The following is a 70,372-nucleotide window of genomic DNA, read 5'->3' as shown; positions in this document are numbered from 1 at the left end:
GCTCAGTGTTTGACACATATGTAAAAAAAAAAACCTTATTTGACGGGCTCACGTATGTTACGCTAGTAGCTCACATTTTTTTAGGGGCCTCAAATTGTCATGCAAATTGTATCTTTTTTTATATCAATTTTAAGTGTGTGTTATTGTAGTGAAACAACAAGTTTAGATATGTTTAGCCTTCTAATACTGTCTTGGAAATGCTGACTACATTTGTGGAAGTCCCCTCAATGACCACTTGAGGTAATCTCGCAGGGCACACTTTGAAAACCACTACACGTAAACTAGCCGATCTGTGTTAGTGTGAATGTCGGGCAGCTGTGGTGTAATGGTTATGGCTAAAATGCCCTTGACCACGGCACCTAACCCCACATTGTCACAGGGACCGGTGTGGCCATCACCCTGTAATAGCTGTAAGTCGCTTTGGATAAAAGCCTGTTAAGTGTAATGTAATGTCTGTTCTTGTGTGGGGATGTCATTTCATGTGCATTTTATGTACTCATGTTTGTGTTCTCTGCTGGCCAGGTGGTGGGCTTTGACAGTGTGGATGACGAGTCCAAGCCGGAGCACCACATCTTCAACCTGGACAGCCCCCTGCCGGCCAAGTGGACCGAGGAGGACAACCCGCCCTACTCCTACTACCTCTACTACATGTACGCCAACATGACCGTGCTCAACCACCTGCGCAGGTAAGACATGCTGCACGCACGCCTAAAAGATGCCAACTGGCAGAGTTCCGCATGGAACATTAGTAAACCTCCCTCCCGAGGCCTTATACATGGGTTTTTTTGTTTATAAACATGGTGTTGTGAGGAGGGGCAAGACACTGGCAGCCAACCACGTGAGCTCATTTTTTGACCGACAGCGATTTCCAATAATCAGAGGTTGAGTTGTGCGCTGCCAGGATGGTGCAGCCAGGGGAAAACAAAAATGTAGATTCCATCTATATCGTACGGTATCATGCTGTGCCTCTGATGGCTGAATTGGAGCGCTGCCTAGTAGGTGGCAGGTTCGAGGCCCTAGTGGCAAACCAGCGCAGGAACACCTTAGTTACACACGACACAACGCCTACACAACACCTGTCTCCGCCGCACCTCTCTCTCCTGCCGTTTGCAAACAACCTTGCATTCGTAACATGAACTGGCTTTTTCATTCACTCTCGGTAGTAAGAACAGTAGTAGTAGTTTCAATTCTTAAAAACCTAATGTTTTAGATTCATTGTAATTTTGTATTTGTCCATGCATTAAAGAAAGAAATCAAAGTGAATTTGATAACCTGCTAGTTCTTGTTACTTCCAGGAATATGCTACACTCATGAATGCAGTATATCTGTCAAAAGAACACATTGATAGTAACCACAGTATTGCTATGATCTACTTCTGTGGTATAGATCAGTGTTTCCCAACCTTTTTTGTTTTGTGTACCCCCAAGCCTTTTCGTTGTGCCATGAGTACCTCCTAAGTCAAATTCTATATCGCTTTCTCCATCCCAATGTAACTAAGCTCCATATATTTGTTAAAATTTCATTTTTCCAAGTACCCCCTGTAGTGTGCTCGCGTACCCCTAGTGGTACACGTACCCCTGGTTGGGAACCACTGGTATAGATGACCGCTTCAGCTAATGTAACTTCAAAATAAGGGTTAATTTGGTGATTTTACAGCTAGTAATTGGAATATGTCTGAAGTGCTTTGCAAACCATAAACCATGCTAACCATAATACAAACTATGCTGATACCACTAATCATAACCATTCCACATGTGTATCCTTTGTTGTTGATCTGTAGGAGGCGTGGCTTCCCCACGTTTGTGCTGCGACCACATTGTGGGGAGGCGGGGCCTATCCACCACCTGGTGTCAGGTTACATGCTGTCCCAGAACATCTCCCACGGCCTGCTGCTCAGGAAGGTAGGACACACACACACTCACACACAAGCACGCGCACACACACACACACACACACACACACACACACACATGCACACACACACACACGCACACACACACCCACACACACACACCCACACACACCGCCGTATAAGTAGAACATGTTTACTGCTGCTCAGGAAGGTGGGACACAAACACACACACACACACACACACACACACACACACACACACACACACACACACACACACGCGCACACACACACACACACACATACACTGCCATCTAAGTAGCACATATTTACTTTTATTTACTGTGTTCTAATGTAGGCTTGTGCGCATCAGTGGAGCAAGGGAGAGAGAGAGGGAGATGGGGATAGAGAGAGACAGAGACAGAGAGAGCCTGTGTGTGTAGTGTATGTGTCTGAGAGAAAAATAGAAAGCTAGAAACCTAGAAGGTCACACAAAAGAAACATTTTTGGATCATCTCATGTTAACAATATTTTCATGTTTATGAATCACTTTTATAATAGAGGACTTATATAATATTTTGCAAAGAGTACTCATTTTTTTCATTCTATTTATCATTCTGTTTTTTGCTCCTTCCCTTGCTGTGTGTTCCACATGCACTTGTACTGCACTATCTGTACTAGAGTTTTAGAATGATCATCCGATGATCATTTATACTGTGTTATACAGCATACAATACTCAACCATTTTGAACAAACACCCCCTTGTCCTCATCATAAGCCTCCCAATGCCCCCTTGACCTCATCATAAGCCTCCCAATGCCCCCTTGACCTCATCATAAGCCTTAGTATTTAAAAAATGAAATAGACTAATGCCCACTAATGGTAATTAAGCAGCCCCCCTCTCAGTTGTATATTTCTGTACGCCCCCTTAGGGATCCCTAAAGCCCCTTGGGGGGGGCTGTAGATGTTTAATAACCACAGCGAGGTTTAACCACATTGTGCTGCTGTTCCTCCCTGGTGTGTGTTCCGCAGGCCCCTGTGCTGCAGTACCTGTACTACTTAGCCCAGGTGGGCATCGCCATGTCTCCGCTTAGCAACAACAGCCTGTTCCTCAGCTACCACCGCAACCCCCTGCCGGAGTACCTGTCCCGAGGCCTCATGGTCTCCCTCTCCACAGACGACCCCCTACAGTTCCACTTCACCAAGGTGACCAGGCTGACCTGTTATTGCCAGTATAGAAAGAAAAATGTCTGCACACTTAAATCCTCATTGTGTTCTTTTTAATCAGCCAAGCTTTCGGTCTGCTGACCTTCCTCAGGGCTCAGTTACAAAATTTATACTTGTCCAGTATAAAATATTACAGAAGCAAGGGCCGCAAAAGTGCAGAGATGTTAAAAGTATCTCAAAATTGTGGCTGAACTTAACATTTATCTACATTGTTAAGGCCAGTATGATGTGTCATGGAAGAAGCCTGCGATTTACTTGTCTGAAAATATTCTCAACTAATTAGTGTGTGTGTGTGTGTGTGTGTGTGTGTGTGTGTGTGTGTGTGTGTGTGTGTGTGTGTGTGTGTGTGTGTGTGTGTGTGTGTGTGTGTGTGTGTGTGTGTGTGTGTGTGTGTGTGTGTGTGTGTGTGTGTGTGTGTGTGTGTGTGTGTGTGCGTGCGTGTGTGCGTTTACGCATGTGTGTGTTTGTGGTTGTGTGTGCGTATGTCTGTGCGTGTGTGTGTGTGTGTGTGTGTGTGTGTGTGCGTGCGTGTGTGCGTTTACGCATGTGTGTGTTTGTGGTTGAGTGTGCTTATGTCTGTGCGTGTGTGTGTGTGTGTGTGTGTGTGTGTGTGTGTCCGTGCGTGTGTGTGTCCGTGCGCGTGTGTGTATGTGTGTGTGTGTGTGTGTGTGTGTGTGTGTGTGTGTGTGTGTGTGTGTGTGTGTGCTTATGTGCTCATGTGTGTGTGCCTCAGGAGCCCCTGATGGAGGAGTACAGTATTGCTACCCAGGTGTGGAAGCTCAGCTCCTGTGACATGTGTGAGCTGGCCAGGAACAGCGTGCTCATGAGCGGCTTCGCGCACAAGGTTAGTTACCCGAAACGCTCACACACAAACACTCAAACAGAAACACTCACACACAAACACTCAAACAGAAACACTCACACACAAACACTCAAACAGAAACGCTCACACACAAACACTCAAACAGAAACGCTCACACACAAACACTCAAACAGAAACACTCACACACAAACACTCAAACAGAAACACTCACACACAAACAATCAGGTTGACGGTGGTGACATCTAATGGAGGTCACATGGAGGTTTTTCATTTTAGTTTTTTTATGTGGTTTTGACATGTTTTAAGAATATGCGTACAATATGTATCAATTATGTAAAATTCACTTTAATACAGTAAACATACTTTTTTTACTTCTAATTGTACCTGACGTTGTTGACAAAACCACGTAACAGCCAATTTTATGAAAAATGTAAAATAAGGGGGGGGGTTGGCCAATACATTGCTGCCCCTGCCAAGACCTTTGTCTTTGATAATATGCCTCTATATTTGGATTTTAACAACTTTTTTTCTTTCAAAATTGGATTGTTTTTGCCACATTCTCAAAAATCATTGAGCTCAATAATAAGATGTCCAGCCGTATATGTGTCCGCAGACCAAGAGCTACTGGCTGGGGCCCGGCTACAACCATGAGGGGCCCGAGAGCAACGACATCCGCCGCACTAACGTGCCCGATATCCGCGTGGCGTATCGGCACGAGACACTCAACGAGGAGCTGCACCTCATCACGCACGCCGTGCTGACGCAGGACGCTGCCGACGAGGCGGAGGAGGAAGACCTGCTGTCCATGGCCCCGCTGCCCGCCAGGCAGAACAACCCACAGAAGTAATGACCCCATCTGACCTGACCTGACCTGACCCAACCTGACCTCACCTGACCTCCACATAGACAGGGGGTGCTGAAGAACATGACGAGAGGCCTCCACCCTCCCCTGCTAAAGACCATGAGAAGATACCTCCACCCGCCCCTGCTGAAGACCATGAGAAGATACCTCCACCCTCCCCTGGAGAAGATGCCTCCACCCCCATTGCCCCACTGCCCACCAGACACAACAACCCAGCAGGGGGCACTGAATATGATGAGAGGATGCCCCCCACTCCTCTAAAGCAATGAACAGACCTTCCCCAAATGCACCCACTATCACCACACAGCTCTACCCTTCAAACCAAGTGAAGTGTTGCTCTTTTCTTCTTATGGCTTAGTGCATCTGCCTTTACCCCACCCTGCCATGAGTCATGCTGTGTGCTGAGGAGGAGGAGGAGGAGGGGATGAGGAAGAGCTATAGAGGAGGAAAAGGAGAAGAAAGGAGGTGATGATGAGGCACACATGGATGAGGAAGAGAAGGGGGAGGGGATGAGAAGGGGGAGAGGAAAGAAGAGGAGAGGCAGGAGGGTAAAGTGAGGAGGAGGAAGAGGAGGAGGAGGAGGAGGAGGAAGATGAGAGGTAACCCCAATTTCACTCATCTTCTAATTCTAGGTCCCACTGCACTGCTCGTGCTGAAAAAATGAAGCCAAGGAATAATTAAAACAACACTGCAGGGTCCTCGCTTTATATCGGGCAATTGGGAGTTTTTTTTGTTTTTGTTTTTTGTTTTTTTTAGTGTCAGAGGGTTGCCATTTTGTTTTCTCAGTTGGCCTCCCTAAATTTGTTTTGACCCGTACCACCACTACCCCCAAATCCTGTATCTGGATGCATATACCATGCATATACTACATGGGAAGTAGTATGTAGTAATCTATTTTATTTTCTAATCAGGTTCAATTTCTAGATCTACCCTCTTCACCGTGATGTTTTTCATTGTAATATTTTTCACGATCTCCCATGGTAAAGGTCAGGTTATATCGACCTCATTCAGTGGAACACACCTGTCAGCTTCCTGCTTCTGCTAATTGGGCCGAGGCTCAATTTCTTTTTCTTTCCCTCCAAGTTGTTGAAGGTCACATGAGTGTGAAGCCCCATCCACGCTGACCCAAAATTTCTGCCATGTGACATCTGCATGCTTTTTATAAAATGCAAGGGGTTTTTTGTTTCTCTTTTCTTTTTTCCGTTACTCCAATTTCTGCAAGCAGCTCCCGTTTCCTCACGTCATGCTGCCTTACGAAAATCAAACACTATTTTGTCATCTTCTTCCACGATCTGTAGCAACTTTACGAAATATAATTATTTTGGCAAAGTCAATATTAGCTGCCTTATTCACAATCACACAGACTAACACTTATCACTCATCTCACACTCACGAAGCTTAACTGCATATTAACATTCATATTAGCATGATACACACACGTACACACATACACACTTGGACACATGCACGTATACCAACACACACACACACACACGCACATACATACACATACACACACACACACACACTCACACACATACACACACACACACACACACTCACACACATACACACACACACACACTCACACACATACACACACACACGGATACACAGAAGGAAAGAGAGAATGACAGAAGGGACATGTTGGTTAAGAAATGGAAACAAACCATGTGGAGGAGCACAAGAGTGCTGTCTGTCTCTAACTGCATGTTCCCTGTATACTCTTCCATCACAATACTTTTATTGGATGGACAAGTCATGGACCAAAGCTGTGGTCTGAGAGAAACATTCCAAAGTGTGGACATTGTATAATAAATATTATAGTTTTACTGAAGACAAAAGAAGAAAAATATAAATATATATATAAATAGCTTGTATATTCCACAATAAATCTATCTATTTGAATCAACCAATGTATACAGTTACAGTATATGCAGTTCACAAGGAGGATGTTAGTGTATAGAAATATGATCCTATCTGTGTATGAATACACAGGTAGCACTGTACAGTTAAGAGCAGTGTGAGCTAGAAAGGATGCAGTACAGTACAGTCTGTGACATTTGCACATTAATGTATCTAAATGAAGATGGCAAGATGTGAGAATTTGCTGTCTGAGTTTGCAGAGTTTGCATGTGTGAAGTGAAGCATGTTGTCGTCTGGTACGGTTTGTACCGCCTGGGGTCGGTTTGGTTGGCCGGTCGGACGGTGGTGGGCTTTTCCTTCCGTCATTACCTCAGATATCCCGGTGTTTCCCAACTGCGCCTGCCACCACCATAGATACAATGTTGAACACTAGATGTTGTATTGACCACTGCTACCCATTGGAATGGTTGCCGCCATCTCGGTACTGCAGTAACTCTGCTTAAATGATCATCAGTAGAGGACAAGGCAATATACAAATAATCCTGCTGGTTAAATACAACATCTTTGCTGACAGTGTGAATGAGGAACCCCATATACCAAAATGGGAGTGTTTTATATTAATGCATGCTAAATGGCTGAATGCAAAAACATCTAGTGTTCTATGTGCATCTATGGCAGGCCCCTCCCACCCAACCTTGGCCCACCTCTCTTGACCCCTGACCCTGTCCCTGGCCCAGCGTGGATATCGAACACAAGATGCCGTGTTCCGCCAAAGAGGTTCTAACATTATGTAAACCGGCTGTGGTTCCGCCTTTTGGCATGGCCCAGCCTTGGGCGAATGGGCGTATTGCCTTGTCACCGATTGATTGCAGCGCTATATTGGCTAAACATGGCGGCCATGTGAATTTAGCCATTGGTTCCAATCCAAAGGAGTGGTCAATGCAGCCTGTAGTGTTCCATATCAATGCAGTGAAAGCAGGTGTGGGGGTCAACCTGTGCCGACACCTCTGCATGCTCCCCAGCGTGATCTGTAATGAAGCAACCAATCAACCAACAATCCAAGCCAAGAGATCTCTGTGCCTTTTTTCACTTTTCGGTTTTTGATTTCTGTTTCACTTTTCTTCTTTTTTGTTTTGTTTTGAAAGGCCTTCAGTGAGTCATTGTCATTACTAAGATGGGCTTGAAGTCTCACTTTTTTTAATTATTATTCCAATTCATCTCATGCAGAGAGGATTTACATTCTAGTTAAGTGAAGTAATCTGTCTGTGATATGTACATACTAAGGAGGAGGTACATGGGAAGAAATAGCTGTTTGTTTACACAGTACTGCTAAATGTGACAACCTAAACACACTAATGCCTCTTCTCCACTGCCGGTTTTCTTGTAGGCCTACAGCTCGACAAAGCGAGACACGGCCCCCACTTCTTGCTTTTCGAATGGGCACAACACAGCTCAATCGCAAAGCAAAAAGTAGCGGCCGAGTCACGCTGTGTCGAGCTGTAGGCCTACCAGAAAACCGGCGGTGGAAAAGAGGGAAAAGTGGATGAAAATCTCATCTATTGTGATGAAATGTACCAAGCTTGGAGAATGACCATCAGAAGCATCATGGCAAACACAATCACAGTACCAGTTGTTCTTTGAAGTACCGAACACCTTCACACGTGAAGAGGATTACACAGTTGGCAACGCTTTGTGTAATCTAAGCCAGGCAATGTGATGACAGGTGTTCACTGGCTACTTTTCACTCCTCTTAGACATCAATATTTGTTTTTGGAGAACAACAGCAGACACCTTTTTTTTACCGATCATCCCATTTGTCAATTATATGGTTGCACAACAACTTTTAGTTCTATTCTTCCTCTGTCAGTCCGCCCAAAAACACCTATAAGTACTTCCTCTCTGACTCGCCATTCTCATGATTTGTTTTCCCCCCACATGTGTGATGCCTATGTTCCTCCAATCTTTCCCTGTAGAAGGAATATTCTAGAAGCCAGGACCACAAGTGTCTACTAGTATATCATCATTTTCTTGCTTGTGTGCAGAGGTGGACAAATCCCTTTAAGAAATGAGAAGTCCTGCCTTGTATTTTCCTCTGCCTGTGCTCTTATTACAGATGATTTTAACAAAAAGCCAATCGACTTTTATTAGGCTCTGCCAGTTCAGAGATCCTCCTGAGATCAATATGAGACAGGACTCTTATCTTCTGTATCTGTGATGTCCACCTCTTGCCTCTTGCAAGACTATGCGCTTCTCCCTAGGAACCCATGAAATGACTGTGCACATGTGTATTTCTTTTCCCCCCATTTTGGGGGACCATGTCTGTCTACACACCATTGCTTGTGTGTCTCAGTATGAGGCCCATATGATTAGTCCTCACAATGCTGAGGGGGTCTCACTGTGAAAGGGTGTCATATAAAGAGACGTACATGTGAGTGGATAGCTATGATTTTTGCGAGAATATATAAAAATGTATTTTTTTATATAACAGAGAGATAAGCCGTTTATACAGACCATTTATTAACTCATAATGGAGAGTGGTAGCAGCACAAACCGTGAACACTGACTTGTTTCAGATGATTGCCATTGTATGTGCATTAATTAGCAATTAGCTGTTTTTCAAATTCTGTTATTATTTTCGTTATATACTTTTTTATGTACTGTATTTTGTGTTTTGTAAGGATTTCTGTGCAGGTCTTTTCATGATTAGTTTCAATGTAAACACATTTCATCTGTAGGGCAATACATTTTCACTTCCTTGGTTATTTAACAGTAACCAAGCCTTGTTTTCCAAATACTAACCCCAACTCCGATGAAGTTGGGACGTTTGGTAAACAGTGAATAAAATCAAAATGCTATCATTTTCAAAACACTCAATCTATTCATTAGATGGAGAATAGTGAAAAGACAACATATTAAGTGTTAAAACCGAGAAAAAATATTGTTTTGGGGGACATATGTACTCATTTCTAATTTGAGAAATCCAACACGTCTCAAAAGAGTTGGGACGGGGACAATAAATGGCAGCAAATGTCGAGGAAGACTAAAAACAAAACAAAAGACAACACTTAACAGTTAAATACATTAACCGATGAGATGATTTTATATAAAAAACAGTGTTAATTCCTATCTTGGACATGATTTCACCAGCTTAAATGGTGGGTGTATTCCTTGTCATGTTTTGCAATGTTTTCCTTTCTGTAGTGCTTACAGTGTGACAGGTCTTGACCAAAAACCCACCATTTTATCACATGCTGGTCCTTATGATGGAGCCAAACTGTTAAAACATAGTAGAGAATGCAATTTGACCTTACTATGTGGCAGTAATCGAAGATCTCCCTTCAAAATATAATGCATGAGTGGCTTTTCATGCTGTTTAAAACCCATTTATACCATTCAGCACTGTATTTAACTCTACAGATGAGTGAGAACATCTTAACCAATGCACTACTGCATCCGCATGCCATCATGGAGGCTGACTTTTGAAGCTAGCACTAACACAAGTTGGATGGTCCATTTTCACTGTAGCACAGGATGTGCAATGCTCTATTATTGTTAAAAAGAATGGACTTCTACAACTTCTGCTGACTTCTGTAAGCAAAGGACAGTTTTCCATGTCTTCTGGGTCTATTTCAAGTGAGCTCAGGTGCTTAGGAGAATGTTAAACCCCTGTGTCATTTTCATGCATTAAGCATTCTTAATATGGTCAATTTTCAATAGCTCTAGCACTCCAGGAATTAGAGTGAGACTACAGCCAATATATATTTCATGATGTCATGAACCTATACAATGATTTTATTAACAAAAATATGTCTTATATACACTCAATCGTGGTAAATCAAAGGGAATTCAAAAATGTATGTAATAACTATGGTAATTATTCCCTTTGCATCTTTAATTCTGAGTGACTCAGCCTCTCTGTGATGATCTTATACCTGGACACCTATATTGTCCGTCAGTACAATTCATTTTGAAATGTTCTTCTTTGTTGTTTTATCTTATTTGGATGTTTACTAAATTTCACTGATCCCCGTCCCAACTCTTTTGAGACGTGTTGGATTTATCAAATTAGAAATTAGTACATATGTCCCCCAAAACAATATTTTTTCTCGGTTTTAATACTTAATATGTTGTCTTTTCACTATTCTCCATCTAATGAATAGATTGAATGTTTTGAAAATGATAGCATTTTGATTTTATTCACTGTTTACCAAACGTCCCAACTTCATCGGAGTTGGGGTTTGTACACATGATTCATCTTACACTGATGGACATACAGTACAGGTATATACTTGTAGTACACCTACATATATCTACAGTCTTTGGTGGACCCAAGTTCAATCTGATTGTTGGCATGGCCACGGTGAGCTGTAGTGATGGCCACAGATGAAGATCAAGACACCATCTGTGTTCAAACCAGATTCACAACAACTTTTAATTAAAACATCTCCCGTTTGGAAATGCTGTGACACACCTTTGCAATACAATGTGATTACAGCCACTGACAAAAAAAAGTTATTGTCTAGCGATACCCATCCCTATCACCTTCTGTCGTTTTTCATGTGTCATGTATTACTGAAAATCCTGGCATGGGTTTGCTCAAAACTGTGTGCAATATGCACATCAATCTATTTGAGGCACCGCTTTAAGATCAATGCACAATCACAGCACCACATTCATACAGTACTAGACAGAGTGGTATAAAGGCGCCCCGGAGCATACACTGACTGCAGTCAACCCAGCTGTGTTAACAATCCACTTTTTCTTTTCTTTTTTTTACATTGTTTGTATTCAATTTTGAACCATGCTCGTTTCTGTTTTCTGTTTTTTTGTGTACTTTGAACCCATTTTCTTTACTTTGTGTTTTTGACATTTACATTTTTGTTCCGTGAGTGTGTATGTGTATGAGAGTATGTGTGTGTTTTGTATACTCTTCAAAAATTATAGGTATGATTTGACCAGTTTGTATGTAGTCACTGCTGGTATACTTTCACACAAAGAGCAATGTTTCACAGACTCCTGGAAGCTTCTGTGCTGGTACAGTACATCTGTAATGCTACAATGAAATAAAAGCATGTATATTCATCCAGTTGACTGATTTTCCTTCTTTTGATAACATAATTAAATAAGCCTCTCACACATGCACGTATGCACGCGCACACACACACACACACACACACACACACACACACACACACACACACACACACACACACACACACACACACACACACACACACACACACACACACGTCAAATCATGTCAAAGCCATTCCAAAAATAACACTGAAACATGTCCTTTGTTTTATTTCACCACCGCAGCATTGTGTAGATACATTCATCTGAATTATTCATTCTCTCACACAGCATTACACATTTATGAGGTGGAGGTAGGAAATATGTAAGGGAGAAATATCACTTAATTTTCCTACAGTGCTAGAACAAATATCATTTATGGAAAAAACAGAAGTAAACATAAATAAGGGCTTAATGGGTCTATGTGGGAAGGAAGATGTGCATAATTGAACATGTAGGCTGCATGGGCAGCACAAGGCTTTCAGGTGTGATATTAGTTTCCAGGGAAACAAGCAGACCAGAGAATCCCAGAGGGCACTGTTGTTCATGTCACCATAGGAATGGCAAAAAATTACTGCCATGCGCTTAAAATAGTGTCACACATTTACAGTACACGTACAGATAAAGAGGTTTTTTCCGAAAGGATCCTTTCTGGCTTTCGTTTGAAGACGTATGTAAAGAAGGTCTAGCCAGAGGTTTTGTGTGGAGGCTTGTTTCTGGATACAATGGCAGTCCTTCAGATTGTGCCATGAGCTTCAATTGATCCTGAGGCATTATTATTCCAGATGCCTGACTTCACTTGCCAACTGGAAAAAAACATGAGAAGTGAGTAAGACAATGAGCTGAGTACATACAGTGCATCCGCCAATAAACAGCTCTCTCTATGAACAGCGTGGGCGAGGAGCAGGGTTGCCATGGTTACTCACAGCGTTTGCTGACTTGACGTTCTGCAGCTGGAAGAAGACGCGGCCCCCCTCGTCAGGACAGATCATCTTCAGCTCCTCCCTCGTCATGCCCAGCAGAGAGGCCCCACTGAGCATGCCCAGACACTTCACCGTGCTGAGGGGACACAGGGGGGATAGGTGTTAGTAGGTCAGGATAAACATATATGGCTAACACTCGCGGTCGTGAGGTTGTTTTAGGATACAGGATACGTTTTTGCAGTTATTTATTGTGGTGCACGCATGACTAATGTTTCTGATGAAGACGCACTGTGTCGAAATGTTAGTCATGCTTGCTCCACAATAAATAACAGCAAAAAAGTATCCTGTGTGCTCCGGTCATTCTTGGTCCAGTCTCCTTTGAAGTGGACCAGCTTGCTTTCAACAGTCCCAGACTGTGAGCACCAAAAAGGCTAGAGTACAAGTGACCTCCTTTCCTTAGTTTTTTTGGGATACCCTCATAGGTGTGGTTACTTACAGCACTCAGCTTGCAGCAAATCACGCCCGTGAGGATAGGCCTATCCTACAACAACCTCACTCCCACTCGTGTCATATTGCTTCAATGGACCACATTTATTATTAGAGCTTAGGGGTATTTTTTGAAATAACACAACAAATACAATTTATCTATTTACTATTCTAAAAATATAAAGAGTATTGCATGCATTAACATTGTCTTACATTCAGATCAGACCATGAATATCACTTAAAAGCTATCTGGGAGCATCAATGCCTCAACTGCTCTATTGAAGGGACCACAACTTACATCTTATTGAATCCCTTGAACTCCAACCAGGCCCGTACTTCTGCTGGTTTAGACTTCCTGGTCAGGTTTGGATTGGCCACCACCTGCTGGTGTTCCTGTGGAGAGAACAACACATCAGAGGACAAATACATTGATTAAAAAAATGTTTTTGAAAGAGGCCAGTTCCACATGAGAATTGTAGTCGGATATTATGAACAGTTACACGCGCTGTCATGTTGTGTTACCTCTTCCTTCTTGTCCAGTGGCTCCAGGACATTGTTGGGCACAAATCCTTCTTCTCCATCATTGTTCCGCACCTTCCACCATTGCTTGGACATGTCCAACAGCTGTGGATACATACACATGAGGTCATGTCGTCAGGATGTGATGTACTTGTCTACTGTACATAATGTAACTGCAGGTATCCATGATGTTTGGGTTTGTTTAGGCAAAATTACTATTCAATTGCAGAACGTAGTAGGGGCCAGTTTCCTTTGGTGCAGTTACAATAGGTGTAATCACAGCTCTAAATGAACACCCTCAAATCAGCAAAATGCTGGTGAAAATTCAGTTTGGCTGGTAGAAAAGAAAGAAGCCACTTTAAGTTATAGTGAGTAGTAAGGTTTAACACCTACTAGCAAAACTGGCTAGTGATGAAGAAAGTTAATTTATAGCCCCTGGGTGTAATGTATCCAAATAAGCATGGGCCTATTATGTACTGTAGATCTATTGAGTAAGGTGAGAAATTGTTCCCTTATTAAACTTAACTACATTTGTGACAAATAAAGAGACAATCCAACCTATATTTTTTAAAAGTCAGTGATCCTGTAGTAATATTGTAACTGCAATTTATGCTGATTCTTTTTTTTTTAACTGTGCTTTTGAAAATGTTCCCTCTCCTTCAACTAAACGCCTTCTCCATTTAAGTTGCTCAACTCATGAGAAAGTCTCCATTTTCAAAAAAAAAAATGTTTGCATTTCAATCGCATTTATGAAACAATTTCCATTTCATTCACCTGCACGACTTCTCCCTTTGAGATACTGAGCTCTCTGGGATTCCTGGCAGTGAAGTCAAAGATGACTCGCATGAAGCTGGCGGGGTCGTCCTCGACACTGCAGAGGAGGAGGAGGAACACAGAGAGAGCATATGGTGGTGGGTGAGACCTCACAACACTTCATTAGGCAGACACAGACCTAATGACACGACAAGGCAATGGTAGTGTTGGAGGAACAAACAAGTAAACACATACTCTTCTTCCGCCGGGGGCTTCCATGTGCTCTGTGAAGAGATGAACACTTTTAGTTTGATGATGACGATGATGATGAAGCACAATAATATATCACATCCTGGACAGAGTTGAGGTGTAACATTGAAAGTGTATGTTACAGTAGGTTTGCGTGCATATGTTTTTTGTGTACCAGTGTCTGTAGGTTATTGTGTGTGTTTTTGAGTGATCGTGCTGAATTCTCTGTCAATTGATGGATCTATAAGAGACTGTGTGTGCGAGCGTGCGTGCGTGCATGCATGTGTGTATGCCTGTCTGTGTCTGAATGTGTGTTCATGAGTGTGGAATTGCATGTGTATCTTGGTGTGTGTGTGTGTGTATGACCTGTGGGGCTGGTGCTTCCTTCCTGGAGTGCTGGCTGGGCTGTCTGTTGATTGGCTGGTTAGGCGGCTTGCTGGCTGGCTTGCTGGCAGGCTGGGTGACTGGCTTACTGGCGGGCTGGGGTGGTGGCTTGCTGACGGGTGACTTTCTCGGTTGCCTGGGCGGTTGGATCTCGGGGTCCGCGTCTCGAGGCTCCCAGCCATCGTCAAACAGGGGGTTGTACTCAGGAATGTCCTCGTCATCGTCCCCCCACTGCGTACTGTCAAGAAGAAGGACATCAAGAAGAGGACTCTGATTAAGAACAGAAAGGAACTCAGCTTCTGGTGTGTGTTTGAAATAATGACACACTAGTGAATGCATAAGCTAAAATGTTGGTGAAATTACGTTGAAGTTGCTGCAGTTCTCGATTGCAAATATAAAGCAAATTTGTTTATCTTAGTCTTTTCAGACCACACTACATGGTTCCAGTGATCCATAGTCTGTTCTCTCTTGAGACCAAGATGAACAAATTTGCTTTAGATGGTGTCAAGCATGTGTGGTGGTAAACAAGGGAGTTTTACAAAAAAAGTTTAACCTCTCAGTATTCAAGCATGGAAGTGGGACTGATGGTTTGGGGATGAATGAATGCTGTCGACATTGGAAATCTGAATTACATCTAAAAGAAACATGCATGTCAACATGCACTGTGACTACTGAAGCAGATCATGATACTCTCCATAGGGTTGCATTCAAATCTCACAACAATCTTTTTAAGCCAGGTGCAGACTCAAAATGTAAAGAAAGGTTGAAACGCACACCAATGACCTCCCTTTAAATCCCTTTTCATTTCGAGACGATTCGAGCCAACACAGCCCCTTCTCTACCGGATTTTAATCTCGGGTGTACTCACTTTTGTGGGCAATGTTCAAACTTTAATGGCTGTATTTATATTTTTTCTGAGTGAACAAAAAATGTAAGCGGTTATATATGTTGTTAAAAGGTCACTAATCATTGTGTCAAAGTAAAATTTCTTTAATGCTCTCCTATAAAAAGATAAACTCACAAATCTGCAAAAATGTGAGGGGTGTACTCACTTACGTGATATACTGTAGCCTGCAGGGGTGGGAAACCTTTTTCATTCGAGGGACTACTTCAAAGGCCTCCTCCAAGGGCCGTAAAAGTCCTCAAAGGGCCATACTATGAACACAATCCAGGGTTTCCCCCTGTACTTTAGGCCTATATTAAAGGCAGATACCTTTAAAACAGACACCACCTTTGCTAGATCCCCTGAATATAACTTAATTGTATTGCAGATGTAATTTCTAAGATTTACAAAATATATTTCATGTGAAGCTGCATAACATTCAAATTATATCTAGGGCCGGATAAAACGGCCTCAAGGGCCATAAACGGCCCTCGAGACAGGTTCACCACCCCTGGACTATAGTCTAATAAGGCAGCCGGAAGTTCCACATGACCCGCATACAGTGGGCGGGTGCCCTACCTGGGGATGTTCCAGGCGTCCCCCAAGGTCTGCCAGAACTGGTCCTCCTCCACGGTGGCCTCCTCGCTCAGCAGCCTGATGCAGTGAGGGGTGAACAGGGGCGCCACGATGGCCGGGGGCAGCTCCTCTGGGCAGTACTCCACCAGCTAAACATGACATTACATTCAAGAGTCAAGATTCAAGAGTGGTTTATTGGTCCCCGAGGAAATTGGTCTTGGACATTCACAAAAGCCGCCACTTAACACACAACACATATTATAATATAATATAATATAATATAATATAATATAATATAATATTATATTATATTATATTATATTATATTTAGTGCTGTCAATCGATTAAAATGTGATTAATCGCATAAATGCCATAGTTAACTCGCGATTAATCGCAGTCTCATTTAAAATCATAGTAATAGCCTACTTCTATCGATGTAGGCCGACAAAATTGGATAGGTTTTTTTCCTTGTTTTTTTTTTTTTTTTTAATTTAAAACAATGAGTGTTAGACACTGACATCTGCCCTAATGGCATATGATGGGTACGAGACTCTGTAGCGTTTCCTGTAACCGGCATGCTGGGAATTGTAGTTGAGCTATCGCTGTAACCCGCGGTCAGTCAGTTTATGAAAAAAAACTTCACAGAGTCATATCTAGCGTTAATCTCGCGATTAAAAAAAATATCGGCGTTAAAAAGGGGTTGGGTTAACGCGATAATAACGCGATAATTTTGACAGCACTAATTATATTATATTATATTATATTATATTATATTATATTATATTATATTATACATTTGGGAAAACCTGTACTAGACCATTTCAAGACATTCAAAGGTTTGGAAGTCTGACTTACATATGTGAGGATGGAGAAGAAGACGTGGACCAGGTCCTTAGAGCTCGGCTCATCGATCTGTCCATCTAGTACTGCCTGGCATTGCACAGGCGTAAAGAGAATCTCAGTCAGATCTCACATTTATTTTCGCCCGGTGCAGGATCAAAACGCAAAGTTCATGTAACCCGAGGAAGACCCGCACACAGATGAGCTCTCTTTTATTCCTTTTTAAACATTTCTGTGAATTTCTGTAAAGAAGGATTAAAAGGGAGCTCATCGGTGTGTGGATGTTCCTACCTTACAGGAGGAAAGAGTGCAAATGACAGGAGTGACAAAATGGAAAGACACAACGCCTAAACATGAGGGCTGTAGTAGACAATGGAACTTACCAGAAGGTTGAAACCAAACTTGATTTTCTGCAAGCAGATCTCAAACTCCGCGGCAGAAGGCATGCCCTCAATAACTGTAAAGAAAAAAAACGTAGAATGAGACCATGAGCACGTTTACATGCACATCAATGATCCATTTATGATCGTGTTTTTTGGAGTAATCGGTTTACTGTGCTTATGTACACATGCTCAGTGAGTAGAGTGACACAATGCAGGTATTGTGGAATAGAATTTAGAACAGGGTATTCAAATGAAAGAATTGTCAAGGTTGCTAGCATGATGTCATGATTGCGCCAACTTTTGACATAGATGTATTGCTTTATTGGCCCAGAAACAGCCCATGTAAACTTGGAAAAGTTATAAAAAAAAAAAAAAAGTTTAAAGAAAATATTTTTGTTAATTTTTGTTTGAGCTGATGCACTTTACCTTTTGGCTTATTCTTTTTCTTCTTGCCCTTCCACAATTTCTTCTTGCTCTTTTTTGCCGCGACCGCCGATACTCTGCCCATGAAGGCCTCAATGTCACTGATGATATGATTCAAGATGTCCTGCAGAGGGAGCATGAAGTATTAACAAACACCCCACTACCAGAGACACTTTATAGAGTAGACAAAACACTTAAGAAAGCCTCCATAGAAATGAATGGGGGCAATTCATAACACCAGCATTAACTTTCATACGACCAATCATAGGGCCCACTATAATCTGGTTTTCATTGCGATTCTAACTGGCATATGGTTTGTGTTAATGGCTTCCTGGGACAAATTGCGCTCAAGGAAAGGAGTGAGTTGAAATACAGACCACGTTCCTGTCCTTCTCTGTGTAGGGCTGAGGGGTGGGTGTCCTCTCTGGCGATGGGGGTGGGGGTGGGGTGAGCTGTCTGGGCTCAGGCTCTGGCTGCCTCGGCATTGGAACAGGCTGCTGCCGGGCCTGGGGTGGTGGGGCGGGACTGGGCACGGGGCTCTCATCTGGAGAGAGAGAGAGAGAGAGAGAGAGAGAGAGAGAGAGAGAGAGAGAGAGAGAGAGAGAGAGAGAGATCACATCATCACTGACAGTCCCTCCTGTACCATACCCACCAGATAAGCATGACAAGTTTCCACTGTCACATTGCACACAGATACAGTATACACGCACGCGCATAGACCTGCTCAGTCATGGTAAACATTTCTTATCATATACCACACAGAAAACGGATGAGGGGGTGGCATGTTACGACTGTTGACTGAGGTCTATATGTTGGGGAGAAGGGCGGCTGTCTACCGACGAGGGGAAGTAGGGAAAAGGGGCAGGGAAGCCAACAGGGGGGACACATGGTCAGTTGTCCCGGGCCCAGAGACAGAGGGGGCCCATAAATGTGTCCCCTTTACATTATATGTATTAGGTGGGGGGCCCTTTCAGAAGACTTTGTCCCGGGCCCTAGAAGAGGGAAATGAAAGTGAAGTGAAGACCAAGAGGGGGACTCTGCCTACTACCCAAAATGCCTGCGTGTGTGGCTGAATCCCAGGAGGCCAAAGCTTCTTATATTACTAGACAAAGAAGGTGTAGGTCAGAGGGCTTCAGTGTTCTTTTCAGTGGCGCTTTGGTTGAACATAACTTGGCACTCTTAATTAAAAAGCTTTTAATTAAACTGAGCTAATTCAGTAGAACACGTTAATGTTGCCAATACGTAATAGGTATTGACCATATACGTATACAGTATCCTTGTAGAGAAGAGGAGACAGACAGAGACTATTCAACCAAAAGAGAGGTGATGGATTCATAATTTGAATGCCATGACGCACCCTGTCTAAAGGACAGTATTGATATGGTTGTGTTTCCTTGACTACTATAATGTATGCATATTCTGAATTCTTTTCAAATGTGTTTTGATATACAGTTTTCTGTAATACTGCTGTAGGGGCAGGAATGTATCCACCATGTTTGTTTTGGGTACCCGCGCAAGCACAGACAGGAGAGACCCAATGGCACGTACATAACCGGCACACACAGGCTGGAAAGTAGACGCGCACCAAAGCATGACGTGAAATGCATAAAGGGAAGTGGGGAGGTTTGAAGAACTTTCTATAGCCCTGATGAAGGCCATTGCAGGCCGAAACCTGTTGGCAATTTTAATGTGTTCAACAATGAACTAGCTCACTCACAGAAAATGTACTCTTGACAGTATTCCTCTTTGATCACACTTCAGACTAAGTGTATAGAGATGAACCATGGTGTCTTTCAACATAAGAACCACTGAAACTATTTCTGGCACTGGGTTTTTCTCCTTGACACAGAAGGGGAAGTGTGGACTAAATCAGTACGCAATAACCAATAAAACACGATAAAAACAGAATCACTGTATCACCCCCCCAGTACCTCCCAGTCAGGACCACCCAGTTTTACTATTATATGGGTGGTGTACCTTACCAGCTAGCGCTGAACACTACTGTGATGAGACCCCACCTCCCTCTCTCTCTCTCTCTCTCTCTCTCTCTCTCTCTCTCTCTCTCTCTCTCTCTCTCTCTCTCTCTCTCTCTCTCTCTCTCTCTCTCTATCTGTCTTCCACAAACAAGCAGAGAGCTTGTTTCCAGGAGGCTGAGTTCCAGTTTTCAGATAAGGTGTTATCTTCTGGGTGTCGCCTGTGTGCCCTAGGCCTGCCCGGCCCGGCTGCTCAGCTCACCGTAGTCTGGGGCGTCCCACTCCATGGGGGAGGGCTGAGGGCGATCCCATTCCTCTGAGGGGGGTCTGTTGGGCTGGGACGCACCCATCTTGGCCGCCAGGATGGCTCTCATGTTGTCCCTAAAAAAAAGATAACCAGCACCATGTTGTACTCCAACACCAAGAGAGTCAAAGTTTAAACTCAAAGTGTTGGTTCTACTCTCTAAATATCGAATTAACCCTAAAAAATGTAAGCACAATAAACATACAGTATACAGTATGTCAAAAAACTGTGAAACCGTGCACATGAAATGCACAAACCTAGCATAAATAGCATATCGTGATCAAAGTAGAGAGTAATGGTAGTGATACACAGGGTAACTTTTTGACCAATGTTGCCAGGCAAGATCATGATTGCCTTAAAAATGTTCAGATTGAATTGTCAGAAAAGTTGTCAGCTGATGATCAAAATTCTCCTGATAAAAGTGTTATGGTGATAAACACTACAAACAAAATTTTGTAGTGTAATTGCCAAGACAAAAAGTTGCGCTGTTTATCATCTCACAGGGCGTCAGACAACGTCCATTTTGTTTTCTTAGTACATTTACCTGGGTGGTCTGAGATCCCCACGATCATCTATTCTGTGCATGAGGGCTCTGTCTAGATCTCGTTTGATATAGTCAGCCTGGATAAATACAACATACGGAGAACATTTGAGGATGACAATTGCAACACCATTGCAAAGAACCACTCACTGACTGGACTGGAACCATTAGTTGGAATGGTCTAGAGAGATTCATATGTTCTAGAAAAGGCTCCTCAGCTAACTAAAAATCTCTATAGGAGAGAATCAAGTTTTTCAAGAATCAAGAGTTATTTGAGTAGGCTATTTCAAGATGAACCTCCTTGAGTCCACAACACATTTTCGATACAAGAGGATAGCTTTACTATTACATGAAGTGGCAATACTGACTGACACTGCTGACCAATTGTATTGAGATTGGTCCCAAATGCAAATACAAGTAAAACAGTCCTTCATCTCAGCATTCCAGGATTACATCACTAATGCCACTGAATGTCACTGACCCTCAGGCTGTCGGACTGGAACATGAAGACGCTGACGGTGGCCTTTCCCTCCTCCCTGACGGCCACGGTGAGCAGCGAGTTGTAGACGCAGGTGTCCAACATGGCCTCCACCCCCAGGACACTGCCGGTGGGGTGGCTCTCAAGCTCCTCCTAAAGAGAGGGGCAAGAGAGAGGAAGATAACGTCAAGTAGTGTTGGACCGTATAGCCAACACACTCCTGGTTTACCAGGTATGCTTTACAATAGAGACCCAAATTCCATGCCCTTGTGTAATGGCTCTCCAGCTCTGTCAGAAAGAATGAACTGTACAAACAAGGTGAGCACAAGTGCATCACATGTAGGCAGTGATAATGGGCGACAGGATGTGGAGAGAGAGAGAGAGAGAGAGAGAGAGAGAGAGAGAGAGAGAGAGAGAGAGAGAGAGAGAGAGAGAGAGAGAGAGAGAGGAGCAGAGGATAGGTTGATGAAGAGGGGATAACAAACTGAAGAAAAGAGGAGCGATAGAGTAGAAATGAGGCAGTGGAAAGACAGAGAGTCAGAGGAATGAACGAGGAACGTGTGGTATACTAAGCCAAGCAATAAAAGAGACTATTCATGGAGGACAAATATAAGGGATGATGTGGAAGAGCAGAGAGAAGATATGAGACAATGAGGAGAGATAATTAAGGCAAGGGAGGTTTAAAAGGAGCAAGCACAGAGAGATTAAAGAATCACTACTCAATATTGTTACATAGTCACCCTGAGGTCCCCCGAGGTCACCCTTCTTTTCAGTCACTTTTAAAATGTGTGTGTGTGTGTGTGTGTGTGTGTGTGTGTGTGTGTGTGTGTGTGTGTGTGTGTGTGTGTGTGTGTGTGTGTGTGTGTGTGTGTGTGTGTGTGTGTGTGTGTGTGTGTGTGTGTGTGTGCAGGGCTGAACTGGACTGGACTGGACTGGACAAAAAAAATAATCTTTTTTTACAATCATATGTGTGTGTGTGTGTGCGGGTGTGTGCGGGTGTGTCCGTTTGCGTGCGTGCGTGTGTGTGTGCGTGCGAGCATGCGTGTGTGTGTGAGTGTGTGTGAGTGTTTGCAATAACAACACACTGTACGTACATTGGTCTCGATGTCGATGAGTTGCAGGCATCCGTTGCGTGCCTGTAGGATCATGTCCTGGCCCCAGATGCTGCCCATGGCCTCCAGCATCTTCAGACGCTCCACACAGTCGTCCAGGCGCATGTCCGGACCCTCCACATCACATGTAAACAGGTGCTGAAGCAGAGGACATGAGCTTAAGGACTTTATGTCGTCGTTGTTAATTTACAGTACATCTAATCCAGGGGTGGGGAACAGGGGAGGGGAACCGGGCCACTTCAAAGGCCCGTATATGAACACAAATCAGGATTTCCCCCTGCACTTAAGGCCTATATTGAAGGTGGCCACCTTAACCACAAACCGCACCGTCACTAGGTCCCCTGAAAATATAACTTCATTGAATTGCAAATATGATTTCTAACAATTCTTGAAAAGAAAAAATGCATATTTCATGTGAAACTTCATAATATTAAAATCATGTCAGGGGCCGGATAAGGCGTCCTCAAGGACTATAAATGGCCCTAGACATAGGTTCCCCCTCCCCTGATCTAGTCTAATGTGTAATTGCCACAGTATCGAAATGCTCTCAGGTGTGAGTGTGTGCAAGTCAATCTAGTTTCATCCTTTCCTGTGCCCTTCAGCCTCATGGTGTGTGACATGATTCAATTCAAAGGTCATTTGCAATCAGGATGTTGAATGAGGGAAAGCCCCCAAGAAAGTTTGCTCTGTGCAGGTTGACAGCAGAGAAACTGTATTGGGGCAAGAGGTCAGTTTCTACAGGAAAAGACATGAGGAAGTCGACTGACTTCCAGTCAGTGTCTGAGATGAAGAGATGCATTCTGGGAACTCAATACCTCCACTTTGTACTGGAAGCGACCCATCTGCTTGTTGATGTTCTCCACGTACTCCTTCCTCTGCACTACTCACAAAGAGATGACAACATACAATCACAAACCGACACCCCGAAGATACATCTATACCAGGGGTGAGGAACCTTTTTCATTCAAAGGGACACTTCAAATTGTATGGTCCTCCAAGGGCCGTACTAACACAAAACAGGATTTCCCTCTCCACTTTAGGCCAATATTGAAGGCCACCTTTAAGACAGACCCCACCTTCACAAGGTCCCCTGAAAATATATGTTAATTGTATTGCAAATGTAAGATTGCTTTACAAAAAATATATTTCATTTGAAACTGCCTAAACGGCCCCCATGGCACAGGTTCCACACTCATGATCTATACCATTTGCAAAGTTGAATGGAAACTACATTAAAATCAGTGATTAGCTAGGAGGCTTAGACCCTTTTTAAGACCCGATAGTTCAGTTTGTGATACAAGTGCCAAAATCGGTACAGGTACTCCTTAGACATTACTTTTTTCAAAAAGTACACGGGCCACTTCAAATTCAAGATGGCGGCCCATTTTCCAAGATGGCCGCCATACAGATATGAATTAGCAACTGAAACAACTGTTCAAATGGTCATACAAGCACCTAAATCGTCATAGATACTCCTTAGACACACATCTGTTGAAAAGGCATGCAGGCCACTTGAAATCCAAGATGGCCGCCCATTTTCCTAGGTGGCCACCATACATATGTGTAAGGTGACTGAAACATTTGATAAAATAGTGATACAAGCATCAAACTTGGTACAAATACTCCATGACATGACATAAAGGTGTCGGTCAATTGAAATACAAGATGGCTGCTCATTTTCCAACATGGCCGCCAAAATTTTCTGGACAGCCCTTCCACCCATTGCACATTTCCCAACAGCTAACAAAATATGGATGGCATTCATAATACCATGAAAGGTATGATCTGATCTTCTCACCTGCAGATGGCTATAGCTGCTAGTGTGAGTATTGGGACATTTTAAAATTCCTATACTTTTAGACAACAAGATAATCTAAATTCATCAAAGGGATTATGGTAATCTCTCAAATGTCCTCAAATCAGAGATTATGAAAATGTCTCCATTAATAAGAAGCAATGGTAGCCATCTTGGATTATACATGGCCTTGTCATGTTTAAAGTAGGCTATTTTTTTTTCAAAAAGGATAATGTCTAAGGAGTATTTGTGCTGAGTTTGGTGCTTCTATCACAATTTAAACGTTTTTCAGTTATGGAACTTCTGCAGTAGGTGAATGGGTGGCCATCTTGAATTTCAAATGGTGCATACTACTTAACAACAGAGTTGTGTCTGAAGAGTATTTGTAACACGTTTGGTGCTCACATCACTATTTGAACAATTGCTCTAGTATCTCCTGCAGTATTCCCACAGGACTTTCTGGCAGCCATCTTGGAAAATGGGCGGCCATCTTGCATTTCAAGTAACAGGCATGCTTTTTCAAATTAGTTCAGTATAAGGAGTATTTGTACCAATTTTGGTGCTTGTATCATTATTTGAACAATTGTTTTATTTTCCTATGACACATCTGAACGGTGGCCATCTTGGAAAATGAATCATCTTGGAAAAGTCACCTGCATGCTTTATCAAAAGAGGTACATCTAAGGAGTATCCGTGCTACGTTTGGTGTTGTATCACAAATTGTTTCCGTTGCCAATTTATATCTGTATGGCGGCCATATTGGAAAATGGGCAACCATCTTGAATTTGAAGTGGCCCGCGTACTTTTTGAAAATACTAATGTCTAAGGAGTATCTGCACCGATTCTGGCGCTTGTATCACAAACTGAAGTATCGGGTCACCTATCTCCCTAGCTAGATAGCCAGGGCCATAACCAGACATTTTCAAATACTGAGGTCAAATACTGTGCGCTGTACTGCATACTGTACATTTAGAATGCTTCAAACACTTCAATCAAACTCTTATGTTTGTTTTCATGAATCACTGCCTCAAGGATAAATGGGGGTGGCGTATACAAACTGAATTTATAATTGTTGATTATATATCGATTTTTATCGTTGATAAATTTTACATTACTGAAAAAAATACTGAGGACATGACCTCTGTGTCCTCAATGGTAGTTGCGGCCATGGTGATAGCTAAACATGAAGGTGAAATGAAAATGTAAAATAGAAAGATCCACAACAGGAAGCAGGCAGTGAACTACTCACTGTATATAGATCTGCCACTTGGTCTTGACATGCTTGACATTAAGGAGGAGGTTTCGGAGAAGCCACTGAAAATGTGGAAATAAAATGGAACAAAGTGTGTTGAAATACATTTTTAAATGATCATAGAGAGATGCAAACAAAGCAATGAAATAAACACAGGAACTAACTCTTAAGACAGGTACGAAAGTGTCAGATTCTCAACCTACTTGGACAGGACGGACCCAGCATAACTGCTAGTCTCGTAGTAGGCATCGCCGTTTTGGAACATCTTGGACAATCTTTGGTCAAAACCCTGTTTCAGACAGAAGTTCGATTTTACAAAACAGATACATAGCCATAACAAGAAATCAGTCTGTTACAAAACACTGATGGTCCAATATTTGTGCTGATAGAAACAAAGCTAACTCGGGTAAATCACGGTCATCATCGTCTCCACTGTAGACAGCAGTCCTCAGATGGAGTCAAATCAGTCCACAGACAAAAACTCTTGTGTAAAGGAACTCATATTTACAAACTTTGTTAATAATTCACCCCGTTTCACACAGCTCTTTTTGTGATAAAGGTGTTAACAAACAAGTTTGACAGGACTTTCAGGATGAATTGTGTTTCCAGCTTTGAAAGTGTCTCTTGCTATTTGGCTTGGGGGAGAACACATTCACTGTTCTGGCCTTTGAGTCAAGGTATGATTAAGTAAGCTTTGCTGCTGACAGACACATGGAGAAGTATGTTCTTCTATCCCCAGTAGTCTATGTGCAGTATCAATAGACACTAAAGCTTCCCATGAATGCAACAGAGCAAACCATAAGAGCATGTCATAAAAGCATGTCTAAGGATACATTACCGCAACTAGATTGCATTCTTACAGAAAATGCTGGAAGTGGGCTTGCCTTTTGGGGCAGAGATGAGCAGTTTTTTTTTGTGATATCTCTATCCCTAAATTAAAAACAAACTACTATTGAGAAAACAAAGCTAAAAGAAATGTTGGAAAAATCCATCCGCCCAGTTAGAAGTTATGGCCCAAACAATTCAGCCATCTTGGATTCAGCCATCTTGAAAGTGTTGTAGCTCCGTATTTTGGGGATATACTAAATGACATGCATAGTATTTTAAGTTGGCTAAGGAACACTGCATATGACATAATTTTGAAAATCAACATGGGGCCGAGTGGGATTCGAACTCACAACCTCCATATCTCTAATCCAGCACCTTTGCCATTGATACTAAATGACATACATGGTATTTTAAGTTCGCTAAGGAACACTGCATATGATATATTTTTTTAAAAATCAACATGGGTCCGAGTGGGATTCGAACTCACAACCTCCATATATCTAATCCAGCACATTTGCCATTGATACTAAATGACATACATGGTATTTTAAGTTGGCTAAGGAACACTGCTGATATAATTTTTAAAATCAACATGGGTCCAAGTGGGATTCGAACTCACAACCTCAGTATCTCTAATCCAGCACCTTTGCCATTGATACAGTACTAAATGACATACATGGTATTTTAAGTTGGCTAAGGAACAATGCATATGATATAAATTTGAAAATAAACATGGGTCCGAATGGGATTCGTACTCACAACCTCCATATCTCTCATCAAGCACCATTACCATTGAGCCAAGCAGCTGGCAGTCATACACATTCCAGCAAGACAATATCACATTGCATTCAAGAGCTGAACAAGAGACTTCTAGAATGGCAGTTGCAGGTGCTCGTTAAGAATAGAATGTTGAGAAAAAGTGACAGTTGAGATGGAACCTTTTATTGGCAGCACCTGTTCTGATTTTCTGTATGGCAATTAGTATTGTGCTCTAAGGCAGAGGGCAGAATCAAAACCGTTTCTAGTTTTTAGATAGCTGTTGTTAAAAAACTAAAAAGAATTGGCACATGTCCTGCTCACAGATTGGAGTCATACGTGTGATCTTTCTAACAGTCTTTGAAAGAAGTTTATAGGTTAAACGGTTCAGTCACAAATGGACCTCTTGTGGAAGATGTGCTGACCTCTTCAGAAAGGCACTTCAAGAGTCAATGGGAAAAGCCATTTGATGTTTTATGACCGAAAAAGCCTCCTACACTCTGATCTGTAGAGTGACGGAACACTGTCTCCTGAAGGTTCTACCATTGTTTTCTATGGGGACCCAAATTTGCACAAAATCGCCAAAAAACGGAAAAACGACAAGAGACACAGACACGCTATATCAGAACAGATGATCTTCAAGCCGAGCCGATCGTTTTAGTGTTTGAATGGTGTCTATATCTCGAAAGGCCTAGAAAGAGATCCATTTTCTATTTTTACTGCCCTGCACAAGAGAAGCAAGCAAGCAACAAAGCAAGCAAGTATAAACTGTACTTAGAGATTACTAGAATCGGGCCTTGCTCTGCAAGCCAGCTTAATAACATTATTATTGCAATAACTCTGGCTACATAAACTGTTTTAAACAAACATCAGTATTGCATGTTATCCTCTTGCGATTAAAACACCAATTTTAGTGCCCCACTCATTTTGCTTTGTTTTCTTTTGTTTTGTTCTGTTTTGTTTTGTACCATGCTTTTCTGGAATAGACGTTAACTATTTCCCACCTACATCATTTCTATAGCCTGACATAGCCTGAAATCAACACAGATGATAAACAAACAGCTATATATTAGGCTCAGATATAGCATATGAGATATAAACAGTTTCAGCATAATTGCTACAAACTGTATAGTTCTTTAAAGTGATACTGTCCCATTTTTGGAAATAAGCTTATTTTACACCTCCCCTTGAGTTACAGTTTTTCTCGATTGCCTCCACACAATTTCTGGTACTTCACACACAATTCTCGGAACATCTCATCCATTTCCCAACTCCCCTAACCAATGTCACTGAACACTAAACACAATTTCTTCTTTACACTCATATTTCAGTTTTAAAACACACTCTTTTCAAACCACTACACACAATAATCTTGATTACACACAATTTTCAAGGAATTTTCTGGTTGTCACATTGAACACACTGTCATTCAAAATACTAAAATCAACCGCCATACTATGTTCACTTCCTCATCACATGGGCAGACTCTCTTCATACCATTTTACAATCTGAAATCATCACCCCATAAGGACACACAATGCATGTGATATTGATAAAAACACGAGTGGATGCAGTGAGAAAACACATTTGTTTAGTTTTTGAACTCCAAAATATGTTATACAGGAGATCTCTTTCATGTGGTTACTCAATATTTTACAATAAATTAGTGCAATTTTTTAAATGTCAGAAAAATATGTAAAATATACACACATCTGTGTACTCCAAGTATAAAAGCATTATTTCCGTATTTTACTACAGAAAAATACCCTCTTTAGTAAGTAGAGCACTGAGGAAAATAATTTTCTACTGTGTGTCAAGTTGAGTATAGAGTTTTACCTTGTGCATATTAGTGTTCAATGGTTCACAAGAGTGTATTAAAATGACTGCTTGTGTGTGTCATTTGAGAACAAAATTACCTTTTTAGAAGAGAGTACATTGTTTTGAGACAAGACATGCATTTTTCAGAGGTAGTAAAGAGTTTTGCCCGTTGTGTGTGAGGTTTGGAGATTTGTGTCGAGTTTTGAGATTTGGAGAACTGATTCCGAAAATTGTGTGTAAGCAATCGAGAAAAACTGTAACAATGAGTCCTATGAGACCAGTTAGCCACCAGCTGGTCTCATAGGACTCAATGTTAACTGCTAGCTTGGAGGTAAAAGTTGCACTACCATACCTAGAGAACGATTGAAAGTATAAGAGAATGGTTAAACCCTATTATTTAACTCAAGGGTAGGTGTAAAATAAGCTTATTTCCAAAAATGGGACAGTATCACTTTAACACCTACATAATGCAACCAATGAACAAAGTCTATAGCAGATCCTAATCTTAAATTTGTAATTGTCATTTTGTTTGTATATAGAGCATCCACTTAATTGCATGTTAATGAATGACCCAATGTTCTTTACTAGTTCTTAGCCACCACCTAGCAACAAACCTCAGAAGATATTGTTCAAGAGACGTATGGTTTATGGTGCCATAAAAATATCTCACAGGCCGGAAAAATAAGATTAGTAGCGCTCTCTACCCAATGCCTCGGGTGTCAAACGGAAATCTTCAACCTGAGATACATTTCTCATTCATGTGAGAATGTATTTACTCGCCTGTTGTTATGAGAAGAAGCATTACACATTTGTGGTGCTAAAATTTACTTCAGATATCCAGATATACCAGACTTAAAGTCGTGCTTGCATGTCTGTGTATGTGTACAATACCCGAGCTCAAATCACTACTCACATAAAAACATCTTTCTATATCAAGTTATCATCAGGTCCACACCACTAGAGTCAGTACCACATAGCACCTCACCATGTCCTTTTTTTAAAGAAATCTTTATGTTTTTAAAAATGGCTAGTGAAGGGGAAGAAGAGACATGTTCTGATTGACATCTCGTCAGTCACAACAGCTTGTATGGAAATGACCAAGAACAACACATTTAATAGAAAAGTTGGGAACTGGGGTACCTGATGGCCAAAAAATCACTCCGCTTGCTCCGGTCAGTGTGGTCTTTCAGAGGTCTTCACATCTTTGTCCAGACGACGTCTCGGCCTGGTGGATCCACTCTCCGAACACTGCTGGAATACCCAGAGGACTTCCTCGTAATATAATGGGACAAAGTCCATCACTACACAAGTACACAAGGAGAGAGAGAGAGAGAGAGAGAGAGAGAGAGAGAGAGAGAGAGAGAGAGAGAGAGAGAGAGAGAGAGAGAGAGAGAGATGAGTGTATGACAAGCGGGTGTGTATGTGTGTGTGTGTGTGTGTGTGTGTGTGTGTGTGTGTGTGTGTGTGTGTGTGTGTGTGTGTGTGTGTGTGTGTGTGTGTGTGTGTGTGTGTGTGTGTGTGTGTGTGTGTGTGTGTGTGTGCTTGTGTGTGTGTGAGAGAGAGTGAGAACAAGAAGAAAAAAAAGAGAGAGAGAGAGAGAGAGAGAGAGAGAGAGAGAGAGAGAGAGAGAGAGAGAGAGAGAGAGAGAGAGAGAGAGAGCGATAGAGAGACAAATGAGATCCTGGGAGATTGTCTCGTCAGGGCCTTATAAAGACAACGTAATGTTGACCTCTGACGCATCATTTGTTAGTGTTTTGACACACTGTAGACTGTGGGGTATGCAGTAAAAAAAATACAGTGTTAATTCAAGACTTAGAGAATACTCAAGGACCAAATACAATCTTGAAGATGTTAAATTGACTTGAGAAGTGTACTATTTTTATGCAGGTGTGTCTGGTATGTTGCTCAAAGGTCCCTGGCCAGGGCCTCTACCACTGACTAGTGCCTGACCGACACCCTATGCAGGTTATCACCCTGTCAGATAGCAGAGGGAGAGAGCCCACACCAGCAACACAAAGGTCACAGCAGCATCTGTGTAGTGTTGGCTGTTATTACAGTAGTATGTGCAGAATTATAGTAGTATATGGACACAGGGCTCGAAATTAACACCAGCCAACCAGACAAATGCTGGTGAACTTTCAGTTTGGCAGGTAGAAAAGCCGTACTAGCCACTTACTTAACTTATTAACCACCTTGACCCATTAGTGAGTGTTTCTTTGGCTAGTAAGATTAACATCGACTGGCCATTTTGGCTGGTGGTGAAAAAAAGTTAATTCAGGGCCCTGTATGGACATAATTAGAGTAGTAGTATGTTAGAGTGGTATATGGACAATAAACATTAAAATATTACAACGTCCAGCTGCATTCGTCTAATTCATCTGGAAACCAGTTCATTTATTTATGAGTCGGGTGGATGTCAATTCTGAGAGGTTTATAGACATGTAATATCAAGTGAGATCATTTACTTACACTGTATAATGTACACTGCTCTGTTTGCTGGGTGTGTAGGTGTGTGGAAGTTGTCTTGTGTTCCATCTGATATTGAACACTGAATTGAGAGTGCTGTCAAATTTTACTATTTGGCTTCTAAATGCTTTCTGTCCTATTTTTTTCACCTGCCTGCCTCTTAACATACACATCAAGAAAAAACTGTATCCATTACCAGGAACCTTTTTGTGTTGCAGGGCTCTACTGTTCACAAATGTGAAATACGCCTCGAATGTAAGAACCCTGGAAGCAACATGCAGTAGTTTATCTAATGAAGATCAGTCGCCTGCCTGACATGCCAGACTAGGACGTGAAATGTATGCTTTGGGGTTAGTCCATAGGCAAAGCTGAAACTTGTGGGTGGAACAAACGATTGGCATTCAAACTGCGTCTGAATGTCATTAGACAGCAAAACTGTGTTGTCCGCAAGGACTGGCTACAGGTTTAAAAGAAAACATAGAAAGCCATGACACAGATAAATAATTGTGATTGGTCTGTGACCAATGGCTGAGCCAGTAGGTTTCCCTGTGGTGCGCTGCTAGACCAACCTGCTAGGCAAAAACTATCCTCTGCCACTAGGGTGCAGCTAGATTTCTAGAATACTTTGTAGAAAAACACTCCACTCATAGCGTAAGTACCTGAACTGGGGTGAAGGTGGTTTACTGAGAGGAAAAGGAAGTGACTTAGTTACCAAGGCAGAGGTGTCAAAAGCACAAATAGAAGTAAATTCATGGTGGAAGTACAACACCAGTGCATGCTATTACATGGCTGCTTTAGCAGTTATTCCACTGGCCCTACTGAGATATGACTGTGTTGTTTCTAAAAAAAAAATCAACTGGTACTGTTCAAAAATCAAAGGTACTGTTGTCTCCAGTAACTGTAGACTATTCACTCTAAGTCCCCTCTGTTGTTAGCTTCTACTTTCACTTTTGACACCTCTGAATCAGAGCTGCGTTTGTCAAAAGTCCATCAGCAGTACTGAAGCCGAGGTAGTACTTAACTTTGAGCTGCCCACCAGACTGGCAATATGGCAATAGGTCACACATCATCACTAAAAGATTGTTCTTAGTACATTATATTTCTTCGCACATGGACTATAGGCCTATGCAAGCATTTTCTGTGCATCTGTGAGGAAAAGTAGTGCGAATTTTTCATGACACTTATTCCTGAAATAGGCTATTGGCTATAGGGAGCCTCTAGGCCTAAGTATTGCTGGCTGCGTATTTACTTTAGAGTAGGCTGAAGTAGGCACTAGCTACTTAAGTGCTTTTAGGAAGTGCAGCCCAGGACAATGTGTTATGGTCATGGTAGACCTAGTGCACTGCGAAACCTACATAATACCCAAGGTCCAATGAGAACTCAGTGTAGCCTTGGCCTAACCCTTTTCTCTGCATGCTGTCATTGGTACGTCATGATGTTCCCTGTTCACAAGAGTCCATCAAGGCTCCTGACTGACTCACAGGTGTAAAGGAAAGATGTGATTCGTGACACTTGGATATGACTATTCAGCTCTGAAGGCGAAGAAACACGAATGCACTCAACAAAGACACGAGACGTAACAGAAATCTCTTGGTTCCTGTTTTCTCCCTCTCTCTGTGTGTGTCTCTTTCTCTCTCTGTCTCTCTCTCTCTCTCAGCCTTGAATGTCATCTGTGGCTTAAAGGCGTATCTCCTCAGGGCTGATTTGTTTTCTGAAAAAAAGTGACAAGTGTTGCTGCTAGCTTGTAAGATGCGGAAGTGCTGTGTGTATGTATGTGTGTCTTTGTGAGTGTGTGTGTTGCTCGTCGCCTGTGTGTGAGAGCTGTGGTTGTGTCGCTCTCTCTCATTTTGCTTCCTGTCAAGAGGCAGCAACACAACAACAGGCAAGAGAAAGCTGACGGTTGACTGAAGTCAATGCAGCTGTACCAGAAGTGAGAGAGAGAGAGAGAGCGGGAACAGTGAAGGAAGGAGGCCGGCAGCAGTGTGAGAGAGAGCAGTAGTCTAAAAGGGGGGAGCCTGCCTGGCTGACAAGAACACCTTTCAGTCACTCACTTTCAATGGGCAGTCCACTCTGCAGGAGCTGAGCGTTGGGTTTGGAGGTACGGCTTCCTTCATCTGTTGGGTATGCACACTGAGAGAAAAGACTGGAGAGAGAGAGCACAAATACACTCAGTGTCTGTGTGTGGGTGGTCATTTTGCCTCATGCCCACACACTGCTGCTGCTAGGTACCAGAAGCTATAGATAAATCCATAAAGGCTTCTCCCTACAATTGGTTGGACGAGTTCAACGACCACAAGACAGAACACATTAGTGCGCCTGGTGTGACTGTGAGTGTTTTTGGATACATGTTGGATATGATCAAAGAATTGCATTTAGCTTTGAAGTAGGTTTACAGTTGTTTTGTTTTCTGAATATTCCGGTTTCTAAATGCTTTTAAATGTAGCCTACTGCAACAAAGAGGTCAACTTGTTGCTTCGTATTAATGAGATGCATATGAGTGCACAATTAACCTTACATGGCTTGGCACAGACACACCCTTGACGCTCAGATAGCCTTCCTGACCTGAGGTGTCAGAAAAGGTCAACACCAATTTATGAATTCAAACAGCCGTTGTTGTCTTTCCCTCCAGCAAACTGGATTAAAGTCCGTTCTCACGCTTTGATCTACACAACTGAAATGGAGAGCGACAGCGCGCTGAAGCGGCAGCGGCTTCGCACGGAGAGCTACGAGCGAAAGCTGGAGCACCGGGCGGCCATACACGAGTGCCTTCGAGACCGCAACAACGTGACCACCTGTCGAAGCCCGGGCACGCCGCAGGAGTCGGAGTGGAAGAGCAGCATGCGGAAAAAGCGGCAACGGGAGTTTCAGAAGAGGAGGCAAATAAGCAATGAGGCCACGAGTCTTGTCGCCAATGCTACGAGCCCGGCCATCGGTAAAGACAAGGGTCCGAAAGAAAAAGTGACCCTGAGGGGAAACAGGCGGAAAGTGCCGCTAATCCACAGACAGTCACTGGTGACGTCAGATGACTTGGGCATCACCTGGCCAGACGTCAGTGCACTTGCACAGGTGAGTTCCTATCTGTATCTGCAGATGCATATCTTTAAGCCAATATGAGATTGATAGGGCATATTAACGAGTAATAATTGAGATAAGAAGCTGATTGTATGAACAGCATAGCTCAGAGACATTGCTCCACAAAACATTAGATGTAACGACATTGAAATGAGGAAAACATAATGTAGAGCAACAAAACATAACCCCTCCACACAATGTATTACATTACAAAATCACAAAATGCTGCAAGTTAACAAATATTCCAAGTTGAGGAATATTATCACACAGTGCTCATATGTCACAGTCACAGAGCAATTCTGTTGATATGTCATTGTTTGTGGCTGTAGTAGGCTACAGTCCTAGTGATGTGTAATAACAAACTGTGGTCTTGACATGCCTAGGCATCTTGGATGTCACAGGCAAACATGGATCAAGAAGATGAGTTGGGAGTGACAGTTGGCAGTATTCCTGATACTACGACAGGTGTAGCAGATGGAGGGGACTCTTGGAGGAGAAGAGGGAGAAGTCGTGACAGAGGTAAGAGATGGTACAGATCCTATGTCTGATAACTCTCTTAAGCCTTTCATGCAGAAGCTCTGTAAGAACCTTACGGAAATGGTAATGACCATGTCTTAATTTGTTACTTAAAGGATAACTTCTGCCAATTTCAACCTGCAGTTGTAATGCTCACACTACCCAGGACTTGTCAGTAGGCCTACCTAAGATTTTTTTTTTCTTCAGCCTTTTCCGGGATCCTGATCATTGTAATGGGGGCAGGCGTTTGTTTACATTTAAAAAAAAAAAAAAAAAAACATCTTGATTTATTCCCAATAACATCCAAAAGGTTATGCAACATCAGCAGACAACTAGCAAACAGCGATACCTTTTGGGATAATATTTGGAGTAGGTCTATGTTAAGAAGGTTTTTAATGTAAACAAGGTCTGCCCCATTAGAATAGCTCAGATCTCGGAAAGGGCTGAGTCGGAAAAATGCAGCATCACTGGGTACTGACAAGTCAAGGGTAGTGTGAGCAATACAACAGCATATTGAAATTGGCAGAAGTTATCCTTTAATTTGTTACTTTATGTCATAGCAGTGTTGTAATGATGTAGTGAAGCTTTGGTCCTGTTTGAAACAGGAATACAAGAGATTGACAAAGATGCCAAAGTCCAATGCTATGGTCTGTGTGTGGTAATGTTATGAGAACAAACATTAGGACTTTTTATCTGTTTTATGAAGAAAATACATTTCCTCTCTCATTCACAGTTCAAAACAATCAAAGGAACAGACATGTTAGTGTCAGTGACTTTAGCTCCCAGACAGAGTAAGTCTATCTCTTTAAAAATCTGAGATATGTGTATTTACATTGTGTACATCTGTGTGAATATTTGTCATCCTTAATTTCCTTCAACATCAATAAAGGTGGCATATCTCCACTGTCTACATACAGTACCTGAAATATGAGTATACGTTTCCTGATACTGTTTTAATTCACAATGTTGGTGCCTGTTTGGCTTGTCTGACTGACCCAAGGCGTTCTCTTATGATTGACAGGTGTGGTTACGTAACCATCAAGGAAGAGGTGAGACATTCCCCCTGATAGTGAGAGTCCATTTCCCCTTTGCTCCAGTGAAGCAGATAATATGTATACCCAGACATGGGAGTGTTTGACTCATATATGGGACTCGTGTCTTGTCTTATCTGACCTTCCATAACAAATGCAGAATGGGATGCTTGGTGTTCTGTATGTGCATCGAATGTAATGTGTATCATTTCATACTATATTCTTCCACTTCCTTCTCTCTCTCTCTCTCTCTCTTTCTCTCTCTCTCTCTCTCTCTCTCTCTCTCTCTCTCTCTCTCTCTCTCTCTCTCTCTCTCTCTCTCTCTCTCTCTCTCTCTCTCTCTCTCTCTCTCTCTCTCTCTCGCTCTCTCGCTCTCTGTCCTGACAGGAACTTATTCAGCTGGGGGAATATTTAAAGGTGAGCTCTAGACCTTGTCAGACATCACAGACCTTATAGCAACATGATTTTTGTTGAGAACGTAACTAGTAAATTAGATTTCGTGAGTCACTCACTGTGTTGTTTCATTAAGAAATTAAAAATAATATTGTTTTGTGATGTCACCTACAGTGAGTCCAATATGTATTTGATCCCTTGCTAGTTTTGCCGGTTAGCCCACTAATAAAGACATGATCAGTATATAAATTTATGATAATATGTATTCAAACATGGAGAGACAAAATATCAAAAAGAAATTCCAGAAAATAACTAAAAATGTATTTGTATTTAATTTAGGCAAATAAGTATTTGACCCCTCTAGCTAAAGAAGATAGTGTTTTGTGGCAAAGCCCTAGTTGTCTAGCACTGAGGTCAGATGCTTCTTTTAGTTGATGACAATGTTTGTGCATATAGTATAAAAGATTTTTGCCCATTTTTCTTTGCAGATTATCTCTAAAACATTGACAGTTTGTGGCTGTAGCTTGGCAAATGGGAGGTTCAGTTCCCTCCATAGAATTACTATAGGGTTAATATTTGGAGACTGTCTAGGCCACTTCACGACTTTGATATGCTTCTTATTGAGCCACTTCTTCGTTGCTTTGACTCTATGTTATGTATTATTGTCATGTTGGGAGATCCAAAAATGGCCCACCTTCAGTTTAGTGGTGGAGGGAAGGACGTTTGCACTCAGGATTGCACATTACATGTCTCCCTCCATCCATTCGTTGATGATGTGAAGTTGTCCTGTGCCTTGGCCAGACAAATACCCTCAAACCATAATGATACCACTTTCATGCACGATGGTGAGGAGGGTGTTCCTGGGATCATAGACAGCAGTTCACTTTCTCAAAACAAATTGCATTGTGTTAATGCCAAACAGCTTGATTTTGGTTTCATCTGACTACAGCACCTCCTTATCATATCCTAGACCAGTCTGATGTCCATTGGCAAACCTCAGGTGGGACTGCACATGTTCCTTCTGAAGCAGGGGTCCCATGTGTGCACTACATGATTTTAAACCTCTGTGACATTAAGTGCTACCAGTAGTTTTCTCAGTGATTTTGGTCCCAGTAGCTTTGATATCATTGCCTAGTTCATCCCGTACAGGTCTAAGGTGCTTTCTTTCTGTTCTCATGATTATCAAATCCCAACAAAAGGTCAAATGCATCAACAGTTGGGTCATTAATACCCAGTCTCTTTCTTGTGGCTTTGCAGCTTTGTTCAGGTCTAAAATCTTGTCCCTGATATCATTTGACCGCTCTTTGGTCTTTCCCATGCTGGTGAGGTTGGAGTGTGACTGATTCACTCATACTATGGACTGATTCTGCTGATTCAATGCGTCTTTTATGCATGTTAGTATGTACAGGTGTCTTTAATTCAGATGACAAGTTGATCGGAAGTGCCGATCTGGTCCGTGGGCCCGGAACTGTTATCAGTTACCAAGGGATCAAATACTTATTTTGCTTGATGAAATGGAAATAAATTAATATATATTCTCTTAAATTAATTTCTGGATTTTCTTTTTGATATTCTGTCTCTCCATATTAGAATACATGTTATCATAACATTTATTGACGGATCATGTCTTTGTTAGTAGGCAAACCAACAAAATCAGCAAGGGATCAAATACTTATTAGACTCACTGTATGTACTCAACTCTCATTAAAGAAATAATGCATCCTTCACTGGCTGTGTTTGTCCACAGGAGGCGCTGTGGAGAGAGGACACCCTAAAGCAGAAGCTGGTACTGCTGCAGAAGGAAACCTCCACCCTACTGACCTACTGTGACACACTGTGGAGGGTAAATACGAACATCCCTATTCTGCCTTATGCATCCACACACACACACACACACACACACACACACACACACACACACACACACACACACACACACACACACACACACACACACACACACGTAATGTATACTGTATGATATTGCACTCTTTTGAACTGCAGGCCAACTTTTCAATTATTTTGACTACATTACTATGTTTAGGACAAAGTTAAAGTTAAGTTTTAAAGCTTAATTCGTAGCCTCTTTGCGTAGATGGGCCTACTGGCTGGCCTGTTCACTCTTTGCTGAAAACACTCAACTACATCACAACAGTAATGGTGTGACATCACCAAGAACCTTAAGTAACACATTATGACTTGGTCGTTACAATTTTGGTGACAACTAGTTTAGAAGAGAGGCTCTGCACAAAGGGGTTAACTGTGTTTATTGTCTGTGTTGGATGACTGGCACATAAGCGGACTAAAGACAGACAACATGGTTGGATAGAGTTTTATCTTCCCCCCTGCACAGCTCAAACTGAAACTTGTCTGTCGGCTCCCGCTCAGAGCCCTGTCGGGGAGGAAATGTGTGGTTGCTAACTGGTGCACCCTCAGCACTAAGCTCTATCTCACCGTGCTGCTGTGTGCTGCATCCTGTTACAGTTCTCTCTCTCTCTCTCTCTCTCTCTCTCTCTCTCTCTCTCTCTCTCTCTCTCTCTCTCTCTCTCTCTTTCACACACACACACACACATACACACACGCACACACACGCTCACATACAAATTTGATCATTTCATCAATATTTACCGGTACTAAGTAATATACTAATATTTACTTGTCTGATCTGACCACCAGTAGCAGTGAACAATTTAAAAAAATCAAAACGGCAGACACAAAGATCAACCTTTTTATGTATGAAGTGTGATTTTCCCAGTCATAATGAATAGGCTACTGGCAAAAACTCCTAAAAAGTGACATACTCTACCTTTAAAGAAAATAACAAAAACACTGACACACCTCTTGTGCTGACAATAATCCAGTTTGAAAGACTGGTTTGAAAGACTTTACAAAAAAAACCCTCTCTGTCCTCACCCTCCTACAGGCATACTTCAAGGAAGACCTGCTGAAATGTAAGATCGGAGCTCTTGAGTCTCAGCTACAGGTGTGCTCCCAGGTGAGTTAGTTAACTTTATTCAAACGTTGCCCGCAGTGGCAAGAGAATCGAATTGCGTTCTGGCACCAGGCTACATAATTATAACATGGCCTGGGGTGCGTTTCTCGAAAGCATTGTTGTTAGCCAGTTAGCAACTTGGTTAGTTGTCAGTGGGAAATTGCATTGCAAACAGCAAAAAAGTTAGCAACTATGGTTTCGAGAAATGCAGCCCTGGTTTGTTATTGACATGAGTCATGTTGCTCCTCTGTTGCTGCTGCTGCAAGGGGTTATGGGATGCCATTATCGCCTTTCCTTTCTCAAAGATATGAATAATTACCTACATCAGCTTAGGCTGCCATCTGTTTGTTTACCTTTGTTAATATGTATGCCCCCTCCACTACTGCTTCTAGAGGTAGAGACAGGAGTGAGGTTTACGAGAAGCACAAGGTTATCGGTCAGTGCAAGTTCACCTCAGACAGCTGTTGGCTGCTTAGATCATTTCTATACCTTATTTGTTCGCTGGCCATGTCATGGCCATAGTTTTAAAACATACTGTATGTTGCTTTTATTTGTGTGTTCAAAACAGCCATGACAGAAGCAGCATTACAACTTACACATTGTGCCAGTGTGCTTATGGACTGCTTTAAGTTTTCTCTTTGTTGTCTCTCTGTCCATGTTGTGGATGTTTGCATCTTTTCTTTATCAATTATGGGTTGATTGTGATCAGTGATTCTCTGCAAATCAAAAAGTCTAATGTCTGCAAATCTCTGATGTCGCTAGGAACTGTAACTGAGAAAATGAATTTACAGTGAATTACCTGTGCATTTTACTGCACAGACAAGTACTTATCCAAGAAACAGAACAACACATTTAGCGCAAGACATTTTGCGAATATTAAGGCCAACACATCCAAGGGATGTGTTCCAAAAAGCAAAACAAATTCTGACTGACCAGCATCATGTCAGACCCTTAGGTTGTACAGTCAGGGCCGGATTAACGTACTCTGCAGCCCAGGGGCCCCCACCTGCCAGGGGCCTCCCGATTAGCCTCGAAGGGACATCTTCAAAAAATAGTCACATTATTTTATGTAACAGTCCTGTCCACAGTTTGCAGACATATTGTTCCATTGTCTCATTAGTGGCTCAGAATTATGATGGTGTCTGAATTATGCTATGTATGCTCAGTTATTGTTTATCACTTCATCACTTTACTGTTATTGGCCCATCATTGTTACTTGTCCTGTCTTGCACTTTGATGTCAGTCTGTAAATGTCAGTCCTGTGTATGTCTATGTCGTTACATGGTATAGAGAGAGAAACGTAATTAAATGTTCCTTGTATGACCTGCGCATATGAAGAAAATGAAATTAAGAGCTGACTTGACTTGACTTGACTTGACTAATTTTGTCACATAATTTTCCCTCCACAATGTCCTACAACGACCTGTAGCCTAGGGACTCCAGGCCATCTTAATCCGCCTCTGTGTACTTGCACACTACTAAAATGTGTCAATTACTCATTTTGCCCCACAGTCTCTCTTCTTTCAGTCACAAGTAAGGAGAGCGGAAGAATCTGGAAATGACATCGGGTCAGAATCAAACACTGCCCTGTCCCCGGTGTAATATGGGTCCATAGCCCACTGAGCCACTTCCACAGCTCCCCAGACTATTAGGCAAGGCAAGGCAAGGCAATTTATTTCTAAAGCGCATTTCATACAGGGAAGCAATTCAATGTGCTTTACAAAGAGATAAAAACCATGCAAAAAAGAGAGAATACAAAAAGCATAACAACAATAGCCGTGCAAGGCGTGCAGTAAATAAAGACAAAGGCAGGAATAAAACCGGAAGGTAAAAAAAAAACAGATAAAATAGCTAAAACCCATGAAAACATCTAAAAGACAGCTTCGTTTTGAGTTTGGTTTTAAAGCATTGAACAGATGGGGCACTTTTAATATCCTCAGGTGTGGACGTATCACTCTTATGTATCTCAGAGGTGGGAAAACTCATTCATCATTATGTAGCCTGGTGCGAGTACGCAACTGTATTCTCTTGCCACTGCGGGTGACTTTTATAATGAGAGACTCATCTTCACGTAATTACATTTTACTGTCTTGTTTGAAGAAATGTGATGGAAAAAAAATAACAGCAAGACACCAAGCGTTCCTGCACTACACACACACATTCCATTTCATATGGCACGCAGGGCCTTCCTAGAAAGACAAATTTGAAATGACAATTCATATGGCACCTCAACATTATTAAAATAGCTACCTAAAACAGGGGTCTTGCGAATGCAAGATTAACGAAGTACATGTACATAGCCTACAACTCAATACATTTCATTGCAATGTGCAGGAATGCCATAGCTGTCAAGTTATGTCAGCGCACACTATTTAATATTATTGACACGGGCACGTTGCGAGTTGCAACATCTAGCCGACCCGGGTTCGATTCAGTCCCGGGTGCTTTGCCGATCCTTCCCCGTCTCTCTCTCTCAAACTGTCCTATCACTAATAAAGTCTAAAAGACCAAAAAAATATTTTTAAAATATACATATCTTAAACTCAATGTGGTCAAAATAATTGGCCACCCCTGATGTACGTATCTCCTCTGTCCGCAGAGGTTCTCTAGAGACGAGGGGAAGCGGCTGCTGATGCTGATGGAGGAGCAGTTCCGGCTGGAGGAGGAAAGGGCGGTGGCCAGCCTGCAGCGCGCCTCCCAGGACAGAGCACGTGCCCTGGAGAAGGTGGCCTGCCTAGAGGTGAGGGCTGTATCTCTAGTGGATGCAGGGTTTTATATTGACAAGGCTTATCACCAAAGAGTGGATGTCATGTTTTACATTGGCCAGGCTTATTACCAAACAGTGGATGTCATGTTTAATATTGCAAAGGCTTCTCAGGAAGGAAAAATCACACCATTGTTTGTTATGTGGGTGTCACGTTTCATATGGGAAAAGTAGATTTTTATTCAGCAATATTTGTGCTTCACATTCATGGAAAAAGTTGTTTCCCAGTCCAACTTAACTCAAATGGAAAGTGAGTCTGAGAAATCCTTATCTCTTATTCTTTGAAGGCAAATGAGCTTGTGTCTGAGATATTTCCCACAGCTCCCATATGTAAACAATCAGTGTGACTGATATACAGTACATGCCAGTATGTGCTGTGTTGCTGGTTGCCCACACACCTGACTATGTATTGTTGTGTGGCCTCTACCCCACTAGAGGGCACTGGAGCGAGCGCAGGAGGAGTCCAGCCACTGGCAGCAGCTTCATGAGGAGCAGGTGCCATCGTGTAACCAGCTGAGGCTCTCCTTACAGCAGACATCTGACCAGATGCTCAGCCTGCAGAGCCAGATGGAGGTATGAGACGACAGCCTCTTATACACTTGACTAAGGGCAGTCCTTGTTGATTGAGAGAAAACATGACCAGAACAATTTCTATCTGATGAAAAGTAAAGTATAAACTGTGATCCTGTGGTTACTATAGGCCAAGACCACATACATGCTTGCTGTGGTTGGGCAATGTTTGGTTGTAATTTTATCCATCCATCCATCCATCCTTCCATCCATCCATCCATCCATCTAAATTAACATGGACAAACACCACTGGCTAGTTGCCATTGCTGCTATAATGAAGTGGTATTAGAATATAATTCATGATGACTTACAATAGTGGAAAACAATCAAGCCTGACCCTAACCCTAACCCTGAGCCATAAACTTAACCCAACTTAACCACACTAACAGTCTGTAACTAACACTTAGTAGTAAGGTTATGAACCCTAACCCTACAGTATATATGAACTCGACCTCTGATTCCCTAAACCTAACCCTGGCCCTCACTACCTGGCCCCAGAGCCCTAACCCCTAACCCCTAACCCCTAACCCCATTCTCCACCATCAGAAGTCTGCCCTCCATGAGGTTCGGCTGCAGGAGCAGCTGCAGCAGCTTCAGGACCAGTACGACCTCCTGTGTGACGCCAGCAGCCCCCTGGAGCAGGACCAGCCCTGTGCACAGCAGAGGACAGGTGGGGCCAAGACACATCTCTATAGCAGTGTAGTGTGATGAGGAATAGGACAGGTGGGGCTGAGACACAGGCCATAATCTCTATTGCGTTGTAGTGTGATGATGAGGAACAGGAGCGGCATTTTGCTCAGCAGAGGGCAGGTGAAATTGGACACGGGTCACTATGTACTCTGCTCTGCAAAACAAGAACGCAGTAACTCGAAAATGGTCGAAATTGAGTTTAGATCGGAAATGGGTTTTAAAATACCTCATTTGTCTTGTGTCAAAAAATGGTGGTTCAACATCGTCCCGTTTTAGAGAAAAATAATTTTGAAAGTGCGAAAATGACAAAAAAAAGTTACTGCTGTGTTGGATTAAAGGTTACGTCGTGCAAAACAAAAACGCCGTCGGTGAGTTACTGCTGCACTTTCCAATGGGAATGGTTTGGGATTAGACAGTAATACTAGCCAAGAACGCAGTAACTCATGCAGTAACTCCATTTTGAGGCAGTAATACCAGCCAAGAGCGCAGTAACTCCGTTTTTTGTGGCAAAAAGGCACATACTGTAAATGTTGTTTTTTCTTGTTTTTTTGTGTCCATTTAATTTCTATCCTAAAAAAGTATTACAAGGAAGTGTCACCCCTACTTTACCGACAACACAGTTGCCGGGCCATATAGGAAACTTTGAAGCCTTTTTTCTCAATTTGCCAAAATCGGAGTTACTGCGTTCTTGTTTTGTAGGGCCGTACTGTATAGCAGTGTAGTGTCTGTCATCAATATTGTGTTCAGAAGGTAACATCTAGTCTAGAAGTTCAAATCTTGTCTCACAGATTTGATCCAAGGTCTGAATCAGCTGACCATAATGACCACCCAATCAGAAAAATGTGAAAAATGTGAAATGAACGTCTTCGTATTGGTGCAGGAACAACATGCATATATTACATTTGGCCAGTTTTACACATTCTTAGTCTGATATTCATTTCAGTACATAGTAAATGAAAACAAAATAAATACAATATACTGTACATAATGTGTTGTGTTGGATCTGGTCAGCTCAGTGCTGACCAACAGTGTCGTGGTCCATTACCTCTGCATTGGGAAGGCAGTGGAAATAACACGCATAACCCTCTTATCCACAATGATTATTTCACTTATCTCTTGAAACACCCTACCAAATATTTTGTACATTGTGTAGCGTATAAATGACGTCTTTACTTTTCTCTTTTCAGATCACAACTCAGCTGCCCCAGTTTCAGAACAGCACTGCACAGACCAAGTTCATCACCATACAGTCAAGCAGGTGAGGCAATTCTGTACAATTCTTTTTCTACACCAACATTTAAGTGTCTCCTTACATTTTAATAAAATCACTCTCTGCAGTGAATGAAAATGTCTATGCATTTTTGGGACACCCTATACATCAAGGGCCATGCATCACTTACATGTGTTTAATAGCTGAACGGTCAAATGCAGATTTAAAAAAAATTGCCGTAAGATATGCTTACAGCTATTCATTTGGCTACAGACACCACCCCTTCCTTGCCTTCCCAAGTCTGACACGCAGGGTGTGTAGCAGCTGTCACTAGCTAGTAAAATAGTGTTGATGTGTTGAGCAGTCATGGGCTGTCAGCCAGGAATCCTGTATTGTTTCACAGTAAACCCTCTAGTACGCGGTGCAGCTGTCATCAGCAGCCAGTGCATGTCATTGTTTCTCTGGTGAGATAGTAATCCTCTTAAATCTAGTCTTTCATAAAAGGTAGTCTGCACACTTTAACTGTTCAGCTCCAAAAAAAATGTAAGGCGTTTTGACAACACAGACAATATTTTCATTTTCATTTAATCTTTACTAGGTTCTCAGGGAAGCTCCCAACCACATGGCCATCGGAAATCTAACTTTTTTTCCTAATACGATTGAAAGAACTGAATGAATGTCAGGTGTTAAATGTATTCTTTGTTGCCTTTACAGACAGGTTGTTGATTCTGTAATGTCAGCGGTGTATTTTAATGTATAATGTGAGCAGGCAGAAGTAGAAGTGGTCTATAGTTCTCAACAGTCAGAGTAGAGAGGAAGACCTCAACAACATCTCACTGTTCCACACATCTGGCACCAACCCATTACATCTGCCCAATGTGCTCTCAATTACAGATCTCCACAGTAAGAGCAGAGCTGCCCACCACCACAGATCACAACTCACAGCCAGGGGTCCAAACCGTACAGTCGGACACAGCTCGAAAGAAGAGGGGAATGGTCAGTACTTAACCCGTCCAATAGCCAAAAGTAAATCCAGTATATGAATGGCTTGCTCTCTCGCTTAATCAAATGTCTGTGTCATAAAAATATTTGTGTATATGGTTATAAATACCTCAGTGGTGTTGTGATGATTAGTAACCTGTTAATCTATAACCAATGAATGGTTGTTTGAACTCTATTGTCTTCCCCCTTACTGTCCACTAAGAGGCGCCACATCCTACGGGCTGGCTGCTGTCTACTGCTACTTCTCCTCTTCCTGGTTGCCATGGCGCTCTTGTGGTTTCATCATCCAATGAACAAAGAGGAGCTGGACCAGCTCTACCTCATCATGGAGGACTTTGCTGAAAGATGCCTCCAAGAAATGACTTCCCCAGATTATCCAAAGTGCTTTAAACCCATATGACGAAGCAGTTCTGTTTTTTAAAATTAAAGTTTACTTGCTTTCAGTATTTTAATGGTACAGATACAGCCTTAAAGTTATCATGCACTGACTTATGTTGACATCCTTCTGTAACATTTGAACGTTCACTTCTGTGTTGTTCATATTAAAACCTTCAATATTTTTCAATATTTTGAATATTCTGTGTATTGTTCTATTGGAATGTACAGTTTGTAGCAGTGGAGACATGGTGGATCCCAAATTGGAGGTTGTCCAATGCAGTTTCCAAAAGCATTCTGCTGCCATTCTGTGTAAAATGTCATCATTAGTTGTAAATTTACAAAGCTATGTTCCAAACCCTGACAATCACAAACATCAGTACTATTAGTATGTTTTATTTGATAAAAGCAAGCACAGCGAATACAGTTACGATAAAAGTTGTGCATTCACAACTAGCAAAAAAACACACATTTTAAAAAGTGCAGTTAGCCCAACACACTATGCTTACTATTCATTCTGTATGGCCAGAAAACGGTAGCCTACATTTCATGTTTCCTAAAACAGGAGAAAGAATAATAAAAAAATTAAACAAAAACTTCCAAACATTACCTACAGGACCTTCCCCGTTTTGCATAAAATGTGGTGTTAGCGTTGTAAAGCATATAAACTAACTTTAGAAGAGTCCTCCAGGCTCTCACAAAACTGAACAAAAGATAAAATGTTGAGATTTAGTTCGTACATCAGCTCACACAGAGGAACCACAATGGAGGCAAAATATAGCGTCTCCACAGAAGAATATAAGATATAATAATAAAAAAAACTACAAGTGTCTACGCTCTGCATCGCCACCCAGAATTCACCAGCAGTAACTCTAGGGATACAAGACAAACACTAATTAAAAAAAAACAAGTTAAGCAACCAAATGAGGAAGTAGATGTCTGAGAACTCAGCATTGGGTCAACATTCAGTTCACACATGCATTCTCAATCTCATGGTCAGACATGGAGTCCCTTTCAATATCCAAACTCCCATCCTCTCTTTTCGCTTGTGGCCTCATGATGCTAGGCAATTAGATCATTGACAATAGTTAAGAAAGTTTTATTCAATATCTCGTATGTGCAAAATTCAAAAAGTAATTCTCATTTGCTGTTGGTTGAATGGTCCCCAAAAAGTTGTGTTGCCTAGGTTGAGGGGACAGCGGGGATAATATTTGTTTTCTCCACAGAGGCAGGTGTGAAGTGAAGCATGAGGCCACCAGCGAAAGGAGAGGAAGCAAAGTTATATATTGAGCGTAACCCTTGGTGTGTGAATGGAGGAGGGGGCTGGTAAATGATTAACAGAGGCCTAGTAACATGGAGGACTTTGACCATGGCTGGATGCCTTCCTGCGCTGCTAAAGGTTATGCAGAACCTACCGCTGCACCACGTCTGCCAAACTGCATGCTCTCTGCATATTTCTAAAAGCAAAACATAACCTTTGTCATGCCACATAAATAAGATCTCTATGCGTAGAAAATGAACAACTTCACCGGAGCACAGCTTCACTATTTCTAAAAAGAGAGAAGTATTGCCCACTGTGGCAAATAATGTATTTATTTATACAGCGCTAAGTACTCTTTTCAACAGCAAACCACAGTCTCCCAGTGCTGACCAGGCACATTTTCAACTACGCAACGGAAGTTACCCTGCTCCCTATGAAACTCAAAATCCAGGCGAGAGCTGTGTTTACTCTGGTGTAGTCTGTGCATATGTGCATGGGTTATCCGTGTGTGTGTGTGTGTGCGTGCCTGGGTGACCGAGATTGTGTCCACTACTGTGTGTGTGTGTGTGTGTGTGTGTGTGTGTGTGTGTGTGTGTGTGTGTGTGTGTGTGTGTGTGTGTGTGTGTGTGTGTGTGTGTGTGTGTGTGTGTGTGACCGAGTCTGTGTGCACTACTGGTTGCGTTTAGTCCTTGGTCCTACTGGGCCTGCAGTGTGGGGGGAAGGTGTAGGCCCGAGGCGTTGGGGGGCATGGTCCAAGCCTCGCCGGGCTGCTGGTGTGTCTGCAGAAGGCTGTAGAGCTGCTTGAGGTGGGACACAATGTTATCCTTGATGTCGGGGATGGAGATCTGCAGGCGCACGCTGCCGCTGTCGAAGGAGCGCGTGCAGTCCCCGGAGAACATCTCGCTGATCATGCGCGCCACCACCGGAACCACCTGGGATCAGAGAAGACACAGAGGAAATGACATCAGAGCTCAGTGTGTTGACCATTTTGTATACACATCAGATCTTTCCAGAAAAACCTTAGCCTTTACTCCAAAACTCAGATCAGTAGGTGACTCACTTCTTTGAAACTAGTGTTTGCACTTGCACCGATACCATTTTTTGGCCCCGATACCGATACCCGATACCTGGCTGTGCAGTATCGGCCGATACCAACACCATACCAATACCGATACCACCCTATTTGAAATAAACTTTTTATACTTTTTAAATACCTCTATGAAATAAATAATTTCAAGGCTGTTTAAGTGTCATACAAGGACCTGTAAATGGTATCGGTGCCCTATTTGTTGATACTCGCCGATACCGATACCATCATTTTAGTGCCGATCCACCGATACTGGTATCAGTATCGGTGCAACACTATTTGAAACATTAGACATTATGCTGACAGCAGACCACACAGAGAAGGAATAACAATGCAGCACTCTGTGAAAAGCTGGGCTTTAACGGCATGGCTTTGAAATCGTAGCTGATTTTCAAATCCGGTTGTACCACACACGTAAAGAGAAATGATGCTGACAACCAGAAATGCAAATTTAACCATGCAGAGGCATTTGTATGCAGTCTTTACTAAAAAACATTAATTCACAAGTGAGAGTAATGGCAAACACGAACCCCACGTGATAACCACCAAAGAACAGCACTTGACATGGTGACCTCACATCCTCCATTCATTTAATTTCTCTCAGTGTCACAGTCTGAATAGCTTTTAAAATCACAGCCAATACAGGTAATCAGTTTATGAGCAGAAAATAAAAAACTTCAGATAAGAAGCTCAACACAAGACAATATAACGTTGTGTTTTAGAGAAGATAAGACAGAACTAGCTATAGCCATAAGTCAGTGCAACCATTGTCCTAAAATGATTTTGTCCTCCACAGCTGATATCAGGAAACATTCTTAAAGGGACACTGTGCAGGAAATGGTCAAAAAGGGTACTGCAACTATGCTGCTCATTGAAACTGGACTGCCAATTGCCAAATTTGTTGTTTACATGAAAGTTTTTGTAAGTATTTATGTAAGTATTCATGAAAAAAGGTAACATTAGTGAATGGGCAGCATGAATTCTGGAAATAAACAACTAAACATCTCACACAGTGTCCCTTTAAGATCTCCTGCTGTGAGAGTGAGGGACATGTACAGTAGTGTGAGTTTATGTGTCCATTTGTATACAGCATGTCGGTCTCCATGGTTTCTCTGTGTGTGCGTGTGCGTGTGCGTGTCTCCGCCATGACGTGCTCACCTGCACCATGATGAGCTTCCTCTCCTGCGGCCGACCGTCGGGCCACTCCTCCCCGAAGCACAGGAAGATGTCGAAGTCTGGAGGGGTGGGAGACTGGCCTCGCTGGTGGGCTATCACCGCTGCACACACGGCAAATATCATCCATTATAACCATTTCACACACCACCCATCAGGCTTCAATCATCATTAAATTCAATAGAGAAAAATAAATACAGTCAGAGGGGTTTCTAGGGTTACCTGGGGCCCCAAGCAAAAGTCCAAATGAATGAACATTTGAACCAAAATCCCCACTATTTAGTTTATAACACGAGTTGCTGTTCATAGTGGCTTGGGGGCCCCAAGCGCCTGCCTGGCTAGCTTGGTGACAAGATGCATCTCTGGATAAACTATTATATCCCAGACACAACTGAACAGACTCGCATGATCAGTTTGCACATGCACAGTAAAGCAAGTAAAGTACATTCCAAACATATCATGTTGCAAATGTCTATGAATTCAGGATTCAAATATGCAGCAAAGAGGATATTAGACTTCTCCCCAATAGCACACAATGCTAACTCCTGTCCAACAGTGTGGACATCGCCTGAATTTATTGACGCATTCACAGTAAAGCTCAAGGTAAACAGGCCGCGCACAAAGACCTTAATTGACAAAGGCCAAAAAAACAGGTAAACAGACCATATTGGGTGTTACAGCACTTCCTATGGCGACATTGGTTTTATACATGCATTGTCAGGTTGGAAAAAATGTAGGATTTCCTGAGTGATCAGGGGAGCATGGCAAGAATCTGGCAAAGTAGCAATCCAGGTTGAGTTAACCTTGAGGTTGTGGTAACATCATCTGATAAAATTATTTTTGCCTGCGAGTGGGTCTAGCCTCGGACAATGCCCCAATGCCCCAATGCCCTGAATCTGGCAGACCAATCACAACACAGGAGACTTGTATGCAAATCAGACCGGTTTTTGAGGGAGTGACGACAAAGCGTTGGCCAATAGGCACAGACACAGACACAGTTTGAAAAACAACGGGTTGTTTCCATCAACAATCTCTCAATGTGTCATTCATTGGGGCCAGACTACCTGGAGTCCTTATGTTCCTAACCAAATGACACCTGTGAGCAGATTAGCAGATTTGCCACTTCATGCAGGTTAACTTAGCCAGGTCCTTGTAATGCTCCCCAGGAACAACATGCACTATGTCCACTCACTCACTCACTCACCGCTGAGGAAGGACTCCAGGCAGAAGAGTTTGACCTTGCGCTGCCGCTCGATGAGGTTGGGTGCTGCCGGGTTGGGTGCGCAGGGCCCCGACCAGTACACCTTGCACTGGCACAGCCGCACGGCATAGATGTCGTGCCCGCTCACCTGTATTGAAGAAGCAAAGGACAGACACGCTTAGAATTTGACTTATTTGTTCGCCCACAAACGTTTTGGGGCCGAGGAGGGCACCCATCTTCAGTGTGTGAGGGGTGATTGCACCCATACGTAGTAGATGTGACCTAATAGGGAGATCATCTTTGACCCGATGTCCCCTCATGCAAAACATATTAGTTGACTCCATGGGAATGCAATGACAGGGCATCCCAATGTCATGCAATGTATCCCAACAAATTAAATGAACCACTCCAAAATGGAGTTATGATGTTAACGGGAGAATGTACAAGATAACAACAATATTAAACTAATCCAACATTTATGCAGTCATTATCCACCTTGTTCTGCCCTGTCTTTTAGATTTATCAAATAATTGTGTCTAATATTAATATTTTTGTTATATACTGGCACAATCATTGTAGTCATACTTTCTATTTAAAAACTCTCTGCTGCTATTATGACAATTATAGCCGACTGTTACGTAGTAGTCTGGTAGCCTAATGATGGGAGATTGGTAGTTGTGCTCGTCTACTCTGTGCTGTTCTCCTGTTTGCAGATTCCACGCCGGCTCCTCCCACTACAGCTGATTCTCATCTGGGCACTTGCTTAAAAGGACACCTGCTTCACCTGCCAGGGTGTGGAGGGATTTGCAGGGGATCCTCCACGCCGCCACTTGCTTGTCCTTTGCGTTAAAGCTAGGGTTTCTGTTGGTTTTGTTTTGGCTTTCTGTTCTGATTTCTTGGTTTCTGTTGATTGCCCAGCCTTAGCCTACTGAGCCGTAGATTGTTGTCCTGTCCTGTGACTCAGAAGACTCTGTAAATATATCACCATCCACTTGTTAATAAATTCACTTCTTGCACAGTTCTTCCCGACTGGCCATTGGCTTTCTGTGGTTTTCCCCGTTTTCATCGTTGTTGCGTTGTTTGACCCTAGACCAACGTAACACCGACCGGAAATGAAATGACAATGGCAGACAACCTGAAAGTGTTCGGGACCAGAATGAGCTGACTAATGCCCATTTCAATTAATGAAAAACAAAATCTACGCCAATTGGGAAAGAAGCCAATCATGGGGGCCATCTCAATGCCTAGTGTTCCAGCCTTGCGAGGACGTGAAACGCCCAGTGATTGGATACTCCGCATAGCTCACCAAAGAGTATCCCATCACTGGCCGATTCACGTCCTAGCAAGGCTAGAACACGGGGCATTGAGAACCGGTAGGGCACTCATCTGCCATGCGGCCGAACCGGGTTCGATTCCCGGCCCGGGTCATTTGCCGACCCCTACCCATCTCTCTCCTCATTCGCTTCCTGTCCACCTCTCAAACTGTCCTGTCAAATAAAGTCGTAAAAAGACCAAAAAAAAAGAAAAATAAATCTCCGTCAATGGAAAGGAAACCAATCATGGCCTTCTGCTGTGCTGACCTCCAGAATGAGTCCTCGGTCCATGACGTCGAGCAGGCGGTTGGTGAAGAGGCGCTGCTTCTCGTTGGTGATGTGCTCGGTGGTGGGGAAGCGCAGCTGCTCCAGGGTGGTGGGCCCAAACAGCTCCTCCTGGTTCACCATGGGGCCCAGGTCCCCGTAGAAGAGGCGGCAGCCCTGGGGGTTGCTCACCGTGATGCACGGGCACACCTCCTTGCCCCGGTAGCGGAACTGCACCTCCAGATCAGTCACTGTGAAGATGGGAGAGGAGAAAGGTGAAGAAGATGGAGGATTTGATCTATAGTCAATCTAATGTACTTGCACTCAACCTTTTTTGAACAAACGCCCCCTTGGCCTCATCACAAGCCTCCCAACGCCCCCCTTAGTATTAAAAAATGAAATGGACTAATGGCAACTAAGCACCGCCCACTCTCAGCTGTATCCTTCTCAACGCCGACCTAGAGCATCCCAACGCCCCCTGGGGGGGCTGTACCGCCCCCGTTGAGAAACACTAATCTAATGTCTTGGTTTTTCTAATTTCTTTTATTTTATTTTATTTTTTTAAGTATTTTTGGGGGCTTTTCAGCCTTTATTGGTGTTTGTGAGACAGGATAGTGAAGGAGAGACAGGAAGTGAGCTGGGAGAGAGAGATGGGGAAGGACCGGCAAAGGACCCGGACCGGGAATCGAACCCGGGTCGGCCGAGAGGTAAACGTGTGCCCTACCATGTCTGCCACGGTAGGGCCGTCTTGGTTTTTCTAATTTCAGGATGTCAATATTGGCTAACAATATTCTTCATGAATTACTTGAATCTGACTGTATGTTCCCTTATATCCTTTTAAAATAATTTGGGTTAATTACCGTAGTTTGCTAAAGTGATGACATCCACCCCATGTGGTGGGTAGTTGTGTAGTTGTGAGGATTCCCACACGCATCACTATTTGCTTAACAATATTATTCAATAAAAAGTGTATGTATTCCAGACATGCGGGGCTTGAGGCTACGAGAATAGTGATTCAAATATGGTTCAGGTTCTGGAGCCAGTTTCTCAAAACCGTTGTTGCAAACCAGTTAGTAACTTAGTAGGTTGTCAATGGGAAACTGCATTGCAACCAAGTAAGTTAACTTAGTTAGCGACAACCGTGTCGAGAAATGCATCCCTGGGTTGATACCACCTGAACGTTTGTACCAGTGTTAAATTCGTCAACCAGGACTATGACGAAAATATTTTCTCAACGCCCCTTTTTGATTTTTGTCATTTAGACCGAGACTAAGACTTAATTGGGAAGGAAATGACTGAATATAACTAAGACTAAAATTGATTTTCGTCATTGTGACAGACTAAATTTAAAAAAACTGACGAAATGAACACTGGTTTGTACGAATAAGTGGGGAGCATACTCACTGGGCAGAGAGCTGATCCATGTCTCAGGCGTGGCGAACATCATGGCCTCGGGCACCACCGGCGGAACAGGGTTCATGACGATGGGCGGCGGGTGGGGGTGGGGGTGCGGGTGGTGCATGTCCATGGGCGAGGGCTGCATGTCCATCTCCACCGGCTCCTCTTTGGGCCACACCACCTCCACTGAGGGAGGGGGGCAGCTGGGCGGCTGCATGGGGGACACCGAGCCAGGTGGGGTCCAGACCGGAGGACCCAGCGGGGAGGAACTGGTGCCTGATAAGAGTGGGGGACAACAAAGGACAAGTGAATTTGAAAGCTGGCAACAGCTAGCACAATATTGTTCAAAATTGCATTTGTGTGTGTAACACAGCCAACATACAAATTCCAAAACAATAAAGCCTCTGAAAATGAGAAAGTACAATACGGCAAAGAGAGTATATTAATAAGTCACATCTACAGTATGTAGTAATGTTTTACTGTGTGTGTGTGTGTGTGTACCATTCTGTTTGGGGTAGGGTGGTGGCGGCTCTGGCGTGTTGGGAAGGTCCTCCTCGTCTCCGTCTCCGTCATCCTCCCAGGGCACAGAACCCGTGGAGCCTGCACAGCACAACACAAACACCACTCAAAGGTCAAAGGTCATCAAATGAAAGAGTAACCTGGGTCTCTGGTAACTGACCCACGATGGCCTTTGTCTACACCTGACATCCAGCTTCTGTTGCTAAAGAATCTCGACACAGCCGAATGGCAACAAATCGCACTGACCACACGTGAAGTCCAAACCAAGTACACACAACAGTAAACACAATCTAGGAGTCCAGTAACTGGCTGTTGTCTCCACCTTACAGCTAGTAAGGTACTTCGGTACGCTTCTCTTGTAAAAGACTCTTGACACAGCGTAACTGAGAACAAATAATATGGACCTCGAGTTACATATGAAACGTATGTGCACAACAAGACATTCAAAATATGTGTCATGTGTATTTAAATCAGCAACACACCTTCAAAGTCACAAACTGTGGTACAGACTAATCGGCACCTTTAAGCAATTTTTACCAGCTGCAATATACCATCCTAATGTCCAAATTCTACGTGCTGCTCACAATACCTTAATGAGACTTTGCAAGCCTCAAAAAAAGCACTTAAGAGTAATTATATGCCTTAAAACCTAACAATCAGTGAAGGACTCTGTCTCCTTACCGGGGTTGCTAAGCGGCTGTGGAATGTCGCAGACGTCGTAGATCTTGAGCGGGTTCATGGGCACCTCCTTGGTGCCGTCATAGATGAGGTTGAACTCACGGCTCTTGTTGAGAGCGCAGCGGAGCTGGGCCTTCCACTTGGCAGGGTCTGGTTCATCCACACCTTCCTGAAATTTGCCAGTTTCAACAGCCCAGGCCTGTCAATGACAAAAAATATGTATGCGTCAAATCAATTGATCCATTAATTAAAAAAAATAATAATACAATAAATACAAACACGCACCAAAAAAAGAGTAGCTGGAGACCTGAGTCAGTTTGGACTCATATGAAGGACAACATCTATCTTTTAGAACAGAAACTCCTGACTCTCCATTTTAATACACTATCCCTCCCTTAACATTATGGAAATTCATTTGTTTACTTCTTCTGTCTACTTCCTCGTTTCTTCTTTTCTGACTAGAGAAAATGCAATGTAAAACCAGAAGTGAACACACTGTAACCAACAAACCTGTTAACAATAGCCTACTTGCAATAAAGTAATAATAAAAAACACGGAAATGAGATCCCAAGCTGTAAACAATGATATGAACAAAGCTGCTCCTCTTTAGTCTTCCCCCTGAGGCAGGACTTTTACTTTCTGAAACTGGAATTCAGACCACTGCCAGCAATACGAGCAATGTTAACTGAGACAGTCAAAAATATGGTCTTGCTCACTACCCAGGGCTGCGTTTCCCAAAAAACCTTAAGTAGTACTTAAGGCTAAGTAGTACTTAAGTATGAGGGGCCACCTAGGCAATATATCAGAACAGGTATCACATCATTATTAAAGTTTATACATACACTATTTTACCTAGCACATGTACTTTGTAGAGCATGACACGGGAGTGGATTTTCACTCCCGTCCCATCCCGGTCCCAGAAAAAAAATTCCATCCCGTTCCATCCCGAACTGGAGTAAAAGAAACAAATCCCATCCTGTCCACTCCTGAAAAGAATGTCTCCCAATCCTGCCCACTCCCACTCAAAATCAACCCCAATCCCGTTTCGTCAAAAAAAAAAACATGCTTTTTTTTGTTTGTTTTCTTAAGAACAAATAAGCGGCATTCCCGATCACGTTCATTTTTATTCCCGGTCCTGCCCACTCCCATTCATCTTTATTTCCGCTCCTGCCCGCTACCGTTCATCTTTAAATTTTTGACTCCTTCACACGGGAATCCCGCAGGACCCGCGGGACCCACGGGAATTCCTGGAAAATATCATCCTCTAGTACTTTGTACAAACATTTTAATTGCTTGTGCGAGAAAAGAAAATTTTATGTGGGCCTATAAAATTATTGTATGCATAAACTTTCAGTGGTGTGATATACTGCCTAGGTAGTCCCTCATATTTAAGTACTACTTAGGCTTGAGTACTACTTAAGAGTTTTTGGGAAACGCAGCCCAGATCATTACAATGGCTGCATCCACACTGTAGCTAAGACTCAGCATCCTGACCAGTAGCTTCTATAGAGAACAACAACCAATTGTAAGCACAATTCACAATTCGGATGTACTACAGCACCGCCATTTCCATGACCTTTCAACCGGATCTGTGTTATTCCCACCCCTGATGGCACTAATGACCAATGACCGTACAGTTGTCGACCTCCCATGCACTTCTGGGATAGCAAAGTAGAAGAGAAGTAGCCCTTGTTTGCCGACTGCAACTATGACCGATATATGATATAGAAGTCATCCGGGTACAGTTTACCTCCTGGTTGAAAGTCTACTAGGGCATTTGGATGCACTATAGTCAACTCCTTATTTATTGCCTTCTTCATATGAAAGTAATAGGGACTGTAGGATGCAGCCATAGGATATGAGTTCCATTGTTCAGTTCCCTTACATCAAGCCCTGACTATTTACTCCCGGCCTGTGGCCTTGTGAAGTTTTTTTTATGAAATATCTAAAATGCAATTCAGAGGTCATTCTCTCATTTGCAGTCAACGTGGTGAATGGGCAGAAGCCTTCCAAAAGCTTCTTTGTTATGATTGGCTGTGGGAAACTTCATTATTTTCTTCCACAGAGGCAAGCTAACACAGAGTCAAGAAACCAGGGGCCAAAGGAAAGGATGGGAGAAAATAGTTCGACTTTCACTACACCATATGAAGAACGAGTGGATTTCTTTCTTTTTTAAATATTTTTTTGGGGTTTGTTTGGGGCTTTATTTCTGATAGGATAGTGATGGAGGGACAGGAAACAAGTGGAGGGAGAGAGACGGGGAAGGACTGTCAAATGACCCAGGCCGGAATCCAACCCGGGTCGCCGGCGTAGCAACTTAGTGCCCCACCGTTAGGCCACGATAGGGCCGCCCGTTTCGTATTTGACCTTGAAGTCTCACCTTGAAGATGGTGTTCTCCTCGTCGTGCTGGGGGGTGTGGCGGGTGGCGTGTTTCCAGGGGATCTGGAAACGTCTGATCTCGCGGTCCAGCCACACCAGGCCCGGGTAGCTCCCGCTGTCCACCTGGGCCATCAGCCAGGGCTTCAGGCGCACTCGCCGGGGCTGACCAGACATGGCCAACTGTCTGTGGTGGGATAGAACAAATCAGCAAACATAACCACAGGCCACAGAACATTATTGTTAAGGCTCCCGCCTTGGCAACAAACACCTACCACTGAAAGTCTCTTAGAAAAAAAGTGTGTGTGTGTGTGTGTGTGTGTGTGTGTGTGTGTGTGTGTGTGTGTGTGTGTGTGTGTGTGTGTGTGTGTGTGTGTGTGTGTGTGTGTGTGTGTGTGTGTGTGTGTGTCCACACATAATTGTAAACTTGTGATTCTCCCAGTTTTTTTTCAAGGGAGGGATACTTGACCCTGACTTCTCTCTGGACAATGCACAGTAAGTTTTTGAGAGTCATGGACACCTTTCACTTTTGACTTTGGCTGCCCTTTGCTTTATACCAATCAGCTACGGCTAGGGGGGGGCGAGTGTGTACATGGGAGCATCTAACATTGGCTAAATGTATGCAAGCGTGTGCTCTATGTTAACATATGTGCAATGATGTGTGTAAATCTGTTTTTATTCTTGTAATGTAATGTGTTGTGTATTCTGTTTTCAATGTATGTATACTACTGGGCACCTTAATTACCCTCGGGAATAAATGATAGGCCTACCCTACTCTACTCTACAATATTGTGACTACAAATATACTGTAGTCAGGCTTACAATTGGGCATCAAAGAAATTATAGCAACTCTTCCTTTTCAGCATGTGTTAAGTACATAGTCAAGCACAGATTAAACAATGCATCCTGAAACCCAGAGACATTCTGGTACATTTCAGAGGCAAAATAAAAGAATGTGTTGTATTTGAAATACATCCGAATGTCTCCACTTTTTAAGATGCACACTACTAGGATTCTTTACAGAATCAGACCATACACGCAAACTGCCCTAAGATCATGACCTTCTCAAAACATTGCCATTTCAGGCCATCATATCACCTGAGAGTTAAACATGACTGCACAAGCACTGACTTTATGTCATAGAAGAAATGGTTGCCCAGTTGAGATGCAGGATATAAAAAAATGAATGGTACTTAGGCAACAGTTAAGGGGGAAAAAACATGGACACTTCACAAAAAACCCATTGAGAGGGTGGTGTGATGTCAGATATTTAGATGCGTCTGTTAGTAAACAGCTGACCTACATTAAAATGTCTTCCTCATTTTGCGCACAAAGAGCTGCCGTCGTCGATCTATACATCACTTTATATGGGTAAGGCTCGTGTACTTGTGCTTAATCCTGAGGTTTAGGTAGGCCTACCGTAGGCCTATACCTTATACAAGGACATGAATGTGTTTATAGACACACAACACCGACGAGATAGGAACCTCATCAGTCAACTTCATTGTGGCGCCTGAAACAGATGTCTAGTTTGGAAATAATAATTTTAATGCTAAGTCCCTCACAAAAAAAACGAATGGGCATTGGATATCAGATTTCCTTCATGTAGGCATAGTAGGCCTACTTTTTTTGAAGAAGAATGCAACGACACTGTAGCATGGCCAAGGCCTGGAGAGGCCATCGCGACTCCATCAAAGTCCTTTCCCAGCCAAATTTCTGAAGCGCCAGGCTTAGGCTAACCAAACTCTCATCACTAAATTTACTTGTAAAAAGTTCTTGGTTTCAGCAAAAGTGTTATGAGAAAGTTTGTTGGGCCTGCAACGCCATTTAAGCCATGCGTCAAATCTCTTTTCAGTTGGCTGTGCCACGGAACGTGAAAATAAACAGACATAACTATTCAAACGACTATTATAACCTACTTTTATACATAGGCCTATACAAACAGTAAACATCGATGATCAAAAACATGGTTTATCTGCAGGCGACGCTGAAACTTTTATGTCGGCATAACACCTGCATCTTCGCGCAAGACGCAAACTTACCTGAAGTCGTGGACCAGGAAGCAATCCTTTTAAATCCGGGAAATTGTCCTCAATGCACTTCTAAACTTAAAAATATGTGCGCTGCTGCGCAGTGTCTTTGCCTTAAAAATAAACTTTGGGTTTAGTTTCACAACTGACAAGGTTAGTCTTGTGTTTGTAACCTTTCAACAATGTGACCGAAGTGACAGTGGGCAAGCAGCCACCGCGGTATTCCCTCTTTCCTTCCCGAAACTCAGGTAGCCATGACGTAATATGCGTTTCAGTCTGACACACCTTCACAGCTGTAGAGCTCTAAACAGCTAGGAAAATTCCGGCTGAGAATGTGCAGGTCTACTCATGGGCAGTTATGGTTATGCAGACCTAATGTGTAAATTACGCAGTGTAATCCACCCTTTCAAATAGACCAAAGCGGGGACGTCAATATATTGTAGGCGTAGGCCTTTAAAAGTTGTGTTTTTTTTTCTTTAATATATATATATATATATATATATATATATATATATATATATATATATATATATGTATATGTATATATATATAGGCCTATATAATATAATATAATATAATAAAATATAATTATTTAATGCGGTAAAAGTCAGAGCATGGAAGAAAAAAATGATGAGTGGCTATACAATATCCATGCCAGTGGTCAGATAACATTGGTGAAAATGTGGTGAATATCGTATATAACCTTATAGGATAATAATCTATAGCCTATAGGCTACGCATAATTTGCTGTTCAGAATTAAGAAGTAGACCTGTAATAGTGTCCATTCTAATAAGGGAGTAGGCCTAGTTAAATGTGTGATATTGGTCTCGGCTTCTTAAAACCAATTAGGACATTAGCACTACAGAAAGAGCTGCGGATTGACCTATCTTTCTGAAGCCCCACTGGCTATTTTAAATCGCGTTGCAAATTGTTTCTAAAAACAGTAAGCTCGTGTTGTAACCACGCCCTGAAACTGCCCCGGGGAAGAGCGCGCAGCCACACACACAGGATCAAGGCACCAATCTCCATCAAAATACTCAGCTCATACACACCAAAGAAGCCCAGCACACGTTTTCATATCAAACCCATTTATTTTGAGAAACCACGTTACACAAAGCCAATATATTGAGTTGCAAACGTCTCTGCAACGTTGAGAGGCTTTGACCAGGTACAAATATATCTACATTTACAGGAAAAAAAACTTAAGTATCTGACATCAGTCCATTACACACAGGGCCAGCAAAAATCCTCACTGCAATGTCACATAAAGTTTCATGATTTTACAGGGGCTCTGTGTCCATCCTAAACAAAAGTAAGTGCACTTTCAATGACTTTCAATGTGGCAAATAAATAACAGCCTTATCTGCAGAGGATATTTCGAGTTCATAGTGTCGTCCACATGGATACTTTGTAGCCTATGTGTTTGAGTCTGTTCCTAAACCTACCTGTACCGTGTATGGTAGTAGTGGCATTGTGTGCTTTTATTCAGGCTGCATCCAAATGTTGACACTCCTTTTAAACTGCTCAAAGGAGTCGGATGAGGTGTCTTGGCTCAGTGCAGTGACTTGTTGGATTTGTTTTTCAACCAGTAAAAAAAAAAAGATTCAAGTATCTGTTCACCAAGTCCATATCGAACATCTGTGACTGAATATTGCTGTTTTGTATTTTGATGGTTGTCCACATCTTTCCCCCAATTTTCTCTCTCTCTCTCTCTCTCTAGACTGGTGTACTACTACTTTGGCAGGGAGGCACTGTCTTGATTTGGTTGGTTGGCTAGTGTTTGTTGGGCTCCATCATTTGGACCTCTCCATAGATCTTTGCCACAATGTGAGTGAGATCCAAACTCTGGGTGAATCTTTCCAGCAGCATCTCGTCAGCCTGGATACCCTCCATGAACTCTTCATAGGACAGCTCACCTGGGTAGGGCAACAGAGCACACGCATGCACACACACGCACACACACACACCATATGAGAAAAAAGAAAGATCAATGATTACATAGGACAAAATAGGCCTCACATGTTTTGAGCACAGATACAAAACTCTCTCTTTCACACTCACACACACACACACACACACACACACACACACACACACACACACACACACACACACACACACACACACACACACACACACACACACACACAGGGCCGCTGACAGCTTTTGCTGGGCCCAGGACAAAGTAATCTGAAAGGGCCCACCATCCTATACATATGGAATGACAACACAATTTTGAAGCCCCTGTCTCCCTGGTCCCAGGATAACTGAACCCTTTGTCCCCCCTGTCGGCTTCCCTGCACACACACACACACACACACACACACACACACACACACACACACACACACACACACACACACACACACACACACACATACACACGTACACACATGTATGCACGTACACACGTCTAAGGTATTGGTAGGACAGGGATCTCCGAATAGATTTACGCCAGACGTGCTAACTGCTACATCAGTTAGCTGGCCACTAGTTGATAGGCTTAATTACGGAAATGGGCTTAATTTATTAAAACGGGCTTAATTCATTAAAACAATGGTTACATGCAAATATAGGACAGCAGGACAGCTGAATACTGGACACATAAGCACATAAAACAAAAACCAAGCAGAGAAAAAACAGACATACCATCCCCATCGGCATCAATTTTGTCAAACACCATGTTTGTGAAGTCTTCAGCAGTCATGCCATCATCTGACCCACTGATGGCCCGGATGGACTGAAAGAGACAAAAACAAAAAGACACATAGAGTTTCAGACCTCCAATCTTAATTAGTTTAACAGAGTCTGCGTTATTGTCTGTGCCTTTATACTGCTGTCCTTATCCTCTTTTTGAAAGTCCCAGCTTAAGAAAGTGACAGCTACATGTAACACACTAGTTTGCTCACTACTATAGGCAGAGATCCATTCAGAATTGAATTTTTAGTTTAAAATGTTAAATCCCTGGTGGTGCTGTGGTGTAACATGCTAGCGGCTAGGGCACCCATCCATGGGCTTGCATGCCCATGGGGACACAGATTCCGCCTGGTCATGTCCTGGCCCTGCCCTGTTTCTCTCACCCACTAGTTTCCTGTCCCACTGATCACTGTCTCTTCCACAATAAAAGCAAAAACCCTTAAAATACACATATACGTATATTGACATATATAAATATGAAATCCCAAAATATGGGTTGTATTAAGGAGGACAAATACTGCCCAGGTCAAAACAGCACACAAACCTCTATTTTCATGAATATGATAAACAGCATCCTCATAACTAAAGCAGACTTAAGAAAGAACCATTTACTGTAGGTCCATGACACAACACAGTATTCCGTTATAGATCTGGCACGAGAGGGACTGCAGTGTATTTCTGAGGTAAACATGCAAATATTTGGGTACCTGCCAGCCTGCCCAATCTGTTCTAAAAAGTCAAGAAAGCAGCTAGATATTTCTATAGGCTACTTAATAAGTAGAGTTACAGGCATGACATTATATGTGTATGTCAGCTTCTGAAACATCACATACACTTGTTGCATGCAGTAAAACCTATGTTTTTCAGGCTCTACATTACCAAAAGGCTCTACATTCCTTTTACGGTATATTATTTACAAAATATTCGTTTCAATATGTTGTACTTGAACATGCATAGTACATGAATTCTGCAACTTGAAATGACATGCAATGTCCCAACAACTGTTTTTATGTTATTAGTTGCCAGTACAGTAATTACGGAATTGTATTCAATCAGGAATTTAGAGTGGACTTAAATTAATGTTCCTCCAACTCAAGCCTCAAGCCTCAAGCCACATGGCCCTCAAAGTCACAGTAGGCTATGTTGAATTGCGACAACATAACTTGGCTTATCACAATGACTCACATTTAATGTCCTCTTCAAAATAATGTTGCTCACCAAAATAAATAGCAGACCCACTTATCTATATGGCACAGTTGGAAGGGAGCACAGTTGGAGGTGGAAGGGAACGTATCAACAGAGGACACGTATGAAGCCATGTAGTGGAATTCACAACGCTGCCAGTAGATGGCAGTGCAAAACCAATTCATACAAATCCTTGTGTATAGGCTTAACTAATGCCCAATTAGGGTTAAGTCTTTGTTAGTATTTGTTTATGATGATTTGGCTTTTGTAAGCAGAGGGGAGTCCTTATTTGCTCCCTTTGCCATCACTCTACTGTAGAGTGATGGCAAAGGAGCTGGGCTTAGGCTGGCATGGCCCTACTGAGGTAAGGCCGAGGAGCTGAGCTCAAGTGGGCTCCTAGCCCATTTTGGGGCTTTTGTGCCTTTATTATCAGATAGGGCAGTCGAGAGAAGACAGGACGTCTTTGGGAGAGAGAGATGGTGTAGGGTTGGGAAATGACCCAGGCCGAGTTCAAACTTGTTAACCCACACTTGGTATAGTGTATTAACATGGTGTGCCAGAGCGCGCCCACTGATATTGTTTTTTTTTTTTTTTTAACTTTCTTAAAAAAAAATATTTTGGCACTAAGATTTTGCAGTTTTCTGCTTTCCGGTTGCTTCATGTTGGCATTTTATATTAAACCACAGTTTATATTTAAAGGTAGATTATGAAATATTTTTAGTTGTTTATTTCCAGAATTCATGGTGCTCATTCACAAATATTACCCTTTATTACTCCATTATGACAGCAAAAAATACACCTTTTTCATACATGAAAAGGTGGATCTTCTGTACGCCATTTTGATTTTCCAGTAGTAGACATTTTTAGCTGCAAAACTTACTGTACTTTGGTCATACTAGTAAATATTAGTTTATTGATTAGTAAAATATTCATGAAAAGATCAAATTTGGGAATAGGCAGCACAGTTGCAATGAACAGCGTAGTTGCAATACCTACTCACAATCCTACATACTGCACCTTTAGTAGAGTAGAGTAGAGTACATTTTATTAATTGTGTGTCCCGTAGCAAATATGCATAACTACAGAATACACACGACATTCTACATATATTTTCATGTATCCATATAGCACACACATACATTTAGCCAAAGGCAGATAAAAGGCACACACGCGCGCGCAGACACACACACACAAACGCACGCATGCACGCACGCACGCACGCACGCACGCACGCACGCACACAGCTCACAGAGCACAGAGCACAGAGCAGCTCAATAAAATAAAATAATGCACAGAGCAGCCCAATAGCATAAAATAATGTTTAAGCAATCAGTCCCAATGTCTTACCCTGATGATGAGCAGCAGTTCCTCTCGGTCGATGCAGCCACTGCCGTCCACGTCGTAGAGTTTGAAGTACCAGCGCAGCTTCTGCTGCACGCCACCTTTTAGCACCAGACTCAAGGCTGCCACGTACTCCATGAAGTCAATGAAGCCGTCCTGAATGAATGAATGAATGAATGAATGAATGAATGAATGAATGAATGAATGAAGATTCATTACATATATACAGACATACTTACATACATGGATGAATGAAACAAATGAACGAATGAACGAATTAACTCTTTAAGAGGAAAATCATTCTTCCATTTAGGAGCCATAGCATATTGCCCAGCACACACAAACACTCTCTCATCTCATACATGTACTAATATCTCATAAAGACGCTGAAGCTATCCTTTATGATGCTCAGGATGCACAATGACCTAACTCGCCATTGCTGTGGCTTGACTAAAGCAGGCCTCTCGGTTAACAGTACTGCACATTGAACGTAGCCATGTTGCACACAAAGACATTACTTTCCCATAAAAGCCAACAACGCCAACTTGCATGGGGCCCACAACGATATTACTCTGCATTCACACTGGCACGGACCGTCAACGGATCGCATTGATTTGCATGGTGTACGCGAAATGCCTTGTGGGGACCCTCAGTTCCCCTTTGCCATTAAAGGAGCATTAAGGCATTTTTCATATTGGTCGCCCTGCCGCTTGAAAGCCCAACTGGGAAACTCTAACTCCCATTGTCATTGTGACACAGCGCTCCACAGCACAGAAATGTTCACTGCACACTGCACACAACAGAAATTGTATTTAGGCCTATGGCTCACCTGTGCAAGGTGGCAGACCCCAATGGCGCCCCAAGGGAGCAGTGCAGCAAGACGGTACCATGCTCAGGGTACCTCAGTCATGGAGGAGGATGGGGGAGAGCACTGGTTAATTACTTCCCCCACCAACCTGGCGGGTCGGGAGTCGAACCGGCAACCTTTGGGCTACAAATCTGACACCCTCGCTTTCCCATGACTCCACTTGGAAGTGGAGTTCTCACTCATAGAGAAATAGAGACAGATGATAGCATGCTCCTGATGGTCTGTCTGCTCTAGACTTCTGGTTATAGCCTTTGGAGACTGGCCAAGCAAATTCCAAAAAGCCTCTCATTGTTCTCTCCCTATTGTGATCTAGTTAAAACACATTGAGATCATTTTGAAACATGTTAAAGCTAATACATTGAATTAGTGTCCTTTTAAGCCAATGAAGCCATCCTGCATAGTGGCCAGAACACACAAACTTTACACATCATGGTCTTCAAATTACGTTCCCTTCATCGCCTTTTATCTATATCTGCCTTCCTTATGTGCCACCCCGTCCCCATTCCGTACGCACACTAAAAGTGGTATGATAAAGTGTTGTGTAATTTGAAATTTGCAGAACCGAATGCATTCCTATATGATATTCAGTTTTTCCTTCAGCCTGCTTACTGTAGGAGTTTAGAGTCAGTATTTCAGCAGGATTATTCCCATCCTCGGCCCTTCTGTCAGGTCAAACAACTTAGTGGCTTAGCATGCTGTCACCCACGCTCTTCAAAAAGGAGATTACCTACATGCATAACTTAACATAACTTATGCACCTGTGGGCCTGTAGCCCACCTCATAGCACAGCACAAGTATCAGGAGCAGATTTAAAGCCAATCTGTTGACATATTTCTGATGGCTTGAACTGTCACAGACCCAGCCTTGGAGTACTGAGACAAAAGCGCAACAATCTGCACTTTCATGGGGCCTGCCGTGTCCAACCGGTAGGGCACTCGTCTGCAATGAGGCTAACCCGGGTCTGATTCCCAGCCCGAGTCCTTTGCCAACCCCTCCCTGTCTCACTCCCAATTCGCGTCCTGTCCACCTTTCACACTGTCCTATCAAATAAAGTCGAAAAAAACACAAACAAAAATCTAAAAAAAAACCCCATCAATCTGCCCTTTTATGTATGTAAGCTTAGACTACACTGATGTGGTCAGGTCACACACAGGTCAAAAGATTGATCTTTACATCATAACCATTTTACTGTAGGCTATATAACACTGCCTTGCAAAAAACCCACACTCATAGATTTTAATCATAATGTAGACCATACAGTCAAACGGATAATCTTTTTCTTCTATCACAAGTTGAGATGAGAACCCAGGGTAAAACATTTGTTGCAAATACCATGGGCCCTGAACACACAAAAAAGTTTATGTACACCTGCAATATGTGAACAGCGGGTTATTAACAATGTGCCAAAGACCGCCCATCACAAAGTAAACAAGATTGAGGAAGGTGCGTCATACTGACATATGCACAACAGGCCAGCAGCTGTTGAGGCCTAGGCGAAGTGACCAGCAAGCTGCTGCACACGGTTGACCTAAAGCAGCTTGAGCAGCGTTTAGCCGTGAGTCAATTATGCTCTAACCATAAGCCCAACATGACAGGAGTTTCGTGTTACGTGGGCAAAGACCACACACCAGAAATATAATTTCATAACCGTAAAACTCCGATGACGCGCAATAGCACTCGACACTTGTTTCTCTGCGCATTGGCCAGTGGTGTAGTCTACTTTTTGTGCTGGGTGTACTGTATAGGCCAATTTGAGGATGTTTTGAAGTGGGTATACTGTACATATTTCTGCTATTCTAAATAATGGATCAATCAATTTTAAGTTGGTAAGCTATATTGAAACCCCTGAAATTTTGAAGTGGGTAGGCCTACTCCTCCTGCGTTCTACGTAGACTACACCACTGATTGGCCTGTTGATAGTTGCCCAAAGAAGATCATACAGGTATCATATGAAGAAATTAATCATAAACAAACACACAAATGAAAACTAAAAGTTATCTTACGTCGTTCATGTCGAAGGTTGAGAACATCGACTGGACATATTCGTTGGAGGTCGGAGACAAGTTTTTTAGTCCAAAGAACTGCTTGAATTCATAGTAAGTTAAAAGTCCAGACGGACATTCCGTCATGAATTTCCTGTACCACTCGTGGCTCTCGCATTGGTACAGCTCATCCAACGAACTCTTGTTGTTCCCCATCGTGTGTGTCGCTTCTCTGACACAAATGTGGCGAAAAGCCTGAAAATAAAAAAAAACCCCAACCGATTGAGTCCAACTCAAACCGTCTTCGCGCCGTAACCGCACAACATCGCTCAACGGATACCTGTCCTGCAGCTCGGATGCTGCGACCAACTGTGCAGAACAGGCCAGGTCCTGATGAGAGGGAATCCTCTCCTCGACCAATGAGCGCCACGAGCGTCTAATGCTAATCCGTCGTCACGTCTTTTATAACAACACAGTGGCAACCTAGTGCCGTAAATAAACATCACAAGACTCATGACAAGCATTTAAGAGGTAGGCTAATCTACTACGTGCTGTTACTATTTTAATATGAGCAAAACAATTGACTCAACAGGTCCACCTTCTACGTTGTCAACACACACTGAAGCAGAGTTGATGTCAGTTGAATTTATCATGCATAAATGATATCATTCATAATTGGTAGCCTATGTGGAGATTGAAATAAAACAACATGGGTACATGTCCAATTGGCATTTTTATTTCTTCGGAGCAGTTTTAGGATGCAAATGGCAAGGAACATTGTTTCGCCACATGACAGGATTGCTGGCAGGAATGCCGATGACTTTGCGCTTGTGGTCAGTCTCCCTTGAGAAGCGGTAGCCACAGGTGGGCTTGGTGGCCGTGTAGAATGGGATGAGGGAGTTGCAGCGCACGTTGTTCACCGAGGCCTGGGCCTCCTTGGCCTGAGGGGTGGCTGCTGTTTTTGGCCGCTGGTCTGGGTGAGGGGAGGCCGTGGACTGCTGCTGTTCCTGGGGCTCCCTCTCCGGCTGTTGCAGATGTTGTTGCCTCCTCCACCAAGAGAAGAGCAGAAGATCCAACTGCTTGTCCACCACTTTGTTTTTGCTGGCGTTGGTTGGTACAATGGTCCTTGTTGGGTCCATAGGGCTCTGGGAAAACAAAGCCCAATCAATGATCAAGAATCAAGAAATATGTGTCTCAAAGCTTTTTTGTACATTTACAGTAGTGGTTCTCAACCTTTTTTGAACAAACGCCCCATTGTCATTATCATAAGCCTACCACCGTCCCTTGACCTCATCATAAGACTGCCAACGCCCCCTTTAGTATTAAAAAATTAAATAGTCTAATGCCCCCCAATGGCAACTAAGCACCTCCCCCTCTCAGCTGCATCCTTCTCAACGCCCCCCCTCCGGCTCCCCAACACCCCCAGGGGGGGTGTAGCGCCCCTGTTGAGAAGCCCTAATTTACAGGTAGCAGTGGCATGGAGATAGGAACAATACTCCCTTCTGTACAACAAATGATAACGAATCTCTTGAGCATTTTAATAAATGACCTAACATCATTCATCCTATAGATTTAGCCACAACTTTTCTTATTAAACATTTCAAAGCATAGTGCATTCTCTGTTAGAGGTGTAACACGTCTTCAGTACACAGTTTGTTCTCATTTCCGGCGTCATCAAAAATATTGTGGCCAATACAGTAGAATATGGGATTTTTTTGTACAGCAGGACTGAGAGTGTTCAGTGGGTTATGAGCATTAAGTTAAGTGAGCGTCACCACCTGTCTGCCCATCCACTCTTGAGACGGTAATTTATCTAATTAAGCTGGCACCCTCTGCTACTGTATGTACAACAAAACAGGTGTCACTTTACCTGAGCCCTTATGCAAGCTTTTCCACCTGGCGTCATCTCCATGGATATGGCAAGAACGTGTGCTGTTGGGAAGCTCTGATGGTACTGTGACCCCCCAAACCCGTGGTGACCTCCCCTTCAAGACCTAAGCTCCTGACTGGAACATGACCCTTGCAGGTGCTGTTTATCACCCTGCCTTCTTCTATGACATCACAATTAGGAATTCTGAGTTCTGATACCAGTGGGATGCCATATTTGGTCACTCATTCAGGATTCCAATTCAGCATGCTGTGCTGGAAGGTGTTCACAACCATAGATCTGTATAGAAGACTATGTTCACAACATTGAGAGTAAATAGAATTCTATTTACTCTCAATGGTTCACAACCATTAAAGGTGTGAGTTTGGAACACAGCATTGAATGCCTTTTATTGTCACAATTCTCAAATTCTACTACAGTGCAAGATTCCATAATGCCACATAGGACTATTCTATGGAGTCTAACATTCCTTAGAACTATTCCAGCTTCCAACATCCTCTCCACATTGAAGAACAGTACGCCTCATAAAAAGGCCTGTGCCATTGCTGCGGTCAGGGCACTAAATCAATACCAGTCAACTGGCCAAATACTGATGAAAATTCAGTTTGGCTGGTAGAAAAGACCAACTTACTGCCACTTTGACCCACTAGTGAGTGTGTGTTTGACTAGCAACATCAATGTCTAGGCCTATAGCCATTTGGCTGGTAATGAACAAAGTTAATTTAGAGCCTACGGTTGTGTTTTGATAACATACATAGCAAGATGTCTGTTAGAATAACTCATTTCTATTGTTTACTACAGAGACACTGTCTGGCACAGTTTCACATTTCCATAGTCAAACATGAACATCGTCAAACATGAACGTTTACAAGCAATTGGCATGTCTAATTTCCCGTTTCTTTCTCAAATATTTCACAGTAGTGATCTAGTAAGTCATTGTAACACAGTCTACGTGTTCTGTGAAATGTGAAAACAAATTGAAACAACCACTGAAATAATCACTTTGATGTTGGGCATTGCACACAGCTTGTACCTTGCCCTCGACAATA

At 42.7% G+C, this 70,372-nt stretch overlaps 6 protein-coding genes across 12 annotated transcripts in view; 2 read left to right on the top strand and 4 right to left on the bottom strand.

Moving 5' to 3' along the window:
* Positions 1 to 8,066, top strand: part of ampd2a (adenosine monophosphate deaminase 2a) — a 94,432-nt gene extending 86,366 nt beyond the window's left edge. For 4 of the 5 annotated variants that reach the window (XM_063215984.1, XM_063215981.1, XM_063215983.1 and 1 more), the window contains 5 exons: positions 523 to 686; positions 1,781 to 1,901; positions 2,885 to 3,058; positions 3,813 to 3,923; positions 4,498 to 8,066. In XM_063215984.1, coding sequence (XP_063072054.1) covers positions 523 to 686; positions 1,781 to 1,901; positions 2,885 to 3,058; positions 3,813 to 3,923; positions 4,498 to 4,749 — 822 coding nt within the window. In that variant the 3' untranslated portion in view covers positions 4,750 to 8,066. The remainder of the gene's footprint in view (positions 1 to 522; positions 687 to 1,780; positions 1,902 to 2,884; positions 3,059 to 3,812; positions 3,924 to 4,497) is intronic. The other variant, XM_063215982.1, reaches the window with a different exon arrangement.
* A 3,853-nt stretch (positions 8,067 to 11,919) lies between these two features.
* On the bottom strand, positions 11,920 to 30,193 carry eps8l3a (EPS8 signaling adaptor L3a). Its single transcript, XM_063216583.1, has 20 exons — positions 30,120 to 30,193; positions 25,781 to 25,866; positions 25,575 to 25,639; positions 23,346 to 23,410; positions 22,513 to 22,668; positions 21,422 to 21,571; positions 20,944 to 21,020; positions 20,358 to 20,476; positions 18,500 to 18,666; positions 18,126 to 18,246; positions 17,700 to 17,773; positions 17,332 to 17,406; positions 16,480 to 16,625; positions 15,000 to 15,255; positions 14,640 to 14,668; positions 14,406 to 14,502; positions 13,635 to 13,736; positions 13,411 to 13,505; positions 12,630 to 12,762; positions 11,920 to 12,509 (listed from the first exon to the last, which is right to left on the bottom strand). Exons 2-20 carry the CDS (start codon positions 25,840 to 25,842, stop codon positions 12,480 to 12,482), a joined length of 2,019 nt encoding a protein of 672 aa, XP_063072653.1. The 5' UTR covers positions 25,843 to 25,866; positions 30,120 to 30,193; the 3' UTR covers positions 11,920 to 12,479.
* A 3,130-nt stretch (positions 30,194 to 33,323) lies between these two features.
* LOC134462774 (TRAF3-interacting JNK-activating modulator-like) lies at positions 33,324 to 46,250 on the top strand. 3 transcript variants are annotated; one of them, XM_063215976.1, is made up of 14 exons: positions 33,324 to 33,543; positions 34,075 to 34,511; positions 34,901 to 35,036; positions 35,767 to 35,824; positions 36,055 to 36,082; positions 36,452 to 36,481; positions 38,205 to 38,300; positions 39,381 to 39,452; positions 42,049 to 42,189; positions 42,649 to 42,786; positions 43,330 to 43,453; positions 44,661 to 44,731; positions 45,578 to 45,679; positions 45,888 to 46,250. In XM_063215976.1, the coding sequence occupies exons 2-14, from the start codon at positions 34,122 to 34,124 to the stop codon at positions 46,083 to 46,085; spliced, it is 1,584 nt and encodes a 527-aa protein (XP_063072046.1). In that variant the 5' UTR covers positions 33,324 to 33,543; positions 34,075 to 34,121; the 3' UTR covers positions 46,086 to 46,250. The 3 variants fall into 3 exon arrangements, with proteins under 3 accessions (XP_063072046.1, XP_063072045.1, XP_063072048.1); XM_063215975.1 differs by having other exon boundaries at positions 33,324 to 33,772; XM_063215978.1 differs by having other exon boundaries at positions 33,512 to 33,566.
* A 190-nt stretch (positions 46,251 to 46,440) lies between these two features.
* Positions 46,441 to 59,584, bottom strand: irf6 (interferon regulatory factor 6). The gene is made up of 9 exons (XM_063215979.1): positions 59,374 to 59,584; positions 57,335 to 57,518; positions 54,958 to 55,153; positions 54,259 to 54,357; positions 53,764 to 54,033; positions 52,363 to 52,610; positions 50,786 to 50,930; positions 49,567 to 49,685; positions 46,441 to 48,253 (listed from the first exon to the last, which is right to left on the bottom strand). Exons 2-9 carry the CDS (start codon positions 57,506 to 57,508, stop codon positions 48,017 to 48,019), a joined length of 1,488 nt encoding a protein of 495 aa, XP_063072049.1. The 5' UTR covers positions 57,509 to 57,518; positions 59,374 to 59,584; the 3' UTR covers positions 46,441 to 48,016.
* Positions 59,585 to 60,459: 875 nt separating this feature from the next.
* On the bottom strand, positions 60,460 to 67,651 carry guca1ab.2 (guanylate cyclase activator 1Ab.2). Its single transcript, XM_063216582.1, has 4 exons — positions 67,457 to 67,651; positions 64,592 to 64,741; positions 62,012 to 62,102; positions 60,460 to 61,278 (listed from the first exon to the last, which is right to left on the bottom strand). The coding sequence occupies exons 1-4, from the start codon at positions 67,649 to 67,651 to the stop codon at positions 61,136 to 61,138; spliced, it is 579 nt and encodes a 192-aa protein (XP_063072652.1). The 3' UTR covers positions 60,460 to 61,135.
* A 498-nt stretch (positions 67,652 to 68,149) lies between these two features.
* LOC134463370 (putative uncharacterized protein CIMIP3) lies at positions 68,150 to 69,453 on the bottom strand. The gene is made up of 2 exons (XM_063216581.1): positions 69,306 to 69,453; positions 68,150 to 68,580 (listed from the first exon to the last, which is right to left on the bottom strand). The coding sequence occupies exons 1-2, from the start codon at positions 69,345 to 69,347 to the stop codon at positions 68,170 to 68,172; spliced, it is 453 nt and encodes a 150-aa protein (XP_063072651.1). The 5' UTR covers positions 69,348 to 69,453; the 3' UTR covers positions 68,150 to 68,169.
* Between the last annotated feature and the right edge of the window lie 919 nt (positions 69,454 to 70,372).

The sequence above is a fragment of the Engraulis encrasicolus genome, chromosome 14 (genome assembly GCF_034702125.1).
Source record: "Engraulis encrasicolus isolate BLACKSEA-1 chromosome 14, IST_EnEncr_1.0, whole genome shotgun sequence".
NCBI classification, from domain to species: Eukaryota; Metazoa; Chordata; class Actinopteri; order Clupeiformes; family Engraulidae; genus Engraulis; species Engraulis encrasicolus.
Note: the sequence above shows the minus strand (reverse complement) of the source record. Positions and strands in the feature narration are given on the sequence as shown.

What these genes read in the sequence shown, in the direction of transcription:
- LOC134462774 (XM_063215976.1), top strand. Translation starts at nt 34,122, where the DNA reads ATGGAGAGCGACAGCGCGCTGAAGCGGCAGCGGCTTCGCACGGAGAGC. An exon ending in ACGTAACCATCAAGGAAGAG is followed by an intron (nt 36,083 to 36,451) that starts GTGAGACATTCC and finishes CTGTCCTGACAG; the next exon opens with GAACTTATTCAGCTGGGGGA. An exon ending in ATCACCATACAGTCAAGCAG is followed by an intron (nt 44,732 to 45,577) that starts GTGAGGCAATTC and finishes TCTCAATTACAG; the next exon opens with ATCTCCACAGTAAGAGCAGA.
- guca1ab.2 (XM_063216582.1), bottom strand. Translation starts at nt 67,651, where the DNA reads ATGGGGAACAACAAGAGTTCGTTGGATGAGCTGTACCAATGCGAGAGC. An exon ending in CAACCTTCGACATGAACGAC is followed by an intron (nt 64,742 to 67,456) that starts GTAAGATAACTT and finishes TCATTCATTCAG; the next exon opens with GACGGCTTCATTGACTTCAT. An exon ending in AATTGATGCCGATGGGGATG is followed by an intron (nt 61,279 to 62,011) that starts GTATGTCTGTTT and finishes TGCCCTACCCAG; the next exon opens with GTGAGCTGTCCTATGAAGAG.
- eps8l3a (XM_063216583.1), bottom strand. Translation starts at nt 25,842, where the DNA reads ATGTTCCAAAACGGCGATGCCTACTACGAGACTAGCAGTTATGCTGGG. An exon ending in GCTTCCAGTACAAAGTGGAG is followed by an intron (nt 22,669 to 23,345) that starts GTATTGAGTTCC and finishes CCTCTGCTTCAG; the next exon opens with CACCTGTTTACATGTGATGT. An exon ending in AGGAAGCACCAGCCCCACAG is followed by an intron (nt 14,669 to 14,999) that starts GTCATACACACA and finishes ATCTCTTCACAG; the next exon opens with AGCACATGGAAGCCCCCGGC.
- irf6 (XM_063215979.1), bottom strand. Translation starts at nt 57,508, where the DNA reads ATGTCTGGTCAGCCCCGGCGAGTGCGCCTGAAGCCCTGGCTGATGGCC. An exon ending in ACAGCCGCTTAGCAACCCCG is followed by an intron (nt 54,358 to 54,957) that starts GTAAGGAGACAG and finishes TGTGCTGTGCAG; the next exon opens with GCTCCACGGGTTCTGTGCCC. An exon ending in ACCGAGGACTCATTCTGGAG is followed by an intron (nt 50,931 to 52,362) that starts GTCAGCACAGCA and finishes TCTTCAATACAG; the next exon opens with GTGAGCGGGCACGACATCTA.
- LOC134463370 (XM_063216581.1), bottom strand. Translation starts at nt 69,347, where the DNA reads ATGGAGATGACGCCAGGTGGAAAAGCTTGCATAAGGGCTCAG. An exon ending in AAGCTTGCATAAGGGCTCAG is followed by an intron (nt 68,581 to 69,305) that starts GTAAAGTGACAC and finishes TTGTTTTCCCAG; the next exon opens with AGCCCTATGGACCCAACAAG.